This window comes from Falco cherrug, chromosome 2 (assembly GCF_023634085.1).
Source record: "Falco cherrug isolate bFalChe1 chromosome 2, bFalChe1.pri, whole genome shotgun sequence".
Classification (NCBI taxonomy): Eukaryota; Metazoa; Chordata; class Aves; order Falconiformes; family Falconidae; genus Falco; species Falco cherrug.
In genome coordinates this window covers 89,444,748-89,499,883 of record NC_073698.1, presented here as the reverse complement: position 1 = coordinate 89,499,883, position 55,136 = coordinate 89,444,748, and the positions used below count along the sequence as shown (strand labels likewise).

Below are 55,136 nucleotides of genomic sequence, written 5' to 3'. Positions count from 1 at the left end.
TTTTGAATCTGGTTTGAAACAAATTACCAGCTTTGCAATACTGTGTCTGCCCTTCTCATAAGCTGATGGTGAAAGTTCTACACTGCACTCCTCTTGCTCCAGCAGCCCTGCAATAAAAGGCTGCTTTTGGCCAGATCAAAGTAAGGGAAGAGACTTAAACCTGCCTGGTAATGTGAACTGGTTTAAATAAAGGCTTTGAACAGATGTTTGTCACTGCATAAATCATGTGTCCTCTGGAAGATGTCTCCTCATCCCAGAGTAGTGGGCAGCAACTGCTTCAATCACGGGTAAGGCTAAACTGATTTTAAGAACAAGATACCCCTCTGCCTGATGCCAACAGCAGGCTCGGGGCGGGGGGGCATTTAGTGTGAAACCATCCTTGTTTTCTGTTTTGCTTTTAACTAAGGCATAGGCAGTAGTGTGCCAGCTCTGCCCAGGTGTGAGATACGGCTGTCAGCTGTTGCCTCAGGAATTAGAAGGTCATGAAGGAAATACAGGAGCTCTTGGAACAGAGCAGAAGGTAGCGTATGCACAAACACAGGCAGGACTGAGCCCAGAACCTGTCACATAAATTACCCTGGCTTAGCAGATCAGGTTCTCATAAGGAACAGTCATTTCCACACACTCCCCGTGTCTGCGCCGCACATCAGCTGCTGTGAGAGAGTTCATACCACATGCAGGACTCAGAGGCTCAAGTCCCTCTCCTGCCCGAGGGGAACAGAAATCTGTTTCTCACTTAATCACTCAGTTAATCGCTCAGCAGATTAAATGCTAGGCTACAAACCTTCCTACTTGCTCTTGCTGAGCCTGAACTCTTCCCCAGTTCAGTAGGCCAAAGGAGGTGGGAGTAAGCCCACCTAATGAACTGGCCTGGTAGCTAGCACTGGAGGCAGTATGGGAAGGAGGAGCTGGTCGTCAGCAGCTCTTGCTGAGTGTCAAGGTGTTGTATCTTCTCATTGGTGAAGCTGCAGTAACTTCACTCTGAGCATCTTACTCGTGCATCTCCATCCTAATGGAGTCTGTTTTGAAGCTATTTTAAGTTGGTGCTTTTGGCTTTGTATATCAGTCCAGAAGGTGATTACTAGTAGAGCAGTTTAAGAATGCTTTTATTTTCAAATTAACAGTTCATTAGATATCTAGGACAGACCTGCTTAAAGCACAGGCCCCGGAGTATCAAAGCTGCATGACTGAACGGAAAGAGCTAACTAGTTAGGCATTCTAATTAGGAAAGTAAGTAGCTTAGTCAAATTTTCAATCAATTTAAAAGTGTTTATTGTATCTTCTGCCAATGTGGTTTACCATTGCATTTTCTAAATGTAATCTGCTGAAACAGATTCTCAGGGAGTCACAGAAAACAAGTGAGGCGGTGCTATATGAGGTGACCTTTTCTAGCCAGCTGTGATAATTTTAAACATTCACATGTGAAAGTAAAGACAAGGACTAACCTTTCAGGTGTGACTTCTACTGAGATCCTACCAAGAGGCAGGGTTTTTAAAACCAGCAGAAATATTCCCACAGTTATGGTAACAGTCTCTCCAACAGAGTGATATGGTAGCGCCATGGCTCAGGAAAAGACCGATTTTTTAATTCCCTCAATAACTTTTTCTCAAGCTACCAGAGGAGCGAAGTGACTCTGTAACTACAATCGAGACATACAACAGAGTTTATTTTCTCTGGGTTTAGACATGGAAGAGACCTCACCTGGCTTGACTTCCTTCATTTCCAGGATCACGATCACACCACCAAGCTGCAGTGTGAGCGTATGATCAGAGCTAAGCAATACCAGCAGGCTTTGAGCCAGCCACTGGTATCACAGCAGTGGGGATCCATCACAGCACAGGCACAGGGCTTGCGTGGGGCCTGCAGGTGTGTCAGCCTTCTGTGTTACCCTGTTCCCTCGCTGCAGCGTGCCTGACTCTGGGGAAGAGTTGGAGAGCAGGTGGTGTGACAGCGCTGAAAACATCTCTGGGAGGTGAGGTGCAAAGATCCTCCTTGCTCTTGCTTTCAAGCTCATGACCCAGGAAGTTCTCAGGCTGAGCCAGCCAGCAGAAGACTTCACAACTGCAGTTCCCACGTTCCCATCAGGTGGGAATGGAAAAGTGGCCTCAGACAAACTTGCGGACAGAGGATGCAGCCGCAAGTCATACCCGGCTACAAGTAGAAGGAGTGCCGGGCTCGCTGCCCCCTCTCCACTTGGCATTTTCCTGCCTGCAGGCTCCTGCACAATGCTCCGAGCTGTAGCCATAGCGACAGCATGGAAGGAGGCTTTTTTGTCTACATAATTTGAGTTAAAACATAGTATGTGCAAGAAAAACAACCCTCCACCCTCCCCTCTTCTTTTAAAGAGCCTTTGCTTTCAACGTAATTCAAAAAGCCAATGTAAACTTTCCGCCCAAAAGAGCATATAGGTATTTTAATGCATTGTTGCACATGGTGTTTTGTCTTGGGAGGCTTGTCATCCTGGAACCTGTCCAGCTGAATGCAGGGGTCTCAGCTTCAGGGACAACACCAGCTACATATGGAGCAGGGACTCCAGAAACCATTGCATAATTCACTGCTGGACAGCGATACCTTGGGCTGGAGGCTAGCCCAGAGATGTGCTTTGTGCCTCCCTTTCTTTGAATTGACCAGAAGGTTTATTTCCTTCAGCTTGCACAAGTTTCCTCCTCACAGCACTCACTCCCCTGGGCTCTCCCTCCACACGCCTCGGGGGAGCAAAAGCTGAGCTGAAGGAATGTACACACAGCCATGCACGCACACACGCACGCACGCACAGGGGCATGGGCTGACTGTTGGCAGTGCTGATGAAACCTGCAGCGTGCAGCTGTTTTTCTTGGTTTAAATAATTCACCTCACAAGCAAACTCGGCTTTGCCCAGTTGTTTTGCTTGCCTGGGCAGGATTACTTAAATGTTTTGGGGGTTTTTTTTTGGAACTCAGGTTTCGGGGAAGCGGCTGCAATTTAAATAAAGGCATTAGCTGCTATCTGAAGCAAAACAACGCAGGACTAATGTGCCTGCCACTAATGTTTAATCTCACTGCACACTCAAAGCAGGGTATAACTTCACCATCCAGGCGCAACTCCCTCCCAGGACTCTTCTTTCTCTCCAGAAGCCCTGGCTAATATTTTTTGTTGTCAAGCAGGTTTTTGGTAAGCGCAACCTTGATGGAGGGCTTTAGAGCCCATCAGGAGCTCAGACTAGTCCCTGTAGGGAGCTCGTGGAGGAGAGTGTTAAGTCTGAAGATGGTGAACGTGGGCTCTGGGGTAGGAGCACAGCCAACACCAGTGCAGCACTGCCAGGTGCACTTCTGCTGTTCTCCAGGCCTTGCCCTACCACCCTCCGATTTTTATTACAATCAGAAACACTCACGGTGGTTAATAACAGGCACATACCTCTACTGAAAAGTGGGGGCGGGCGTGGCAGAATTCCCTTTTCAAACCAGTTTTGGTTTCATTTCACAGATTTACTGGAGGCCAAAGCAAGAGATATAAAACCCCAGGGGATAATTAGCTCATGAGGATGAAAAACAAACGAAACTCCTCTACGTTTTGTTTATTCGCATTTGGACCTTTGCGTATTTCTATTGTTCACACAGCAGGTGTCAGCTGGTCATATTCACCCAAAGGGAAAAGGCATCTCCGTTTTCTTGAGCTGTTTCCCTTCTCCACCAAAACAGGTTAAAAAGCAGGTGCCCATCCTGTCCTGAAAGTTTGCTTACAGCATGATGAGGTGGCTTCACATCTTCCAAGTCATGTTTCAGGAGCCCACCAAGTAGGGGAGGGACACGAACCCCTGAAATTCCTACTAGAAACCTTCCTCCACCCGAGGAAAAAAGCAAGAGAGAGACAGTAGTTTTCCAAGTGAAAGCCCATTGGTGTTTCCAAGTAACCTGGATATTGCTGTGGTGTTTTCAAAACACAGTGGTAAAACTGCAGGGTGAGATTTTCCAAAGCTGGTTACTATAATTAGGCACACAGATACCACTGCAAAGGTTCCTTTGAACAGTCTCCTTCTAATTGCTCTCATGATGAGCAAACTCCAGTCTGGACTCTTCACAATCTCTCTGAACTTTCACATTTGACCCATTTCAGTCACCAGCATAGAAATACCACTGCATAGCTTGTACAGGTATAAATAAAAGGATTCTTAGTTCTGGTCTATAGTCTTGTGCCTTTTGCAATCAGTTCATATGGTAGAATTTTGGGGGTTTTCCCCAGCCAACTTCCTACCATGGGCTAACATGAATGTACAAAAACATTTCCCACCCCACATCCTGAATATGTTTTACATATTTACAGTTGCAGGCGCATAGGGTGGGGGTTTTTGTTTGGGTTCCCCCCCCCGCCCCCGAGTTAATGTGGAGGCTGTGTTCACCACTCCCAGAGGTAATAACCTCTGTACAGAGATGTAGCTTTGCCATTGGGGCAGAAAATGTAAAGAAAAAAAGAGGCAGGAGGAGACAACTGCAGTGGTGAAGGGATGCCAGGTGCAGGGGCTGACCGTGTAACCGGCCATGGGAAGCCATGCACCCCACGGAGGCAATGGCATCAAGAGAAATGGTTTAGGCTTCATTCTTTCCAGGTCAATATAATCAGAAGAAACTAGAAGACCCTTATTTTGCAAAATTAAAAGTCTCAGAGGAAAATTCCTGGGATACATTAATAATTTCTGGATTTTTTTTACCTCCCATTGATCTCATTAGCCATAAATTGATGAATTAGCAAACACTGGATTTAGTGGTGTAGGAGCAGGAATTATTTGTTGCTGAAGAGCAACAGGCAGAACTGGCAGATAGAGTCAGCAACAAGCACTAGCATCGAAGAATAACACTATATTACTCCAGTTTAAAACAAAAGCAAAACTAGCTGAAAATTCAAGGGATAGTGGCAGTCAGTGTATGCTGTTCCTTAGCCAGGCAAGGTAGCACACCCATTTCATGTACCTACATAACTCTGAAAGCTGGCAGACTGTAAAAGAGACTGATAAAACAAAGTCCACTGCACTGCAAAGTACAGCTTGTCCAAATGACGGTGAAGTGAGGACAAGGTTAAAGAATCCCAGAGGAAATAAAACCCCTTTTCATAAGCAAATACTCAGGATTTATAGGCATGAGTTGACTACCTTCTCAGCTCAGGGAAATAATAAAATGATGCTGCATTTCCATGCTGATTTTGCTGTCACCAAGATATGACTGAAATGTGATTACAGAAGTCCTGCAGGGAATCAGAACCCCAAAGGTCCTTTTCTTGCCATTTCAGCTTGGTGTCAGCAAGCTGCTATTTTCTGCTGCTAAAAGCCAAAGAGCCCTTTTCATCCCTGCAGTTCAACATACTCAGATATGCCTGCTTCACTCCCAAGCAGGATCAGGTTTGTCTCTGCCCATCCATAGCCATGTGCCTCTCCAGCACAGTTCACACAGCTGGGGCTTGCCTTGCACACACTTACGTCTGGCTTCTCGGCTAGGGTATTTTCTGGAATAAGCACAGGACTGCAAAAGCCAAAGGTCCTCTTTACACAGATCTAAAAGTGAGAAGGGTTTGTGTGGTGTAGAGGAGGACGTGACATCATCTCCCGTTCTTTCTTAGAGAAGCTGTTGAGCCTTTAGGATCCAAGAATTTGATTGTCCTTTCATTTAAAATATAAAGCATCAGGTGCTCCTGTTTGCAGGGGTGAAGAACATAGATCAAATATAGATCCACCTAAAGCCATGTGCAGCTTGCACAAAAGGGCTGGAAACCAAGTATCCCTTGAGCTGTGCTGGGCCAGCCCTCACTGCTTGCTGGGGTACAGCCCCAGCCCCACCGCTGGCTGGGTGGCCCCGCGCGCTTCATAGGCCCAGCACTATGGGGAAAGTGGCACTTGCAGCTGGTCCTGCTGCTTCATGACCTTTTGTAAGTTCAGCCATGGTGGTCTTACTTTACAGAGCTCCAAACAGCACCTGCAGCCCCCACCCCAAACCTACCACAGGCACTGCAGTATGTGTTCCAGAGGAGCTTCCCTGGGAGCCGGTGCAGGATGGAGGGCATGGAAGTGGCCGTGAGATGTTGGAAGCCCTCAACTCCTTGGTGCACAAGCACGAGCCCTGTGCGGAAGGTCCCCGCCAAGGGCACCGTGGGAGAGCCAGCTGCCCGGGGAAATGGTCACAGACAGCTCCAAGCATCAGTCTCATAGCGTGGTGTCACTGCAGCCAGCAAAACCTGCCCAGCCGAAGCCTGTGGAATGTCTTCTGCAGGTCCAGCGCCTGCTGACACACCGTGCAGACACGTGTCACCGCCAAGCACAGCTGAAACAACGTCCCTTTTGTGTGAGGCTGAGCCCCAGCAGTCTCATGACATGGCAAACAGTGTTTGGACAGAGCCCGGTTTCACCTGAGACAGCTTCTCTGCAGAAGGGATGAGCTGTGGCGGGTGCGATTTAGTGCCTGCCGAGATGTGCAGGCCAGAGTTATGGCGGTGGGCTTGCCATGGTCCGCGGTGGGAGCATGACGGAAGAGAAACCCGCTGAGGTGAGTGTAGGGAGACGAGGGAGCCTGTGTGGGTTTGTCTCTGCTCAGGCGCTTGGGCACCGGCCGGGCTGGCGGGGAGGCCCAGGCGTGCCGAGGGCAGGGAGGGCCGGCAGCCGGTCTGCTCCACTGCCACTGCGGGGGCCCTCGGCGGCCATTTCACATCCAGGGAGAGGAAGCTCACGCTTCTCCTTCAGACAAGGAAGTGTCTCGACTGAAGAGACTTTCAGACTTGAACACAATACGCAAACGTTGTCTTGTGGGGTCATGGACACGCACTCGGGTAACACAGGGTCCCCAGAGATACCGCAGGCTGCCGGCTAAAACATACACTGAGTTTTATAACCTAAGAAATACAGCACCCTGCAGTGAAACAGCTGGCATTACCAAAAACAGCTTTCTGCAACATGGCTGGCATGAAAGGTGAATATTTTTTCCAGAGAGCCTCTTTTACCACAACCCTGCAGACCCGGCCAGCGCTTCAGCCAGGCAGCTGGCAGCGGCCCGGCTCGCACGCTCATGGCGGGCAGGGCCCTGCAGTGTGTGGGGCCGGGGGTGCTCAGGAGGGTGCTCCTCAGGGCACAATCCTCGGCCAGTTCTGTTCAATATATTTATCTACAATCTGGATGCAGGAGTTGAATGCACCATTAGCAAGCTGTGGTGTGCTGTAGACTCTCTTAAGGGGCAAGGTGCCTTGCAGAGGGATCTGGGTAGCTTGGAGCACTGGGCAATGATTAATGGGATGAAATTTAACAAGTCAAAATGCCAGATTCTGCACCTGGGACAGAGTAATGCTGGGCACAGATATAAACTGGGAGAGGAGCAGCTGGAGAGCAGTCCTGCAGAAGGGATCTGGGGATGCTGGTCGGCAGCAGGCTCGGCAGGAGCGAGCAATGTGTCCTGGCAGACAGGAGGGCAAACCGCATCCTGAGGGGCATCAAACACAGCACAACCAGCCCGTCAACACAGGTGACTGTCCCACTGTATTCAGCCTTGGCGCGGCCTCACCTTGAGTACTGTGCGCACTTCTGGGACCATTTAAGAAGGATGCTGAGGTCCTTGAATGCGTCCAGAGGAGGTCAACAAAGCTGGTCAGAGGGCTGGAAGACATGTTTTATGAAAAGCAGCTAAGGATCATGGCTTTGTCTGCTTTGGAGAAAAGGAACCTGAGGGCTGACCTCATTGCTCTCTGCAGCTTTCTGAGAAGAGGAAGCAGAGGGGAAAGTGCTGATCACTTCTCCCTGTCACCCAGTGATAGGACATGTGGGAACAGTTCAAAGCTGTGCCAGGGGAGGTTTAGACTGGGCATTAGGAAGCATTCCTTTACAGATAGCGTGGTCAAACACTGCAACAGGCTTCCTAGAGAAGAGGTCGATGCCCCGTGCCTGTCAGTGTTTATGAGGCATTTGGACAGTGCTTTAACTTTTGGTCAGCCCTGAAGCGGTCAGGCAGTTGGACCAGATGATCCTTGTAGGTCCCTTCCAACTGAAACAGTCTATCCTATTCTATTTCATATCACAAGGAAGACTACAGAAAGTGTGTTGAAGACATCAAACACTGCATTTACATATAAAGTAATTTATTCTAATTGTTTTGTACTTGAGACAAGCAGCTACAATTAGAGCTTTAAATAAGAGACTTTTACAGCCACCAGTAACAGTGCATGCTATAACCTCTGTTTTGGGAATTGCTGCCCATTGCAACAAAATGCCAGCTTTTGTGTGTCCTTCACCCAGCCAAGGAAGACGTGCTCCACCCAGCAGCTCTGCCGTGTCCCCTGCTGTGTCCCAGTGGGGCGAGGAGCTGGCCCCTGCAGCAAAGGCCATCAGCCCCAGAGCACCCTGGCCCCAGGCAGTACCTGCTGGCTGCCTCACTGGGGGTGTTACAGGGGTTTTTGGTGTGGGAGGAGACCCCACATCCCGCTGAGCCCTGCAGTGGGGCTGACTAAGGGCCAAGCCACATCTCCAGTGCAATCCTGTTTGCTTACAGTGAGGCCGTCTCCCCTCTTTTCCTGGAAGACAGGGGGTGGCTGAGCACCATTTGGACTTTTTTTCTTGCCTTTCATTTTGGAAAAAGGGCAGGGGGGCCTATGACAAGCCCCTGGGCCACCCACATTACCCTGACATGCAGCATGCAGGGCCTCAGCGTCACCTCAGGACCACCTTCCTTGGGGTATCACCTCAAGAGAGGCCTCAGCAGAGCCTGATGCTGCAGGTTTGCATTAGCACTGCCTGCAATACCAGCTTCCTGCAAGTGAGCCCTGAAAATACCGGTCAGGCACCCAGCACCTACTGGTGTCTTTTTAGTCAGATGCTCCACGACATTCAGTTTTAGCTGTCCTTTCCTGCCTTGTGACAACCCCTCATTTCACTGACTCATCTGAACTAAATGCTAAATAATGCCCAGGTAACTTGGTGCTCAGCAGGAAATCCTCACCTCTGCTGTGGCAGCTAAGAGGTTACGCGATGCAGCTGTAACCTTCAAGCATATACTAGGAAAACCACCTGATGCACTTTTCAGTAAAGTGTTTAATAACATTTATTAATCTAAAACCACCACTGGACTGGGATATATTACTTCAGGATGTCTACTTTTGTTCTCAGTAAGATAACGCGTGGCTCAGGCTTGTAAATCTATAAAGAGAATTAGAGAACTGTAATTGCACAGGCATGCTTGGAGAGGCCCAGATAGCTGCTTCTTCGTTATAAGCACAATTTTGCTTGTCTCTTCCTAATTTGTCTTAGAAAAAGAAAAAAAAAAAAAGAAAACAGGCGAATAAATCGATGGCTAAATCTCCATCCCAGGAGAAGCAAGCAGCTCTTCTGTATGCCTTGCTACAAGCAGGTTGTTCTCTATGAATTTTTTAAAAATCTCTTATTAATTTCCTTTTCCTGAAGTCAAAATGTTTCAAGAATATATTACCTAGAGCAATCAAACGAAAACTTACTATGAAATATGCATTTCAGTGTTGTTTTTCAATCTAATCTAATAATTTGATCTAATCTAATTCTCATATCTGTTATGAACGTACTGCTGAAAAAAATAAATCCCACCTAAGGAGGGGAGAAAACTCTACTAGGACATTTATTAGCAGGCAGGGCTTCTCCTGTGCACACAAATTAGCGCTCAGCTTCTGATATTCACTAACACAAAATAAATAATGCTAATACAAGGGTACATCAGGAAAAAGTGATTATAACAAGACCTACGGTGCTACTGTGGCACCTTGAGTGAAATCAGGGCTGGGAAGACTGCATCGTTGGGGGCCTGCCTACCTCCAGCCTTGTGCATCCTGAGGAACCACAAGTTTTCCTCTTACATGGCTGCAAGTCACTCACAAAAATACCCCTTCAGCTTTAACCAGGGAAGGAGTTTGGCCCCCCTCCAACTGTACTGCTGAGGAGGGAAAGGGAAAGGGGAGAAAGAAGAGGTAGGAAACTAATCCTTACTAGTGCAGGTAGAAAGTCAATAATGGAGAGTATGCAATAAAAAAAATCTGCCATAGTTTCTTTGCATGCTTTCACTGTGTCCTTTCCAATCACAGCACACAACTGTGTGCTCTCTCTTGCTCTGACGTTTCTTTTTTCTCTGGCTTGTCAGTCCTTGTCCCCTACTCAGCAGAGAGGGAAGGTCGGGTCTGAGGAGTTCACCTGCCTGAGGGTTCCACCACGTCCCCCCAGTCGGGACAGCTGTTCCCCATAACTGCCTTCACATGTGCAGGAAACCGAGCATTAGAAAAACAAATGCAATGCCAATCTCTGCATAAATAAACACTCATATCCTTCAAACGCGTCCCTTTTATGCAAGGCATGCTACAGCACCCTTTCAGATGGTTTTGGCTGCAGGGTGCCAGAAGGGCTGCAAAGCTGCTGATGCCAGGATGCTGATGCTGACACCCGCACCTACAGCCTCTCCCATAAGGGAGGAGGGGCTGCTGCTGCACCAGCGTAGGGACACAACCTGCATGCACCCACGTCAGCACTGGGTCATGTGCCACGGCCCCACACACCACGTGTTTAGGAATAACAGCTCCGGGGGCACCAGGAGTCCTCCAGACATGCCAGCACAGGGCCAAGGCCCTTCCCATACTGGGTCAGATGAGGCCATGGGGCTAGCAGAGCTGCCACCACTAAAAATTAACCTGGCTTAAATCCTTGATGCTTAAAATAAATTATATTTTTAAAGAAGAGTGAGCTTATTGTTTTCCAGCTCTCAAAATAGTAATTGACCAGGTTTTAAGGAAACACTGTCTCAAAATCAGTGATAAGAACTGCTAGTGGTAACCATACATAGGAAGGAGCTTGAGAAATCCATAAACAAGAAACCTTGAAAGCAGGGGTGATGAGGTGTCGGAATTCCTCAAAAAAACTACCAGTGTGAAAGAAAAAAGTTGGGAAGACCTCAGCAGCACCCCCAGGCCAAGGAGATGCTCTGGGCAAAGCCAGGAAAGTCCACCAGAGAGAAGGGTCGCAGAAAGAGAAGAATAAGTGAGAAGAAACAAATTGGTGCAGAGAATTAAGTCAACAATCAAGTTGGAAATGTTACAGGATCTTCTGCCTAGGGACCCCAGCACTGAGTTCATGCAGACATGGTCCCTCTTTCCCAGTTGGAAGGGACTGTGTTGAGGTCTCCCATGCTCCAGGAGCATCCCTCCAGGGCTGGAAGTGAGCTGGGTGGTTCACACGATGCTCCTCAGCCTTCCCGCAGGCAGAGCAGTTTTTCAGCTGCAGGGGAAGAGGGAAGAACTCATGTGCAAATAAAACTGCTCCCCTCATGCCTTTCACTCTGCAAGGAAAACACAAACATATGGGAAATCCCACAGGATTACTAATTAAAATTACCACTTCACATCTCCTTAACGGTTATGAATTTAGTTATGGCAGTTTGCTTATGACTGATGGCTATGAGTTTATTCATGGTAATTAACCCTGTAGCCTTCCAGGACAAAAATCAGGCTCCGAGCACAGTACATCCTTAGCTCAGAGGCTTGTGGCCTGAGGTACGTAACAAGTTTTGCACATCTATGTTACACCTTAGCTTACCCACTAGGAACCTAAAATCACTTGGGTTTTTTTTGCTCCCATAGTTCTGTTACTTTTGGGTGTGAGTCACTGGCTAGCCCAGGGCTGAGGGTGGTTTTACACCACTGTCCTCTAACATTCCTCAAACAAGACTGTCTCCTTAGCAGGCTAGCCTCATCCACGAATAGGAAAATAGCATAAAAACAGTAATGCTAAAAAGCAAGCAGTAAATATCTGGCTTTTTATAAAGAGTTTGAGAAGGGCTGTGGTAGTAGATGAGGATGTGCTCACATTTATGCTGAGTTACCTCTTTTTTCTACAAGCTAAGACTTCTTCCCCTTTACTGTTTTCTTCTTGGTTATACATGGTTGCTGATTTTAGCATCTGTGCATTTTGCTCTCATGTACAAGGATAGATCATACTGATCTTACTCCATCAGGGCAAAAGTACAGCCAAAGGTTGTTTGGCCCCAGGGCCCTGCCCTTGTACAGTTGGACTCTGTGCAAAGGCTGCTAAACAGCAGACGACTCCAATATTATGTATAACTTGGCTCATGCTCTCTTTTGGCAGAGATGGGGGAGAGCCGAGCAGATGCACATTTCCTTCTCCCGTCAGCCAGAAATGGCTCATTTTTATTGTCACATGAACCTGGAGGCAAGCACAGAAGGATAAACACAACAGACTGTGCCTCGGTGATCTCCCACCAAACCACAGACAGGAGAGTAAGTCCTTTGCTGCTGGTATCCCCTGAGTTTTCTTCAGCATCTTCACCCAGTTTAGTGCACGAAGGGTTGCTCCGAGCCCCGAGCCTGCCCGGGCTTGCCAGCGAGGGTGCTGCGTAAGCTTTCTGCGTGGCACCGAGACTGGGGCCGCGGCTGAGTCACTCACAGCTCCTGATGCCATGTCTCATCTCTGGCAGGATATGGAAAACGGGTCAAGCCTGGCACACGACAGTAAACAGTCCTTTGGGCTGGCTTTGGTGCTTTTACCAGCCCCTTTAATTCAGGCATTTTGTAAAAGAAGCTTTTAAGACAGAAAATCAAAAACCCCACTGGTGGCTCCTCAGTAAATGCAAAGATGACTTCAGCGTGCTGTGTTGAATAACAAAACTTTTTTTTTTTTTTGTACAATGCCAAAGTATCAGCGCAATGCTTTGAACGGAGGTTACCTTTATGATTCATGAATGAGCACTCAGTGGGCACATACAAGAGCGCTGTACGAATCAGGAAACGGCTTTTTCAGGTCTCCTTACAAAAGGAAGTGAGTCTGAAGCTTGCTAAATTTACAGAGAGGTCTTTCGTGAACTTAAATCTAGGGCACGGAAGCGGGGGGAAGGGGAGAATCTCTTTTCTTTCGCTGTGGATTGACACACTAACTCTGCGTGTTTCTACATACAATTTTTAACAAAAAAAAAAAGAAAGTAAAGAAGCTAAACTGTGGTGGTGAGAACTGCCTCCACAGCCGCCTGCCTATGACGCTTAGCTGGTGCACGCATACGGCCACGAAGACTCTTCTGGCTTCACGCTTCTCCGTCCCTTCGCTGCTGGGAAAAAAAAAAAAGAGTGCTTTTCTATGTCCCCAAGTAGTGAAGTCGTGAGTTGGCACGAAGGGAGCATCACCGCACACCTCTGCTCAGGACGCCCTTCCCTCCTCCTCTGCCTCACAAGCCGGCTGCCTGCAGAGCAGGGGCACAGCAGGCTCGCAGGGTGCCTCAGCACCCCTGGCCAAGTGCTGGATGTGGCTCATTCTCAGTCCGCGGAAACAGGTAGTGCTTCAGTGGCACGAGTGCTGCACCCTGGAGTTGGCTGAAGGTACTTCGGGTCAAGACGGGGAAGATTCGGATGCATCTGGATGCAGAACACTGGATTTTAAAAGATTTTGGTACGGGAGGTAGTATGGTCTTGTGGCCTTAACACTGTGACAGCCAAAGATGGAAGAAATTAGGTTCTCCTCTTGAGGTTATTCTTTTATCAGGCATGCGGTTGCTGAACTCATTGCTACCTTAAAATACACGCTGAGCAAGCCCCCGAAACAGGATGGGGTGCTCTCGCAGCACTCCCTTGTTTGCCTGCAGCGGTCTCCGGGCTGCAGGCCACCTTCCTTGCATAGAAGGACGGCTGAACACAAGTGGGTGAAGGTCTGCAGCAACAACACCTGCCCAGTCTGCCAAAAAAACCCCACATAGCAAGTGACACATCTTGTTACTGTATGGGGCTACCTTACGAACTTCAGGTTAGCTTTGCTGAACAAGATCGGGACACTCAGGCTACACATAAAGCACATCCTTTAGCTTCAGCCTCTTATCAAATTAAATTCTGGAGCCTTGTGCAGGTTTGTATTCAAGCTACAAAGGAAGTTTCCTTACCAAGCTGCCCTACTCCCCACCCCCCCCACCCCCCTGCTGTTTTCATGGTGGGCACAAAAACTCCAAGATCTTAAGTGCAAGCACTCCAACTGCTACACAGCTATTCTTGGGCACACAGCAGCGAGTCACCTGGGATCTATCTTCCTCCCTCCAGAAGATCCAGCAAAGCTTACTAATGACAAGATCATGCCTCAGTAACTGGGCCTGATGATGGAGCATCATATCCAGCTTACCTGCCACAGCTGGATGCAGTCCCCACGACTGACTGGCTTTGCATGGTAGTTGGTATATGTAGACCTTTAAATGCACAAAAAAAAAAAAAAAACAACCCACCCTCCAGGAGTTCAGAGCCCAACAGCTTAGTCTGGTGCAGGCATTGTAGCACCATTTCCCATGCAGAAAGGTATTTTTATAGGAAGATGACTGGTAACCAGCTGTGAGACATCCTGAACCCCCCTTTGATTTCTCCAGCTTTCAACAGCAACACAATGGCTACCAGGAACACCAGCCTGAAAAACACAGCCGCGAGAGCAGCATTCTGGTGGAATACAAGAACTTAAAGATAAAATGAAAGTCCAGATCAGACTTCAGTTTTTAACCGGAGACAACCAGTAATGAACTTTACTTAAACAAAATGGGAGAAAACGGTGCAATTGCATCTATATACCAATGTCACTACACCTACACAGTCAAACAATACCAGAATCAGCTAACTGTCCAGCTTAAGAGGACAGGGGGTTGTTACACAATCAGAAACATCTTTATTCTGCTAAAACTTCTGTTTTGTCCTTAAGATACTGTTAACAAAGGTTTTCCTTGTAAACAAGAAGCTTTTGTACCTTTCAAAAACTTTCTGCAGTGGGGTTGACCTAGCACCTGCCAGGCCATCCAGGTGCAACAGCTGACACTGCTTTGAGATGCTACATCCAGGAAGATCCAGCAGGAAGTCATGCAGGCCTCCCAGCACGCCTGCTCTTTGTCAGTAGTGGTTTACTGCGATAAAACTGCCTTTACAAGAAGCTTGGGACTTATGGGAAGGTGCAAAAATAACCTTAACAAAACAACAACAAAAAAACCCAAACAAACAACCCACCCACATGCAGCAGGAGCTTGTATTTGTTCTGAAGCAAATGTGCTCACACCATGATTTTTCTACCAGGGCTAATAAACAGAGCAGTAGCAAGCCCCTTCAACTCCCAGGGCGTTCTTTTCTCTAGGTCTACAACACAACTCCATCCATATCAATCTCACTGTTTATCGCACTGTGGTTAAACTCTTTTCAAAGGTGACGGATGCAATGAAGAATGCTCCAAAACATCTCAGCTACAACGTCTGCCAACAAGTCTGTGTCTGGGGCCTTCTGCAGTTACAGCTCTGAGTCCAAACCGGATTTTTGCAATGAACACTTATGGCAAAATACTGTGGTTTTATTCAAGCTGCAAGATTGTGCTTTTTTACCTGGGCTAACAGAATTACTCCAGGTTGGTGATGCTCCTTCTAGCAAAAGGAGAGGTTATGCTGCCCACTTTTACTCAGACAATTAACCCACTACCTACAGGAACTGTCATCCCAGCACTGAGGGCTGCACTGGCCAACCTGACAATCTCAAATTCTACAACTTTCACATGCTACAGAAATTAAAAGATTGTGTCTTTAAGAGCGAGCACTGCAACCTAGCCCCAGCATACCTACCAACAGCCACCATGGCCGTGGATCCTGAGATGAGAACACTATTTCCTCAGTTGCACAGACTCCAGTTACCAAGCTGAAAGGCTTTCGAGTGGAAGGATGACCAAACAGTTGATGTGAAACTTGGGTGAGGAATATACCATTTTTAAGTTATGTTGTAGTATCTTTTGCCAGATTTTGCCTGCAGGCAATACATGCACAAATTAGTTCCATGCATCTGTGTACGCATACATATATATGAACAGCAGTCACTGCTCTCCTGTTCCTCATTAGGAAAGTCTGTGCCAAGTGACTTAAATGTTTACAATCTCTTGCACTCTCACCAGCATAAACTTTTTTTTTCTGCACTTGTAAAAAACAGGGTGGGTTGGGTTTGGGTTTTTTTTTTTTCAGTTAGACATTTTCAGTTAAAGGGAAGGATTTCAGTTAAAACTATCTTGCTCACATTTTGGAACCATCTCCTCATCATGTGTGTACGCAGGTGCTCGAAGGCAGTCATTTCCTGCTTGATAAAAGCATTCTGTTTTTATGTCTATCATCTGGGACATTTTTAAGCAACAGTGTAAATATGCAGTACGAAGACATGATCAAGTAAAAAGCATTTAAGTGATACTTACATAACCCAAGAGTTTTTAAACATGTGCACACACACATGTAAACAAAGATTAAAAGCTGCTGTGTTTCAATGAGGATTAGCTAATGAAACAGACTGGACATGAAAAACTTCACTTTGCTCTCACAGGCAGTAAAAAGAAACAGAACAGCTAACAACCACATCAAAAAGAAGAGTGAGGAAAGCACATCTTGGTGGAGTCTAGGGGTGAAAATACCTGAATTGCCAAGTAATCATGTTCTTAAATGCCAATATGGCATATGCCAAATATTACTGAGAAAAATACAGGGATCTGAAGCTGTATTCTTAACTCAATGGTAATGATTTTTCTAGGATACGAGAATGTGTAAATGAAAAACAACTCTTAAGGAAAGAAACGAATCTATACTCATATTGCAAGAGTAGTGCAACAGAGCAGTTACAGCTATGACCAATATTTCCCAAGTTTCCTTTCCACTATTGACAAAGACACTACTTTGATCCTCCCAAGCCCATTTGAACTATGTTGGTGAATTTAAAGTAACAAACAAAAACACCCTCAAACCCCACTCAAGAACTCTGCTCCCTTTGTAAATCAACATCCATCTTTAGCAGCCCAAAACAATCATAAAAACACACACTGAGCATGTTGGGAGATACAGTTTTTCTGCCTGAGGCAACCACATGCCTTATGCCTGTATTAAAAAGAGTTAGCCCATGTTATAAACACCCACACAGACTGGCATTCCTATGGCCAAGGTCTGTTTTTCTCTAAAAGTTTGTGGAATACACTCAGCTGGAATACCTAACCAAGTCATAACAAAGATGTTTCTCCCTGCTGTTTTTAGAATGTTAATGTATTATACAAGCACACATTTAATTCCATCCTTCCCCCATGCCTCATATGCACCAATTAATTTAGGAACATTTAAGACTCACCAACACAGCTTTAAATGCTCCGAGCTACTTGGATTACAGTAACTTGTGAAGCATCATGCCCCAAAAGACAGACTCATGGAAATGGCAACAAATAATGAAAGGTTTTATTGTTCAAAGATTTCAAAATGCTGGAAATCCTTTTGTATTTCCCTTCGCTTCACTTTTTCCTCCCCTCCCCTGGCAGGGAATAAGGAAACAGTCAAGTTATTCTATAGCTGGTTCCCACCACCGTAATGTTCTGGTTCCCATTGAGCTGTGCATTCAAGCAAAAACAAGAACAAACATTAACAGTTCCATTCCCATCCATCTACTAGACAGGAACTCACAGATGCTTCATTATATACCTCCCACTGGCACTGATGAGGCAGAAGATTTCTATAGAAAGGAGGGGGAGACTCGGACAAAACACAAGAGTCATTGTAATTGTTCTCATTCGTAACTCTATTAGCTAATGTAAGCCAAAACATCATGCTACTTTAAGCTTTTCCTCACTGTTAAAAAATACAGGCATTGTCAACAGCATCTCAAGAACCTTTCACAGACTGTGCAAGTGTCACATACATGAGTTTAAAGACAACAGAAGGGAAAAACACATGACCATTTTGTGTAACTGGAATTTTATTTTATATATAAATACTAACAAGAGACTGAGGAATTTTGAGTCTTGCTACTTGCAATGTTGATCCTGCAATGGGACAAGCATGGGCAGGCTTGAGTCCTGCTGCAGAACTGAGGATGAGGTCTCAAGACCGACCAAGATACGTAGTGTCCTTTCACAGATTCCATACCAGAAGCCCAAGCAGCACACAGTCAGTCTTTCCTGAGGCAGAAGGCAGATTAGTCACATTCAAAATCAAAATGGATTCAGATAGTTTTCCTCTTTATCTTGGGAAACTGTTGCTTGTATCTTTGTTTTTTATTCACCTACAGCTGGAGAAAGGAGACAGAGGACAAGAGGGAGAGGGAAGGAAGGGGAACGGAGAATTAAATATCATGGGCCTTTTCTTTCCATTGTCAAAGTGCAATTAAAACTTTTTTCCGTTGATATGGCAAGTTGATTAAAATTTATTTGAAGAACATTCTCAATACAAATTTACTTCCAGTAAAGTTATTTAACTCCTCATATTACTGACATTACAGCACTAATGATTATGTTTGCTCTAGAGAACTCCTATAGTTGAACTGTATAGAAATACAAAAGGAAAAGAACACTTCAACAGTAACAAGACACCGAGTTAATTTTTTTAATAAACAAACTTTCTCAAAAATAATTCTCTTTTAATTCCCACCAAAGGCATTTTTCCTGAAGTCTCACTTACTCTGGTGTAAAGCTAGGGTAATTTAACTCAAAGAAATGGAATTACATAAATATAGAACCTGAACAGAGTGAAAATGAGATATCCTATCTTCATGGAAAAGCACAAAGCCATATCACTTCCGTGCAACTCTTCAGCACAACAGCTGGAGAAAATTAAAGCTTGCTTCTCCCACGATGGGATGTGGTTCGAGCTGTAGTTTGTATACAATTACTGAAGACAAACACCCTACAATAAAGGAGGTGCAATGCTGTTGGGTTTGGGGCTGGAGAAATATGTTACCATCTCCAACCCAGAGTGATTTTGTCCTTGGCTGACCATTCACAATTTAGAGACCCATGCTGTGGCAAAACATTGAAGAAAATGAGACTGTCTTTATTTTAGTAACCACATTCAGCTGGAAATATTGCCAACAGTTGAAAAATACAGCGAGACTTTCAGGACTGATCTCATTTAGAATAAGCAAGTATGCCTTTCCCAAAGATCACAGCAGCATTCTCCAACCTTTGGGATTACCCAAATCCCAATGAAACATCTGGACTTCGATACCAAGTTAATAACCGGATTTGATTTCAAGCAGAAGTAAAAAATGGTCACCCCCACAGAACAGCTGAAAATTGATACTGAATTGAACTTTCACCATCTGGTTGCTCTAGGTCAAAAATCTAGCAGTTCCGTTTATTGAGCTCCTTCAGAAACAACATGTGGCAGATCAAGGAACCAGATTTCAGAATTGGCAGCACCCAGGTACTTCAAGCACCTGACCAATTACCTTCCTTCTTTAAAAAAACCCAGACAGTAAACCATCTGCAACAGTAGCCATTAGTGAGGTTTTCCCCAAAACTTACGTATATAGCATAAGTGTATTTATGATTAAAATCCTGAAGACAAATAACCTGGATATCAACTTCAGGTCCTCCTGACAGCTTTTGTACCTTTTCTTCCACCCCACCCCACCCAAAAAAAAGAAAGAAAATGTGGCTTAAGCAAAAAGCACTAACATTTCAAAAAGTGAATAAAGATCTAACAGAAATTATACTCGCATAGTAAAAAATGCTAAAATAAAAGCTATTTACAGATTTGTTTGTAATGAACCTTGATATTCGTATAGTATTCCATATACGTAAACAAAAGTTCAATTTTCCTGTTTTTTTGCCATTTAGTAGCTTTGTCCTCATTCACAAGCACAATGTTTTAGTGAATTTTAGAGAAGCTTTTCTTCCTCTTGGTTTTCCTGCATATCTTTACCTCCCCCCCAAAAAAACTATTCTTCCTATTTTTTTAAAAGAATTATTTTTTAGGGCCAAATTATAAAATACTTGGAAAACACATGTTCTTAAAGACTTTATATTCATATGTCTGAAGGAAAAACTAATGTACTAAGCAATCAGCCAGTCAACATAGCTTTTTGCCCTTGTGAGAATTAGCTATAGCAATTTAAAATACATTAAGGGAAACACATTATAAACTTGTTTTGCTTTTAAAGCTGACCATGTAACAGTGGAACAGTGTTGCTCAGCAGATGTGTGCATTCCACCACATCTGCAAACATTTGTGACTGGTGATGATGCATGAAAGAAAAAAATTGGTGCAGTTTTCTAAATCCAGACTATTTACACAGTTGGCAGTTAGGAGAAAAAAAAAAAGATTTCTGGTAAGCGGAACACTGCATACAAAAATAACGAGGAGTCCCTACAATACTAGGATCACCTTCAAAATAAGTCTTCACCATAATGTGAAAATAATATAGGGCAAAGACAAGCACCAAGAAAACATGTTCAGAAAAGACACCCTTTATCAAATGACAACAGAGCAGGCATCATCTGATATTTTGTACTAAATTATGCCCAATTACATCATCATTAGCAATAAAAAGCCTCAAATACAGAGCCATTTTTGTTCTATGAAATTGAGCCACCTTAAACTTGAGAGAGTGGTTTTGTTTTGCTTTTCTAGAAACTGTTAACCACCACAGGACTCGCTTGAGTTTAGAAAGCGGTCTACTGGCCAAGTCAGGACAGAACTGGCATTTCAAATTGAGTTCCTGGCTTGGAGAACTGGGAAGCGCTGCTTCCACTTCCTCCATCATTCATTCCCTACTGCTGAAGCACATCTCATTACGGAGGTGCATCAACATGAAAGAACTGGCACGTTATGGACTGTTACAGGCTTTAAGATAACACTACACCCTGGCACTGACAAATCTTTAAAGAAAACATACCAGCAGGGAAGAGGTTTCTTTCCCCTCCTTCATGCCTGCACAGGTATGACAAAGGCAAAGAGGTTTTTGGTATGGGAGGCAGAAGGACAAAAAAAGCCCCAAAACACCCAAACAATTTCCTTAGGGAAGAAAAAAAAAAAAACCCACAAACAAAAAAAAACACCAGCCACCAACAATACATTAACAATGCCTTGCTACGTTAAGTCAGAACCCTTGGAGGAGACATGTTTACTTGCTGTACTTTACAGGTGAAGAATTTAGATTAGTTAAATAGTGTTAAGGAGCATGTATATTTTTGATAAAGTGTTACGGCAAGTAAAATTATTACCTATCTTCCCCTCTTTCTTCATTAATATGAAGATAACTACAAGTCAAACTTGCAGATGTTCAGCTTTTCCAGGTTATTTTGCTGCACGTACCATTATATAGTCTATATCCTTTACCTGTTTGATTCCAAGTGATCCGGTGTTCTACTTCTGGGCTCGCTCTTCATTTGAAGCGGCATGGATTTCCAGGGGTTTGTCACCATCTGCATCACCCTTCAGGAGGGAGAAATATGCACAAAATTTCAATTGAGGCAACCCACATTTAACGATTTTGTCAGAACAGGAACTCTCTTCAAAAGCTGAAACAAAAATGTCTTGCAAAATTAAGTGACTGGTAAGACTAATTCAGCAGTATAATATACTCAAATATTATCTTCTCCCAGTTTCTAGATTTTAGTTCTCCTGTAGTTAGCCAAGCAATTAAAGGATTTAAAAGAACAAATAGTTCAACAGAAATGCTTTAATTGACTCATTTTGCCTGCACTAATAACAAAGGATGAATTCCCACAGAGTAGTTGTTATTTTGCATTCTCTGAATTCTGTGTGGATTTATACAATAGCTCTCTTTTAGTATGTATCCTTTGAGAGAGTGTTCTCACACTTTCCTTGAAACAAATTATAGAAATCAAAGAATGAAAGGAGGCTTGTTAGAGTGTCTGGTCTATCGATTTGCCAAGCATGCTATAACGAACAGGCATTTGATTATAGTTTTAAATAGAGATCAATAAAAAATACTTACAGGGCCACACACATCACTAGGGGTCTGAAGCACATGACATACAAGGCTGTGGGTCTGTTCAGCCCGGTGAAGACCAGACAAAGGGGGAACCTAATTGCTATCCACAGTTCCTTAATGGGCATTTACAAAACTGGAAGAGCTAGGCTCTTCTCAGAGGTTCACACCTAAAGGACGTGGAGCAAATGACACAGGAGCGTGGCAAAAACAGCCCGAATTATCACACCACTGATCAAGCACTGGAGCAGGTTTTCCAGAGAACTATTTCAATCTCCATCCTTGGAAATATTCAGCACTTGACTGTACAAGGCCTGAGCCACCAAATGTTGCACCCAGCCTCAATTATTCTTAAATTCTACGCTTGAAAATTAAATTGTATTTTCTTTTTATTCTAAAAAGATATTTTTAGCAATATGACTTAAATGTGATGGAAAACCTAACAAAAGAAGCCAGAAGAGGCTGAAAAACATAAACATTTCACAGGATGGGTCAAATTTACATCCCAGCACAAATTAAACACTATGAATAAGGCACCAAGCCTTTGAGACCCTGCATATGCTGCTCTGGAGTACAGACTCAATACATCAAGATTCAATTATGAAGATAATCTTTAAATTTCTTATTAAAAATATGCCTAGCAAGACCCTTAAAAGCTAATTCTTTCTTTCAAAAGACCCATTTTGTTTTGATCACTACCCAGGATATTTCATAGTATAGGACATCACATCCACAAACCACACCCGTTTCAAAATAATCATCTACTCTGTAATTTTCCTGTACAGGAGCTTGTAAATTACGACATTTTACTACAATTTATAACGAATAATCTGACTCATAATGCCTCATCTCAGATTACTCAGTACCTAACAAATGAACTAAAAATAAGCCATTCAGAGAGAGTTCTACGCTTTTCCACTTACTTGTTTTAACTTGTAAAAAGCAAATACCATACAGGTAAGCTTTTTTTTTGTCCTGAAAGAGGAAAAAACCCCACCAAAAGCAACACACACACACACAGAGGAAAACAGGAGTTCTTGCTCAGTTCCTTTGTGTCTGTGAGCTCTGTAGATCTCATCATAGGGCTTCTCTTCACTAGATCTATTAAACCCAAGTTATTTAATTCAAGCCAATCCATTACTAAACTGTCACTCCTCACACAAACTCCTTTGTTGAACTGTTTTTTTAAATCCACCCACTGTATGTGCCCACTCCATAAATGGTGAGCCTGAGCAAGACTGACCAAGCAGCAATACCGGTAGCCAGAAAAGGACATCCTTTGAGCTGGCACAGGAAATAAACATATCTCATTTTTCAACTAAGTATATCAAAGTCTTCCAGTCACAGTCAAAACCAGATCAGAAGCACAAAATGTGTTTAGATCAATGACCCAGGAGACAAATCTCCTCTGTGCCATAATGCCCTCTCATAATTAGTGGCAGGCACATATTCAAGACTGTCTTTCTGGCTCAGCACAACCACTCCATAATATATCTGGGTGGCCAGAGGAGTTCATGTATCAGAGCTCTATCCTACAGCAGAAGGGGAAATATTTTGCATTCTTAGTCTTCTGACAGTTTCAACCAAAAGGTCACTGATAAAAAAAAAAAATCTCTCTAACATGTTCATTAGCAAACTGTTCAAATACACTGGGATTCCATAGGATAAAAAAAAAATCATCATTATTTGACATTGAAAATCATATTGGAACTAAGGAGACAATGCTTTTTGTAAGGTTTCAGTATGTGATTTAAAACCACCCTGATTTAGCTCACAGTATCTAACAGGGATAAATCGAGACCTAAACTTTAAACAACAAACTTAAAAATCCACAATGATTTCTCTGAAAATTTTCCTTCCATACAGAGAAAAGTGCCCCAAAACAACCTAGCCTAATGCCAAAACACCCCAAATGTGGTGGCTTTTTTCTCACATTACAGCCTAGCCAGATGCTAGCTTCTGTTGCTACCTCTGAAAAACTCTTGCAGATGGCCAGGCCCCTTTACACTGGCACCTAACCATGGAAATTTTAACTCCAAAGGTAGGTATACATCTCTCATGCTTATGAAGAACACTTGAAAGGTGGAGCCTGAGCATCAGAAAAACAACAGCTGCAAAAGAAAAAAGGCCTATCTGGGCTCACAGATTTATAATTTACCTTTTATCCTGTCCTCTCTTCTTTGCAGTGTATTAAGAATAAAAAGAACATCACTGGGTTACCTTATTCACCCTTCCCCAGTCAACCAATAACTTACTCTCACTTTTAGTTGAGCTTGACCTTAACTCTCAAAAGTAAGAGTAACGTTTGAAAAAGTGCTTCAAAGTTACCCTTAAAAAGCCCAACTGTTTGCAGGCGGAGTAGGTTCTTTCTTTCCCACCTCTAACACATCTAAACTCACCACTGCCCATACTAAGGATCCAATCCAAAAGTAGTAATAATTTTTACAGGCTTTGCTCTGTTATTGTTCTTACTACCAAACGATAAAAGGAGAGCATAAGACAGGGAACGCTATCTTCTGTCAGTAGATATTTATCTTTTAGTTCAGATGACCTGCTTGTCTGTTCAGAAGCTACCAAAGATAAGTCTTATAAAGCATTTGCTGTGGAAAGAAGCTCACTCAGCTGCTTATTGCGAGCACCCTGTAAAACGCAAGTGACTTGAAAACTCTCCTCTTACAACACAGTTAAGGTTTGCTACGGTCATAACCTATGATGCTGATGGTAAAGCTCCCCAGTCAACACACTGACACCACAACATCCACCAGAGCTTTAAGGTGAGGAAAGTTGATCTCCATGATTTCCCTGATGCTTGTTCTGAGCAAGCACAGGAAACCACCACCCAAAGCTGAGCAGTCTTTGCACTTGGAAGTACTTGTCACCAGCTAGCACTTGTAATAATGAAAACCAAACAATAAGCTGCAAGAGTTTTTTTTCCATCTCTGAAGCTGTTTAAACAATTAAGTGACAGACAGGAAGAAGGGGAAAAAAATAATCAATTTTCTGCAAGATCTTAGTACTGGTTGGACCAAAGTGGGAAGGAACACACACGTGAATAAAGGAACAAGACCTGAAAAGGAGGGTGTTTTTAGAGCCCTAACGCTGTTCCGGTTTTTCACATTTTGGCCACTTATGTAAAAACAAAGGCTGCACAATTCAGTGTCAGGGGAAGAGGCAGAATCCAGAATAGCTGAAAATACAGCAGAGGTCTTTTGAGTGGTATAAAGACAAGGCGAAGTGAGAACTAACTGAATTTGTTTGTCTATGTGTTTCAATACATATTAGCTCACTGGCTGGAACAAAACCTGGGTTTAAGTGATTTGGTGCCTCAACACACACCCCTGTCACTCAGAAGACAAAGTCATTATAGTAAAAGAGATAACCCTGCAGAACAATATAACAGTACAAATTACGGAAGTATCGAAACCAGCAACAGAAGAGGAAGGGCAGAAAGGCTACATTTCATAAACATGAAACGAGCTGACTGACAAACAGGACCCGATGGTTAGAAACTTACAGGTGGTATGTTTTGAACTGTGGCTTTGAAATACTGATCTTTAAGCAGTTTTCTGTAAATAAGTTATAATCCTTTGCATAGAAAGCCACAGTCCTTAAGTTTATGCTGTTGCACAAAATCCCTAAGCTGCTATGGTTCGTCCATCCCTCTGATCTAAGGACAGGTATTAAAGCTGATAAACTCAGCCAGTATTAAACAGAGATTGCTGTGGTAAAAAAACAAAACAAAATAAAAAACCCCAGAAGCTGCAATTCACTGGCTTAACAGTTCAGTTAGTTCAACACTTTCACAGGCACAAAGAAGAAAACAAATGATCTTGCATGAACTATGATATTACTGGGCAGAGCAGAGGGACCAGTTAAGACACCAGGGTGGGTAGGGAACCAGTCACAAAGACTAGCTGAAGGCAATGCAGCGTATTAGCCTTCATAATTGCAAAGCCCCAGTAATAAAAGTTTGATGCCACTTAGGGCTACATAAAAGGGTTTCAAACACATAATTCTAAAAAACTGCATAAAGGCATAAGTTGGTATGATTCTCCATACATTTTGCACACTAACTCTAAAATAAACAAGGTTTGAGGGACACCTTCCATGTCACTATCATTTCCTCTGAAGATTTACAACCTGATAAGTGCTAATACTAATTCCACTGATTTTTGTGGAATTACTTCCTATGAGTAAAGATCACTCAAGTAAGCAGGAGATTTTCAGAAGATAAACCCCTTAAAATATACCTGGCCTCCCAATCAGATGGTTGCATTTCTTCTACCATTGCTACCTGGGGGAAGAAGTAGAGAAGCTGTCCACTTTGTATCAAGGTAAAGTATACAGAAGCGGAATAACTACTCCTGCTGTTCCGTATTAGGACAAGGATTCATCCTTCTGGGAATCAAAAATGTGAACACTGATTTTTACTGACAGTACTTGGTGTAGTTTTAGTAGAGGCTGTTCATTCTGACATCCTGCAGAGCTGGCTCCTTCAGCAAGCCAGTTTCAGGATACCAGAATGCTATACTGTGAACAGTGTACTCAAAACCTTATTGGGCTGACTTGCTGTATGGAGGGGTTTCCAGCCACAGTGTTTTAAAATGTAGCAGCAGAAGGTCCTGGAATTCATCCTTCTTGGCAGAACTTAGACTTCAGTTGCTATGACCTCAATTTGGCGCAGGTTTTTGTTTCATAAAACCTTCAGAAAATTAACATACCACATCTATTTTAATGACATATTGCTGCAAAAACATGAAGCTATGCACAGCTGTGGTACCTATGACTATCAGATTATGAGCAATGTAACACATTAACACAAGCCAAGAAGAGCCACCCATATATTGCTTGACTATTTGCAAGAATCTTTTGTGTAGCAACAGGAAAATGCTACAGTGAATGTCACAAAAACAAAAAACATCTTTTGCTCTGGCACGGTTTCACGAAATGGGTTACATCTGCTGTAACAACTCAAGAATAATATTTATATTTGCCTTCACTAGTTAAGGAATCTAGCTGCCTAGTATGACAATAATAAATAAATATACAAAACTAACCCATTCTTTCACAGGGCTGTCAAATTAAGACAGACACCCCAGAATGTATCCTAGAATGCTTTGCCAATTTTAGTACATCATAGTTAGAAGTATTTATTTTCTTCCATAACACTTCTGTATCAGTAAAAGCTCCAATAAAAATACAACTTAAACAGGAATTCTTTTGCTGGAAAAGTTGATTGAATCCACCAAATCAGTATCATCTGCATGAATAAAAAGTATTTTTTTGCATTAGTATAACCATACAGCATTAGAGAGACTAAAAAAGTTTTTCTGGGTTAGATTTCACCTCTCACTTCTCATGTTAGGGACATACCAGTGCTTGTATGCATAAAAAAAAAGGCAGAAGTTTTCATTATTAACTGTGACTGACCACATCCTGATAAAGTATCACAAGACTTTTTTTAAAAACAAAACCCACAAGACAATTTAAAAACTACTAAAAAACTAACACACACACACAAAAGTCTCAACTATGTATTTTATACTGCTTCACCAATGCAGGCAAAACGAAGTTTCAGAGCAGACTTCTTCCATTAGAAATACTTTACAGTCCACTTCTAGTGAATTCAAAAGCATGTGACTTTTTACAACTGCTGTTCACCTTCTCTAAACACTAGGGAGACAATACCGTCTCTTTAACAACTTCAGAGAATAAATAATGAGGCTGTATGCTCCAGTGGTAATAGATCACTGAACATCTGAAATGCAGGCAATTCCATAAAGTGCGTAGTGGTTCTTCATTCGAGTCACAGGATTTTTGGGTCTTGCCTAATCCACCAAGTTAAGAGGCAACAGTTTGCACTAGCAATATCTGAACAATAAGATGAACTTCAGGAGGAAACCATTCAGTGACAATTCACTCCTTTGTGCAATTAACATATTTTGGCAACCAAGGGGTGCGATTTAAAGATTCTGCAAGGAGGAAGAGAAAGAAGTGTGTTTACTTAGTGGCCTCTGCAATTTTACCATGTCGTTTGTTTTTCTGCTGAGGTAGCAAGTGCTTGAATAAGCCTTATAATAAGATGAAAGCTTCAGAAGTTTTTGCCTTCCAATAACAACCAAATGTTTCCTTTTGAAAGCCTGTGACACAATAAAATAAAAAGCTCAGCTAATTTTTACTGATACTGTCAGTTTGTCTTTCTGAAACAGTGTTGCCTACTTTTTTGAGATACTTTTTGACAGCCTAGGTTTTAGGAAAGGTACAGTATAATTGACTAACCTTTGTTTATTCAAAGAGCTATACAAATGCATTTACTGGAGGCACCTAGGGCCAATACAGGAGGAGAATCCACTGAAAGTCTGCATTCTCATAGACTCAGCAACTGACAGGACACATGAGCGTTTCCCCAAACCAGACTGTTCGGAACTAGTCCCACACCTAGACCTACCCAGAGAACTTGATCCCAGACCTTCAATCTATAAAAGTGCAATTGCCCATTTTGGAGAACATATCCCTCTCAGTGGCTGTCCCTCTTACATCTTAGCCCTCTGGGTTGAAAATACCATGTTCTGGTCAGATAGGACTTCAGGTTTACAACCACCCAGAAGCTACACATCATTGTCAACGTACTATGAACTACTACCGGTTGACAACTATGGCTCAATCAGGAGGTCCACAGCAAAAGACTAAGACTTTCTGCTGGTTCAAAGTTGTTTTCAAATTACCTGTTAGTTTTGCCAGGCTACATTAAACAAGTAAAGAGACAGGGAGCAGTCTGCAGCTAGGGCAGCAGTTTGTATCAATAAAACAAGGATAATGCTTAGAAATCAGGAATTAAAGTTACTTCTAAACTCGCCATCTTTAAAACCACAGCAGCTTTATGTTACACACCTTAACTTTTATTTCTTTAAGTAGCAGTTAAAAAAATTCCCTAAAAACCTTTCAGGCTCTCCCTGGCACACATTTAATCAACTTGCACCGTTCTCCAGTCTCTTACGCTCTGCTGCATTGAGCCATCTACATATATTCCCTAGAAGTCAGTTGCCTATCTGTCTCGGAGAGGAACAACTACAGAGACAGCTTCCTCCTGTGTGGTAACAGAAATATCTAGTAGATAAAACCCAAAAACATCATTAAGACATTTAAGTCCAGAAGGTTCAGGCAGGTTGTAAATTATGATCTGGACATTACATAATATAATGACTCATCATAACAAGTTCCCATTTCTTCACAAGTTGGTGCTAATCTTCAACTAATACCATTAATCAATCACACTACACTTATTTTGAAACTTGGTAGCATTTTGTAGAATGCAAAATGCATCTGAAGCAGCAAAATACAATCATTTCTGATTTGGGGGGGAGTGGTATTTATGAATATTTGCTCTGTAGGGGAAAATAAGGAAAGCTGCTCCATTCTAAAGCTGAGTAAGCATGCAGGTGTCCACTTAGTTTTGTTTAGCAATGTTAATTCAAAAATGCTATTTTAAAAGAAACCTCAGTGCTTGCCAAACTCTGGAAAACAAAGCCATATGTTAGCACTTGCTCTGTCATCAGATGCGTCTGCTTCATGTAAGACACAACAGTAATGCCAGACTAAAAAGAAAAAAGTGACTTGCAGAAAATAAAGATGAACATTATTCTAACTAAAAAAAAAACAAAGGGGGGGGGGGGAAATTACGTATATGAATGTTAGTCTAACCCCTCATACAGTGTTCAACAATTGGAAATCTAGAAAGCAGAAACTTTCAGCAATGACTGCGCTTGGTACCTCACCAGGATGCCCAGTTCAAGGCGGATTCAAAAGAAACTCAATTTGTATTGTCAGTCTTTTGGATTAGAACTGATTAAACTAAAGTTTCCTAAAATAGGGCTGTAAGTATTAAACCACACAGCCAGTTATCTATGACTAAATCCTTAAGAACTGCATATCCCTAAATATGACTAGATAGTAACATTTAATAGAGCAGCACACAATGACATCATCATGTCACAGCAAGTGTTCACATGAACATTCAAAGGAAAAAAACCACAATGGGAACAAATTGGAAACAGTTCTATTTTTTTGCTTTTGGAGAGGAAATATGTAATAAAAAATTTCAGATTTTTAAGATGGAGTTTGTCAAATTAAATTACTTTTAAAAAAAGGGTTGTTTCTTCTTTACTTAAGACTGTAAGAGCCTTGGTCCCTAGCATTCCAATCACAATACTCCCAACTTCCCTATTAAAGTTATATTTATATATATGAATATAAATCTATATATATAAATTTAGTAAATCACACTGATGATTACTTCCAAACATCATTTCTGAAAGTATAACTTGAAACAAGCTTAATATTTTTCCACAGCTTAGAAAGATGGAAAGAAATCTTTGTCTTCAGAAATAAAAGCTGAGTCAGAGTGGAGTAAAACCCACCACTGTTTGTATAGTCTTTGTCTGAAAAACGCAGTGGTAAGTTCAGAAATCAGAAGTTCCTCAGACTTCTTACCTTACCACTTTTCTCCCCAGATTTCTTCTTCTTAGGATTATCTTTCCAGAGAGATTCTACAGCAATGTATCCCTGAAGACTCCAGTCATATAGCTGTGTACCAGCAACCTTTGAAACAAAAAGATATTAGAAAGCATTAATTTCACCTGGGAAATACTATTTTGCTTCTTGTTTAAGTGGAAGTAGTCTCAAAACACAAGATTCTTAACATCTTTCTGTTCAGGCTCAAGGTGTACAGCATTAATAAACACCTGGGGGGGGGGGGGGGGGGGGCAGGGAGGCAGGAAGACACATGAGGAATAAGAAAAGTTGACTTGCTTAAAAACTGTTTCAAGACTACCTGAAGATACAACTGTATAAAAGGAGGTGGAGTGATGAAGCATGGAAACAATTCTGGTTTTCTTAGTATTCAACAGATTTCCATATGAAAATTATTTCTTAATTTGACCATACTCATTTAAAGACCAAAAAAACCCCCAACCAAAACCCCACAAGCAAGCCCTGCTTTGTTACTATTTTACATTTTCACTGTTTTGACAGAACAGTAAGAGTACCCCTTTGTTTCTTTTTATTTGATATTTAGAAGAAAGCCCCAATTTGCTGATAGATGATTGTAATGAAAAGAGTCGTCAATTCTCAAAACAGAAGACAGGTAGTAAAGACAGTGTTTGCTATATCACACCAACAGATAAAACCCCTAAACCTAACAAAAGAGTATCTCCTGTTGGATAATATGGAACTGTAATATTCATAGCATCCTTTAAATCTCAAGGGTTAGGTTTTTACAGCTCTAGGCTCAGGGCAGTACTCACTTTCATATCACTATTAGTTTTCTTACAAATGAAGAACAGCAAAACCGGACAATTTGCCCAACTAGGCAGCTATTAAACTTATGACATCAAGAAATAAAAAGGTATTACCCTATCTCCCACAGCAGGCAAAGCTGCAAAAATCAAAGCCATGAGAACAGTGCAAGCATAAAAGACATTTGCGAAACAGTTCTCTCACAAGTTTCTTCCAGCCTCCAACAAATCACTGCTCAGAGATTTCCTGAGCCAGAATTGATTTCTATGTGTATAACGTCGAAGGAATTTCCCTTCTATGAACTTGTTGCACTTTCCCTTGAACCCCTTGCAAATTTCTAACATTCACAACACCCTGTGCCAAAAAGTTCTACTGCTGGGCACGCAAGGTATGAAGAACCACTTCCTTCAGTTTGTCTGAACAACATTGAGCACACCAGTTAACATACCACAATGGTAAGAAATGTGCTTCTGGCCAGAGATCACATTAAAACCTTACAGAAGGTGCTATTAAATCATAATAATTAAGAGAAAACAAACCCAAAACAGCAACTACATTTCTGAGTCACAAATAAATCCAAACTATGTCTGTTTTAAATACAAAGAACTAGCATATTTGTCACCACATTTGACAATTACAGTTATACTGTGGTTTTAAACAAGTCTGTATGATGCACTGAGTTTCCTCTGTATTTGAGGGTGATAAAGGTCATCAGAAAAAAGTACATCAACTGCTCCAGGGATGAATGTGTTAAATCTCAAAAATCCCTCAATTCAAACATTACAGCTATAAACTGTTATCTTCTTTTTCAGTATCAGGAGTGCTCATTCTCATGTGCCTCAACAAAATAGTTCTGAAAGGCAGAGGAGCCTATGGCTCACCTGGAAGGATAGTGAGATCAGTTGCGCATGCAGTACAAACTTATAAGGACTGAAAAATAACAACTATAAACAAACAAACAGAGCGGTTTGTCTGCAACGTTACAGAGGACACAGCCATCAGCATAAAATCAGAAAGAACTACAGCTATCCATAAGTTATTTCTTGTTCCTGCTTAAAAATACTCTGTTAAAATAGATTAAACCACTACATAGCTAACATTACAAACTTTAAAAAGTATTCTTATAGGAGTCATACAATCAAGTGAATTACAAACTGTGCTGAGACACTGATCATTCACATTGCTGGAGTAGAGCGGCTACATCACAAGGTACAGCAACCCAGATAGTTTAGTCTGCCACAGTCAACCAGTGTTTCAACACTGTACACTCCTCCTAAGAGCTGGGACCCGCGCACACGTTCACAGTTTGCATGAGCTGAAAAATACAGTTCTAGACAGACTGTAAGCTGTATGTTACAGGGTCAAGAGGAACACAGTCAAGAAATTTTTAGAAGTACCCAATGCGTGTCCTCTTACGAATGCAACACTAGAGTCATTTGTTAGGATCTTCTTCCACACCACTCTCTCACGAAGCAGTTGAAGAGGAAGCAGGTGGGTGCTGCAGTTGCCACCACGATTTTTGGGAGTGGCAGTTCAAACCAGGAAAAGTAAAAGGAACAATAATAATAGAAGCCATTCAACCCTTCAAAGCATTCATTCAAACATTCATACAAAGAGTTCCTTTCAAAGAGGGATAAGTTTTTTCCATGCAGTCATCTGGATTTCTTAACTTCTGGAAGACAACAATTTCCATCTCGTTTGTGTTAAATTACAACATGCTAAAATACCATCTCTGTTCAATGCAACATTAAGTAAGTTTGTATGCTAGAATTTGAACAAACAAGTTCAAAAGTTAGACTGAGTGGTTCTCAACTGGGACTCTGAAATAGTTAGAAACTGACCTTGGGCCACAAACACCCCTACTAGGCACTACTGGGCTAGCATCAGCAGTCTCTAAAGCCTAATTTGCATGTAAACGAACTCCCACATTGTAATTCCACACAGGACCGTAAGCATGTAACATTGACTATAACGTATGTTTTATGTCAAGGTTATCGAGCAGAATTACGGCTAGCAACTCTTTACCTATATTGCAGGCTGAGAAACTAAACTGAGAATCTTCCAGCTTTTCTACATTTACATTGTTAACCAAGTAGTCGTAGTGCAATTTCACAAGCATTTCATTCTGCTGTAAATGTGGACCAAGTGACCCCAACTCCTCCTTTTCAACCCACAGTTCTGTAATCACATCATGCTCTCAGTTATGTCAGTACAACTGTTTATGCCTTACAGACTGAACTGGGCAAGTGACAAGGTATAGGTTCAAAAGACACAGCAATAATTTAGTTAGTTGATAAAGAAATAAACGTAGGTATTGGGAAGCTGTTCTTCCTTTCAAGTAGGTGAGCATAACACACAGTACTTTAGAAAATTTGAGATGTTCTAATAACAAGGAACAAAAATTAATTCTAATGATAAGGAGAGTGATTTAGGTAACTTCATAAGGGAAAGTTTATTCCAGATAGAAGATAAACCACAATAAACACAAAACATTTTGAGTGTATTATGATTAGCTAGAAAGTAGTAGCGTTCTAAAACACTAAAGTTCCACCAGACCAAAATAAAGTTTAGTATTAAATTCAGTTCCCTTACCACACATACAGTCTGACCATTTGTTCAGAGTGATACAAATTAAAGTAATACTAGCAAAGGAAATAAATCCTTTACAAATTTGTCATTTGTTAGAATGATTACTAAAGCAGGAAAAAAAGAAACAATGCACAAACTATTTTTTATCTCCAGTTAGATGAATAGTGTCTGAAAACTACATATTACCAATTATGAACTGTTGCTATAACTTCACTTTGCAACTCACATTTTAAGAAATTTTTTTCTTCCAGATAGATGCATCAAGTGTTGCACCTCAACTGCAAACACATTTTGCTGTGTTTATTTCCAACTCTCCAATGGAAAGTCTTTAATATAAAGGTGGGAAGGGTGGAGGACATAGACAAAACCCACCTAAAAATTTTTTTAGTCTTTTAAAGTACAGTCAAAACTGAAAGTTTACCAAACAAAGGGAACTATACCACTGTAAATAAAAAAAGCTGTGATGCAGTACTCAAATGTGGAAGAAAAATAAGAACATAAAGAATAAATTCTAAAATTTATGTTCCAGAATATTTCATATACTGTTCTATTAACTTGGCAAGTAAGCCTTGTAGTGCAAGCATCCCTTTCTATGCTTACAGAAGTTTGGTGGGTTTTTTACAAGCTTATGAAACATTTCAAAGTAATTACTAGAGAGGAAAGTGCTTCCAATTTCAGATTAAAGCATAAAAATTATGGATATTAATATCTGCTTCAAACTTTGGTTAAAAAAAGAGTGCAGGTTAAAAAAAAAGTGCAAGAGATTAGAGGAACCAAAACAGTATCTAGGATATCACCCTCTTCACAGAAGTTTCCAAACTCTTATGTCTAGTGTCCTGACCAAGTCAACAAAGCTAAAGCTATTCCAATCAAGTTTCAGGCTCATGGTCTCATATCAGATTTTTCATTACAGTCAAACTAAGAACTGTGAATTAATCAAAGGGCAATCATGCACTTCAAAGTTTCCCTAAAACAAACACAGTATTGTGAAGCTGTTAGTAACAAATCCACAGTTAAGACTGAACTGAGCTTCTTTAAAAACAATAACATCAGTTTGAACACTGTTCAATCACTTCCCACTTCACTGTTCAGAAGGCAACTAGAATTTGAATACAGAGTTTCCAACAGGAATGTCTAAACTTCTTACATTTTGATTATTTTTTTTCCTGCCACTTGCATAATTTTCACTCCCTGAGAATAAGTCCACAGTAATATCTGTGTTCAGAGCATCTGAATCCCAGAAGCACTAAAAAGATTCCATTAAACATCAGGGTATGACCATGCTGGCAGAGTTCAAACCCAGCATTTTTTACTCTAAGTCAATGACCTTTCAGTTTTCAAAGAACATCATATGTTCTTGAATATCATATTTTCATCCTGACATCTGTGTTATTCACAAATCACTGATAACTGAATAATTTACCAAAGCCTGAAATATAAAGAATTTCTGATACACTAAAATATGTGCACTCTGAGTGGTTAAAGGCTGGATCTGAACAAGAATGTGGTGGAGAACTGAGGAATCTGTCAGTACAATTAAGTGTGGACAGCAAGGCATATGAACTGAAATCAGCAGGGGCGGTAAGCAACCGTCTGGTATCTTCGTTCCTCCTGCCTGGTTCTTCCCCCCCCCCCCCCCCCGGAAAGCCCTTAAGCAAGTGTAAGTTAACATTGTTTCTTACATGCCTGAAACAACCAACGGATGAATAGGAAAGGCATCTAATCAGCAGAATTCTCACACCATTCCAGAATATGCATGCTATCTTTCTTAAAATTCTATCCAACAAAAAGCAGAAAACATCAGTAGCAATGTTTCTCAAAATGTCATTCTCATGATTTCTCTATAGAATCTTCCCCGTCCCCTCCCCCCCTCCTTCCTTCCTTCCTTCCAAACCCTGTTTTCATTTGCTCTCAAGGTATTTCAGGCTTCCTCAGTACAGCAAGTAAACACACAAACTGTACATACTAAGCATATTTACATTAATTTATAATTACTTGAGGTTAGAGATTCAGAAAAATAATTATGTTCCTCAAACTACACACACTACTGCCAATGTTAGAAAAAAAAAAGTCACAAAAAACCAGAATGTGTGATCATCTTTCAGCCTGGACTTTGTGTTCTTTGACATAACAACTACCAATTTGTTAAGCGCCAAGCACACTGACAGGGCTTTTAAAAATGGATTATCAGTTAATTTGAAGGTAGGAGGCAATAATCAAAGTAAAAGACACTTCTCTAAAGAAAGGTATCATCACTGACCTTCGCAATAGCAACCGCTTGCTGAGGGTAATACAGGGAGGTACCAATACCCATGAGACCTGCAGGATACACTAACTTCTTTATTTTTGAGCCTGTTTCATAACAAAAACACAAAAAACCCACAACATGGTTAGCGTATATGCTAAGCAAGACAGCTGAATGGCCCTAACCTTTTATTTATAACCAAAACAATTTTATTAAATAGTTTAGCATGTTTTCTGTTCAGTCCTACTGGTTTCTTAAGAAACATGATTACTCTGATCCGTAATTATTCTTTTAACCTTTTTAAGAGAATATTTTTATTAACATATTTCCACAATGAAAAATAACTTACAGCTATATTTACTGTAGTAATACACAATTTATTTCAGTACTGAATAATGAACTAGAAGCCACAGTTAAGAGACATTTAAGAGAATTATACCAACTGATCCTCTTTTCTAAACTAAAAGGAAAAACTCGAGCAAAGAAATGTTAGGATAATAGCATTCTTTTGATACATCAAGCAGAACAAGAGTTGTTCCAATACAAACTTTGGAAGTTACCTTGCCTCACAAATATGGGCTATTCCACAGCTGCTCTTATGAATAGTTTTTCTATTGGCAAAGCATTTGACAGTACTTTTGAAGTACTTACAATCATGCCTTATGCCCATTGCTCAGTCCACAACTAAATTTTGAACTTTTTAATAAATTTGAATTCTATTCAATTATACAAGTCTAAATTTAACTGCCTGAAAAGGTCAACCTCTCACCACAGCTGGCCACAGGTTGTGTATCCTGGCCAACCAGTGACAATATGCGTTACTGAATCAGTTACAGGGCATGCTGCAATTTATGCAATCAGAAAGGAACATAGAAGGGAGCAGGTAAAGGAGAAAAGCAAACAGAACAGGAGAAGAAAAGGTCTTTGAACAGACATACAGGAGTCAGGATGCAGGAGTTCTGTTCCTCAGAGAGCAACCTGTTCTATATGCAAAGCCACATGTTCTTCTAATAAAGGAATAATCAATTTTGAAACACTAAACACTTCTAACATGCATTTCCTCTTCAACGTACATATGCTCATGATGAGATAAGAAACTCAGCAGTAAGCAGATACATTCATAAAGCGATGCTGCTAGTCTTGTGAAGAGGGAACTTGGTATCAATTAGCTATAAGAAAGCACAAAAAAGGCAAGCTTGATTGCATCTTTACAGTCAGAAAAAAAACCCAACACAGTTCTGTTATAATTTCTGGGAATAAGGAAATCTCCTTTAGTGATCGACTATCAGTGTGCCTACTGTATCACTTTAATATCTTAAACTATTACTTTATTCTTAATGCCTTACAGCAGGCTGCTACCTGCTGGAGATACCCATTAGAGGGAAGGTCAGGAATACTCCCAAATCCATTACAGAACTACTCAAAAGCGTGATGGTGTTCTCCCCCTGCCCCCAGCCTGACCTTCGTTTCCCATAACCCTGCTCAGTTATCAAGCAGCAGTCATCAAGGGTGTGTCTGGTCACGATGGTTGCCTCTGGCTCACAGTGGATTCAGGGGGGACGGAAAACACCACCGCAGCCCAGGGCTGATTTGGGCAATGCGCCCACCTAACCACAGTGCTGGTCAACGTCCGACTCAAGGCAAACGTGGAAGAAACTAACTTCTGCAGCTGGTATGCAAATATGACCGAGTCAATCATCTCACCCCATAAACAGCGAGCAGCCCAAGAGCCCTTTGTGCTCTCCTGGATGGCAGCAGGCTGCACAACAGGATGTCCCTTTGAGTAGAGATGGCCCTCAAGGTTACACCTGCCGCAGAGATCCCTTACTCCTTGATACTGAGATACAACCTTAGCAAAGCTTAAAACATTTAGCAAGGTATCTTAGATTGCACACATACAATTCTTTAGACAAACTGCTGACCAAGTCTAGGAGTAGGATTGGATCCAGCTGCACCTAGACTCCTCTGAGTTGGAGTTTAGAAAGCAAAAGGGTCCTCTCCGAACCTCAGAACTCAATGGGAGGGTCCTCCCAAAATGTCTGCCTTACCCTATCCTCTATGCAGTAAATAAAGTATACCTTGCCATCAAATCTTGTTAAACCACTGTCACATTTACTATCAAACTTTGTTAAAATTGCTGTTTTACATGAAAAAAATACATTGTTTCTTCACACTTGTGATTAACTGCATCACTCCACCCGCAACACAAGGTTAGAACAATTATCTTCAACAGCGTCTTAAACCAAGCTGGATGACTGCACAATATTCACATGATTAAACTCTGAAAACCATAATTCCTACTTAATAGGCAGCTGTATCTTCAAGTGTTATGGTTCAACCTGGAAGATGTTATCTGTACCTTCCAAGAGGGCAATTCTTCCAGTGAGACCAAGGGAGGAAGGGATAAAAAAATAAAAAAAAAAAAAAAAAAGAGACGACATTTTGTTCTAACCTTCTGTAGCATCAAAATTAAGGGGCACTTCCTTCTACAGTTTGAATTCTTTCTAGAAACAAGTCAGTATTGTAAACTGTAACGAGACAAAAAGTTTTAGAATTATGGCTCTCATCCTGAAAGTGTCACAAATCAGACACTTGTATTATGAAGGATGTATTTCTTTTTTTTTTTAAACTTAGGACCCTCTAATCTTTCAGATCCAGCCCCAAGACTGCAATTTCCACCACCTCCACCCATTTTGCTACAGTTGTAAAGGCTGGAAGCTGATCTCATTCATGATCACATAACTGAAGAAGCAGGAATTTGAAGAGAAAGAACTTCAAATGGGTAAAGTTGGAGACCTTGCTTTTCATTAAAAAAAATGGGGGTGGTGGTGGGGGTGGTGTAGCACTGCTTTCATCATCTTACTGAAAAATGTTTTGAGAAGTGCATACATTCACAAAGGGCTTTCCATTTCTACGTAGCCAAACAACACTTCCAGTTTGTTCAACATATACAGGCCCCACAAAGGTGTATTTTTATCAAAAACAAGGCCCCACTAGTATTTAAACTCTAGAACTTCACAGTTGTTACCTACAGTCTTCTTGTTGTGTTACTTCATTTCACTGTATTAAGAATATCTCAATACAAACACAAAATTCTTTTTAACAATTAACATTTTTAAAAACAAGATTTCTACGAAAGCATAAATGCCTTAATTTCTTCAACTAGTATGATGAAATTGACTATCACTTTTCTGTAGTGCAAAACGTGCATGTATGTAAAGCACACCCAGAGCTCATAAGTATTTTTGCTGAGTATCACCATCTGCAGCAGCTCTGTGCCTGGACATACAATACTTTGAAGGAACTTGAATAGAAAACTAGTTGTACATGTACCACAGTTCAGGAACCTCTGTGTTCTACCATAATTTATTTCTCTGTAGTTTTCTACAGTGACATATGCGATAAAGAACTTAAGTAATTAAGATTTTTAGGCTAAAAAAACTATCCTTTCCACCTTTTGCTATAATAAGCTAGAACTAGATTTCAGTCAGAAATACAGTATTCATAAACAGTAACTGAACGTTATTACACATCTTTTAGATGAAGTCTCTTTGTCATTAGAGGTACACTGTAGAAATATGCTTGTATATTAAGTCAGATCTCATGCTTCACAATTAAAAAGTAGCATCCAAAAAGCCCCAAATAAATTACTTATCCCAAACCATAACATAAGCAGTTCAAAAGGTTCCCGCTCACCTCTAGCAAGAAACAATCCGACAATTCCAGCAAAACCTATCACACCAAGCCTTGGATAAAATCCAGCAGGGGGGTTTTGGAGAAATTCACAGCCCTCTGAAAAGAAGTCAGAACAAAGTGCCTTAATGTAATGTGAAAGTGTTTTTGTGATAAGGAATCATCAATACATGCTGGCAATTGTTACAAAACATAAAGAGTTATCAAAACACATTTAACTATCATGCACATTTTAGATTTGCTGGCATAAAATTCAAAGCCTTTGAGATCTTCTCTAGTGACACATGAATGAAACTGAACATCGTATTGTATTTACCAATTTTCATAGAAGCTTTTGTCTTTGCTCCTGGGCCATCTGTTTTGTTTTGCTCTTTTGCATCTCTATTATATCTTTTTCAAATTAGTGATAAAAACCTTTGCAAAATGGATTCTTACATCTACATGTTATCAAGAATTAGTTTCAGTAAAACACTGTACGAAAAAAATATCACAAAGGAACAACATAGCATAAACAACATTCACTCAAAGATGGGTGTCTGATGGAGGATGTAAAACTATGAAAAATCTTCCATACAAAGGAGTTCAAAAGACTGAGACTATTAAGTTTAAGGAGAAGAGGCACAGTTATCTGAAATGAGCTCTAGATAACATCCATGCTCAATCCTGATAAGCCCAAGAAAGAAAGGATGCTTCCATTACCAAAAATAAATACAAATTATTTTGGACTAATTAAAAATTCTTAAGAAATCTAAGGAAGTAACCCAAAATGAAAAGGCTAAACATTACAAACAAAAGACCTAACACTGGCGACTACAAAGAAACACTGCAGGAACTTTCAGTTACTGGGCTGGGTGGGAATAAATTACGATGCTTTTTTCCTGCATAACTGTTGTTTTCAATGACACTGATAGACATAGATGCAGGCCTTGGATTTTAATTGTTTAGAAATGTAGTGTCAATGATTTACAAAGGAAATGTAAACAGATATACAGTGAAAATAAAGTAGTCTTAAGTGCATTGGAAACTATATATATGTTGCTTAATGGAATTCCCTTTTAACAGAAGTACAGTCCTACATTTTAAATCGCTAGTTAAGAAAACTAGAGTTGATTTACCTCTACCATGCTCAACAGCTTTTTCTAATTTGGGCATAGCTTTGGCATAAAGATCCTAAAAAAAAGAAGAAAACAGCAATAAATAGACACCAACTAAGTAAAATATTAACTACAGATTGTAACTGACCTGATTGGGGGTGGGGGGTGCGTGGGGAAGAAAAAAGTGTTGGATCACTAAAATAACTTTTGATTTCCACTTCCACCCTTCACTTACAGGGCTATGCTTGCTCAATGTTATGTTTCGCATGACTTACAGCTTTTTCTCAAAGTAGTCTTTGGACACAGATGAAAAACAATGCCTCAAAACACAGAAGTCAACTTCAATATTTCATTGAGCTCCTGATCAGGTAGCTGAATCTCAGGTTTCTCAGTGTATGTAGGTATCACAAAAATACCTGAGTTTATGCAAAGAAAGAAAGTACACCACCGTAATAAACTCCTTCCTAGCACTTCACAGGGGTACACGACTCATTCTGCAAGCTGATAAACTTCACTTTCCAAGAGACTAACTCAGGCTAACAAAACTGCACTTCTGAAATTACTTGGAAAACGAGATGTCCTAATAATGTCTACAGTAAGCCAAAGAGCACTGCATCAACCCCACAAACTACTTGTAGATTCTTTTCCAGACCGAAAATATGCAGGAGGTAGATAAAAGGCTATGTGAATTCTTTTAAGTAGAGGGAAAAAATCCTCAGTAAGAGCAACACTGCTAACTGTTGTTATGCTACTAAACCTCTGGAGAGACAGCCTAAGACTGTCTATCAGAACAAATTCATAAGCATGTATCCCCAAAGCTGAGTACAGTCTCGCAATACCACTTGAGCTTTATCTGTGCAGAAGTGAAAGCAGTTGTTTAGGATACGGCATGGGGGTAATATCTTCAGAACTTTCATTTCCTCACTGGCAAGACTGACTTTGGAAACAAAACAAAACAACTTGTCATGAAAAAAAGTGTCATCATGTGACACACAACGTTAACTCTAAAGGGATGTTTGTCTTATTACAAGCCAATGAAAAAAGAATATGCTCTAAAACCCCCAGAGACTAAGTTTGATTTTCTGTCACAGCTCACACAACCGGCTCATTTCTACACTGTGTTTTGAACTGACTTTCCACTCCAGTTAAACAAGCAATTCTGAAAAAGTTAAATGTATATACAGACATAACCAATTTTATTCTCATTAACCTGTGTTACGTTTTTAATCTTAAAGATGACTGAGACAAACCTAAAATATTATTTTCTTTAACACAGCAAGGGGTGGGGGAGAGGCAAAACCAAAACGATCTCTGACTACAGTTAAGCAAGCAAGATGACCCCAAACCCATAAAGTTTACATGCCCACTTCATAAAATGAGTCAGTAAACCACTGCCAGGAAATGGCTTGTTGTGTGGGAGCAGAAGAGCACATCTTATGTAAATGATCGCCACACAGACAAAAAAAATAAAGCAAATAGGAATACAACAGGCTAGCGAGACAAAGGACTGTTCAAGGCTTACCTACGTTTAGTCCAACTGGGCAGCTAACCTCTCTCAAATTTCATTCCCGGTTACGGTTACCGCAGGCAACCAAACAGAACTCATGCGTTTAGGAGGTCAGAACTCTTAACTACACTGCAGAAAATCCCCATTTTCCTTGAAAACTAAAGTCAGTACTCCTGCTGGTGCCACTTTAGAAACACACCGCTAGACTGAATAACCCCAAATATTACTGAAAAAAACATTTCAGTACTGTTAAAGGATAGTACCACAACACAGAATGTCTAGGCAGAAAGGACACCCTCATCTGAATGGCTTGGCTTTCTACGAAGAACTGGAAAACCAGTTTGCAGCTTAAGATTAGGATTCACAATAGCCAGAGTGCAAAGTAGGGAAACACTTAAAGTTGCCAAGAGGCAACCAGATGACAAGGATGCCCTTGCTTCAAAAGTAAGCTTCAACATTTGCTGGGTCAGGAAAGAGCAAGAAAGTTCTGCAATCTAGTATCAACAATTTAGACCCTGATTACAAAATCCTGGTTTTTCTCTATGCTGCAAAAACTACTTTTATATTTAATAACTGTTTAGTATAAATACGTTACCTAATAAAATATATAAGAAAGTTTTGGGGTAAGGTCTGGGGGGGGCTAGGCTTGCCACTACTAGTGGCCTGGGATTTTCTGTCTTCCAGAGAGCTGTATTCCTTCCCTCAACATCCCAGTTCAACAAATACTGATTTATTTTCTGCAAAGTTGTGTTTTGTCACAGTTGCAGTGAAGACAACTTGGTATTGCTGCTCCAAAGCACACTGCTTGGTAATTTAAGGCCTTCTCCTTCAGCATGGAGAAAGCAAATTTAAGCACTCTCCTGTATTCCTCGCTCACAGGACAGTACCAAATCCAGACATCCATAGATACCTTTCAGCTTAAATTTTATTTCAGATAACAATTCTAAGCTTTACTTAATTTTCTTTTAATTATTTTGGAGGAATAGAAAATGTGAAAAAGCAGTTGTTTATTTCAGCAAATTATTAGAAAGAAACAACTGGTTTTGTGTGAGGAGGGGGTAAATATTATAACCTGAACCATGGAAAATTTTAACTAACACAGCGTTTTGGAAAAATGCCTGTAGAGCTACCGACTTTTACTTTGTTTCTATCTATTAATTCTGTCTCAAAAAAAGAAAACTCCCAGCTCAACTGTTATCACAGAGAACTACTACTGGATGTGATATAAAACCATTATACCTGACACCAGGCTGTATATGGCTCCATAACATGCCGTAAACGCGAAACCCCCTCTTCCAATTGGGTTTGTGGATTCTCCACATATTTAGTCTCACAAGCTGGAGAGGAGTAGAGTGACAGCTGTGAATATTAGCAAACAAGAGGTTAAAAACAAAGGTGTAATTGTGTAAGTAGGTCTTCAGGGCACGAACAGGCTAACTGGAGAACACCTAACATGGAGCTTAACATGGTACTTACAACATAAACAATGCATAAGAAAAATTCAGGTACAGCTGTGAGACAACCACTGTGAGCAAAGTTTAATTATATGCTATGACGAAGATGACTTTTAATTGCTATGCAATTCATCCATAGCTGCTATATGATCCAAGTCACAGGTTATAAATTAATATTCAAGTAGTTTAATAAGAACACAGAACATAATTGTGAAAAATGTTTCTGGTCTTAATCAGCACTTCTAGTTCCCAGTTAACATACTAAATGTACTAGAAATCACAATCGATCATTTTCTATATTTGCACAAGCCACCATTAAAGAGTCTAAGTAGCTTCTACAAAAGGTAACATCCAATACAAATTTGTCTGTTTGTTACTGAGCTGGAAAATGGTATGACATCCCAATGTTGCAGTCATTAACCACATCAGCAACTGACAGCATTAATCGCACCATGGGGCTGAGCAAATAGGAACTGTAACATCCACCCAAAATGCAATGGGCATCTTCACATAATAAATACTAAACCACCATATTTAGGGTTTAGCATCACAATTTATTAAAATTACCTAAACATACTTTAAACTGTATTCTAATTAAAAAAAAAAAAAACAAACTAGTCTATACTGTTGAAAATGAACAGCAAAACTTAGATCAAAACAAAACCTGATAAAATTCCTAGCAGTTTATATATGACACTGATGCTTAGTATGAAGAGCTTACATTTTATACCACATTTAGCAGTCTATTAACTGTTTACACATATTATTGCATCAATGTGTAGCTAGCCTTCTTTTCAAGGTAAATTGCAAAACAACTGTATATGCTAATAAAAAAAGCTGCTAACCATAACAAAATACATAGTGACACAGAATTTTTCAAATAATTCAGTAACTCATGCAGCTGTACTTCCCATAATGTTTTGAAAGACAAGCATTTTAAGTCTCATTTCCCTTGGAAATCCAGTCATCTCTGGCAACCCCAGACACAATCCATTTAACTTTGATCCTGTTAGCCTAACAGCCAAGTCTGGCACAAGGTCATTCCCATACATTTTCTGAAACTAGACAGCTAACAGAGTACAGTTCCAAACTAACACACTCTGTGAATGGTAAGAAAGGCAGCCAGAACGCCACAGTCTGCACATTCTGCTTTGCTGAAGCTGATGGGCAAGCCAATTATTCAGCACATATGTAACCTGAAACTGCTGCTTCATTACTGACTCATGCCAGTGGTGGTGTAGGGCACGCGATGGCCCAAACTAAGGTTACTTCACTGGGGTGAAGCCAGGAGGCTGCTTCAACTATTGATCCTCTCATTATGCAAATTAGCTGCCCATGCAGACACATCCAAAAGACTTAACTATACACAAAATTGTTTCATTTATTTTCACTGCTCATGTAACAACGCATTAGCTTAGGTTGAAGTACTTAGTTTTTAAACAACTACAAACTCTCACGGATATAAAGCTGTCTTTAGTTATGAACTACAATTTTTTTTTGTTTTTTTTTTCTGTTGAAGACTGTTAAAAGCCTATGCAACAACAATGGTGAGTCTACACTTTGGCATGGTGTTTTGAAGCCCTTGTGATACGACCAAAATATTTGTAACATCTTAGAGAAATAAACTAACAGGTTTTTATTATCACTACTTATTGTATTTGTTGTTGCTTACGTCTGAATGCTGTACAGAAAACTGATAGAATTCTGTAGGCTACTATATCTGACTCAAAGCACCGCCAGACAAGAACTTTTCCTGTAAAAAAGAGATTTTTTTTAGAAATAAAAACTTTTGATTTGCTGTTTTACTGGAGAACATAAACAAAATTTTGTTAGAATTTGCCAACAGTACTTGCAATTAAAAAATACACGATGTTACCTGGATAAAAAACAAATAAAATATGCCTGTGCATTTGATACATGACCACCAGTAAATCTACAAACATGAAAAGGTAATTTCTGAATGAAGAAGGATGTAATGCAGGAAAAAAATCATACACACAAGCAAGCCTGACGTTATGAAGCAGAGGGCGTCAAATGCAACCCTCAGATAAAAAAAGCAAAACCATAGACATCTCTATTACTGCAAACTGAGAAGCAAGTTTAAAGGCAAGAATACAAAAGGTGAAGAGATGTACCTAAATGCTTTCATGCATCAAAATACAGTGTCTTTCAGAATTCTGTAGGTATTTCCACATAGATAGAAGAGCACTAGGGCTATAACCATACCTACCTCCTCAATTTTCAGCAACTCCTTTTTGGAAGTCTCCTTCTCTGAGGAGGAGGCATAAACCTGGATAGAGAGCAAGCTCAGGCTAACAGGGGTGGCCCCCTGCCGAATTACCTAGAAATATTACAGGAAAACATGTAAACCATTAAATTCAAACAAAACAGCAACATATCTGAACACATCCATACAGACAATGTTTATATCCCCATATGGTAACAAGTGATATATCAACGATGCTTAGAAGTCAGGAGAAAGGGGAGTTGCTGGTACACAATCTCATACGCTCAGGCACTCAAATGATAACACCTAAATTATTCAGATGGCATCTGGAAAAGCCTAAGGCTAAAGGAGACAGTAGATATTTGCATCTCACAAAAAGATGTTTTCTTACTTGAAACATAGTATCTATACTGAGAAAGTTAATGAAAATTAACATTATATTCATATTTTGAACAACCTTGTGAATGTTCATAACACCTCCATTTTTCCACAGTTAGTACCAAGAAGTTCAGCATTTTATTATCTGCATCTAGATTTAGGGAAAAAAATGAGAGCATCAGAACACAATCATTGCTTTCTAAGAATTTTAGGAAAGTCTCCCATTTTTCTGTGAGAAACATGAATTACAGTGCATGACAGATACCTGACTGGCTTTGAATACTTCAGATTCAATCCAGTCATACAACACAACCACCACGAGTAAGGTGGATATAAGTCTTCCTATATTTAGGACCTACACTGAATTCTGTTCCTTAACTGGAGAGACTGCTTTAACTTAAAAAAACCAGAAGGTAAAAATCTTAGCTGTGTAGTGAATCAAGAATGCACAGAAAGCATTTTCCAACAAATGCACATCCTCATCAACAGCAACGCTTAACTCAAGAAACTGCAGTTCAAACGGGAAACCTTTCAATGCCTCATTCATGTTACTGCTCCGATGAACTTGTGCAGTTACAACCGCCTGCGTTTTGTTGTGTCAGGTTACAGCGCCAGTGGGTCTCACAGCCTGCTGCCACCAGACTGGCGAGGTCTGGCTCTGCTGTCAGCATCGGTTCCCAGAAGTCCTGCTGCTCACCTTGCCCTAGCTTTGGCAGCCAGACGCTTCCACCACGAGGCAATTCACCTCGCCAATTTGGCAAAAGATTAATCCTGAAAAAGAAGTGGAGAGCTTTGTGCGGGCTTAGTGTGTTGAAGCCATCCATGAAACAGCCTGAGAAGCACAAGAGGAACTGTGTGGCCAGGGAAGAGGGGATGAAAAAGCAGAAGGCAGCAAGCCCTCTTCCTTTTCAGAAACAGTAAGGGTACATTACATTGACCTAGCTGCTCGTGAAACTGAAGGCTTGGTCAAACCAATACATCCTTCATGCTGTTACGACAATAATTGACCTAGCCATGGGACAGTTACTCTGAAACTTTGTTTCTGTCCATGAATAACTTTAAATTTATCCAAACCACATGCTTATCATATACAGATCAGCATTTGCAGCTTTAATTTCTCCCACTGCTTTGCCGATGGAGTATTTATTACATGTAAGCATGAGACTCCCCAAACTCAACATTAAGACTATAGAGTTGTCAAACTTCCTGAAAATGTTCATTTACGTGTAGAGAAACAGCACACAAGAACTAGGTCATAGGGTTGCTTTTCAGAAGGACATAAGGGTTCTGATGAATCAAAGGGTATGGAAAAACTTGCTTAAAATAGAAGTTTTTCCTTATTTGAATTTATAGACTTGTTATTACAGCACTATAATAAAACACCACAATAACTGGATCAACTCCTTCACAGCCAAGGAAAGACATGAATAATCTTTAGGAGTGTTTGCTTAAACAAAGACTTTTCACATACTTTCATTAGCCAAGATAAAAACATGAATGCCACTAACCATTAACAGCTGTAGAATCTATTTCCTCAATCTTTCCTTTTTTCACTGCAAAACTGTTCTGTCACTGAAAAGGCAAAAGTCTAAATGCATTTTCATGCTGAAAAATATTTTCAAACAGTGTAAACGATGCCAAGTGTCACCAGCAGAAACAGTAAATCCAAGTGCTTTCAGTATTTCAGATTTTTATATAAAGACACAAACAGCACAGCGTAAGAATGGAAACACCTTCATTTCGCAAACAGGTATCAGTGATCACTGAGCTACACAAGCCGAAACCATTAACCGTACACATCAAAATACTGAGGTGCAGATATTTTCCAAAGGTTTCATATTTACATTTTAAACAAAATTAACCACTAAAAGTGAAAGATTAATCTCTCCTTAAACACACTGTTCAAGCTATACTGCAATGGCTAAGCTTACGGGACAGATACAACCACTACTAACTAAACTACCATGTATATATGTACACACTAAAAGGTTTATCCAGCAGTATGAAAGATTAACCATTCTTGTTTTCAAAATTCACTTCAGGATCTCATTTCTTAATTCCACATTAACAACATATTACTAAACCAGCTGTGGTTTTTTGAGCTGTGCCTTCAGTCTGCCCGTCTCAGCCATTCAGTTGATACCAAAAAGTAGAGCTAACATTCTTTTTGCTAAGCAATGTTCTGCATTTACTGTAAGTAAAAAAAGATACCACGTTTACTCCTTTCTCTAGCTGAGTTCAACTTTACCTATAGAAACTAGATCACTCACAAGCAAATTTGATCTGAAAGCTGAAGGGGAAAAGACCATCATATTTCATCACCTCTTGTCTTGTTTTACTGTCTTTCTCAAAGTTCTGAATTCTTAACTAAAAAAAAATAATCCCTCAAGGAAGAATAAATCCTGTATTAGCTCTCAATACAAACAGGGGAACAAACAGCTGAAGATTAACTAGAACTTTTCTCATTTCTTCCTCTTGTCTGTGGTTTCTCAGTTACTGTTTTTGTCACTCTCAAAACTGGGGAAAGAAAGAACAAAAGGAAAAAAAAAGTTTCCTCAGTCATACTTTTGTGAAGGCTGTTATTTGTCCTAATGTTATGAAGCTACTTCATTTTTGTCTTCTTTTCCCATTCTTCCCTCCTATCTCTCAACTCCAACTGAAAAAAACAAAACCCAAACTCTGGAACACAGACATGAAGGAGAAGCAGCCACCTTACCCTTTCACTTTTAGAGGCAAAAAATTAGGTTGGCCCGAAGCACTGAAATCTGCCTAACCTCAATAGCTATACAGAAGTAGTAGTAGTATGCATAGTACCTAGATCCACAGGCTCACTCATAACCCCTTTAATGATGATTCTGTATCACTTATGGACTTCCGAATGATTCTGAGATAAAATCCTTAGATCAGAATTCCAGCAACTGTCCCAATGTTAAAGTAAAAAACAAAAAATAACAAAAAAAACCCCTAACAACAAAGCTGTGACAACAGAACAGCAAGTGTAGGCTGCTCAGCATATCAATATATACTGATATATTATAGAATTTTAACAAACAAAAAAGGTATAAAGGAGAAAAAAATTTAAGACTCAAGTCACCAGGTTTTTTAAGAAAACCCTCCTGCTTCTTGAGCAGTCAGGCCAATTTGAATGAAACATACAGCTTGCTTTTAGCATGAACGGATCTGGGGCTCCTCTCATGATAAAGGCAAAGACCTTTGAGACAACTGCATGAGTTAAACCCGGATCACGCAAGTTTACTCCTTTTCACAGGGGAGACACAAGACGAGGGCAGCCCAAGCTGTATGAACCCAAACCCTGCAGCAACACTCACAGCTCCACGCTGCTGCATCCAAGAGGTCATTTTAAATAACGAACGTGGTGTTCATGTGTTTCTGTTTGTGCAACGCGGGCAGGACACACCACGCTGCAATGTTAAAAAAAGAGAGCTGCAACAAGATCAAGCAAACAGCTCCTCAGAGTCATAGACAAAGGACCCCGAGTGCAGGTGCCGCCGGGTAACACAACTTTTTTAGTACGGTTTTAGCCGGAAGGTGAAAAAATCGTTCGCCAGCACCAAGGCCTTCTTGCCAGGCCTCCGCCGCCGCGCCTCGCCGCGCCAACCGAGCGCCGGGGACCCGCTCCGCGCCGGGAGCGGCGCGCCCGCCCCCGGGCGCCTCAGCGCGGGGCCGGGCCGGCCGCGCTGCCGGGCCGCCCCCTGCCGGCCTCGGGTGTCCCCAGAGCGAGGGCCCGGCGGCGCCGCAGCCACACTGCCGCCTCCGCGGGCGCCGGCGCCTCCCGCGGCAGGCGGCGGCGGGGCGCGAAGGGAGGGGCCGCCGCCTGCCTCCGCCCGCTCCCCCCGGGTGGGGACGGGCGCGGGGAGCCCTGTCCGCGGAGCGGGGCTGCGAGGGGACGGCCGGGGAACTGCAACGGCCACGAGCACGGAGAACGACCATCTCCTCACCTTGAACATGGCGGTGCCGAACGAGCGATTCGCACCGGCCGCGTCGCTGCGCCGTGACGTCAAAAAGACTCGCCCGACGGGGGGCGGGGCGGGAGCTCTTGGGCCAGCCCCAGCGGCCGGCGCGGCCCCGCCCAGAGGCGCCACGGTAACCTGGCAACGCCGCGGGGGCGGGGCCTCACCGCCCCACGCGCTCCGCCTTCCGAGGCCTCAGCAATCCGGGCTCGGGCCTGGTTGTGCGTCAGCGCGGTCTGTAGGCTGGGAGAGGCTCGGTAATGGAGCATCTCCTGAATTTCAGCCCCTGCACGGCAGGAACATCTCTTTAAAACTCGTTTCCTAAAAAACCCAAGTGCTGGCGTGCTGAAAGGCCGTGCCCGCTGCCCTCCGTGCCCGCTGCTCCCTGGGCTTGCTGCCCCCTATGCCCACAGCCCCCTGTACCCGCTGCCCCCCGTGCCCGCGGGCCTGGTGCGGTGACCCTCCCTGCTGCCCCTGTACGGGGCACTCAGGCACCTGGGTGTCTCAGTGCCGGTAGAATGTGGACGGGGCTAGAGTACGGGGATTGAGGTAGGGTTCCATGCTTTTCTAATCCCGAAACATTGAATTCAAAAAAGTAGAACTACCTTTTCCTCCACATCTTGATGCTCCTCAGCTTCTGCAGCCCAGGACATGGCATCTCCCCGCTCACTTGAGCAAGTTGGACAGGAGCAAGTTTTCTCCACTCACACCTGCTGCAAGGGACGGTCTCGCATGCATCCCATGCCGTCTGCCTTGCTGCTCAGCCAGAGAAGGGTATCAGAAATGCTGGGTACTAAATTCCTGTCAGATAAGATAAACCAAGGCAATATTCCATCCTGATTTAAATCACAGGAAATCTGTTCTCATCTTTATCAGTTAATAAACTGCTGCTTTGCTTCTTCAGATTTGCCAGTCAGGAGTTTCCACCTTTCACTGTGCTGAAGATCTTTCTGTGGCACTCAAGGCCAAGATGGCAAACACATCAGCAAAAAAAGAATACTGAGTCCATCAAAGGAGGTGACTTACTTCATGCTCCTGTGTCATCACTTTCTGACCAGTTACTTGGATCTTGGTGCTTGTTATTTTTAATATTTTGTAAGACATTTTATCCTCATACTTAATCTTGGTCACATAATACCACATTTCAAATGAAACAAGTGCCTTGCTTTTACTGAATACCGTTCATTTTTCGGTAGCACTGAAAAATTACCTTGAAGCTTAAGACACAAAGATCCTTGACAGAATTAGCCTGTGTTCTCTGTTCAGATTGACTGTTAGGTATGGAAAATGCATGTTCCATAAGCTGTGTGCCACACACTTGCGGTCACAGCTCTGTTAGGGGGCCCATTCATCAGGACTTGGGGTAAAGGGGTGATTCAGGCTGCCAAACTTCTGAAACTTCATAGAAGCCTCTGCTGCCTGGGTACAGCCTGGATGTAGGCTCCAGCAGAGGCTTGGCAGCACCTGCATTCTACTTTGAAATGCACTCGCTCCATCACCTCCTCCTTCTCCCTGGCACTGGGAGAGAAGCCTACACTCCTCATTTAGACACATAAGAACACCAAGAAAAGTGTGGATTCACTCTTTATGAGCTTTTTCAGGTCCCCAAAAATATTACAGTAACTTCAAACAGTTAACTTTGATTTTAGAATATGAAGAATAGCACCCTATTAATCCTGGAAAACATAAAAAAATATTTACATAAAAGGTAAAGCACCTGAAGAACACGGTAGCAAACAGTTCAGCAGGAAGGGTATTGTGGATAGACAGACGAGGTACACACCCTCTTAGAATCTTAAATTTTCCTTTTGGTGGTAGATTTTTTTGTTCCTTCTTAAAGAAAATGCCTGCATTTCTTTACTGCAGTCTCTTTATAGACCTGATAGAGCCAGCTATAGCAGGAACAAGTATTTTCCAGACTGATGGGGATATGCTCAGCGTTACATTGAATTGCAAAATTGAATGATGCTTCTCAACAAACTGTAAAATCAGCAGACAGTCCTTCTTATTCATTGGCCCACTGGATTATTGTCAGGAGCAATTTGAGGTGAAATAAGAAGACTTCAGGCTTATGCCTTTTTAAAGCTTTATTATATTTTTCTGCTGTATTTCATAGGCAGCAGCTGATGCTTGCAAGGTAATGGTATGTCAGAAATACCATGAACAAAAGGTACAAGAGAAGATTCAGTACCCACACCACAGGGTAACAGATGACAATGCCATTTTATTACACATTTGGTTATGAAGATTCCCTTATTAGCGAGGAAGAGTTGTAACTAAAATGCATGTAAGTGACCAATGGGTGAAGAACGTTAATGGACCTCTTTCTCCCTTGCATTATACTTTACACAGCCAGTTATACCTGTGGAAAATAAGCTGTCAGGGTGTGGTAAATGTTTGTGGAAACTCGATTTTGCAGTATGACAGTGTTTGTGGAAGCACGGAGAGTGACTGCTTTGCAAACTACCCAGTCACCTTTCTTGATGCATTTTATTCTCAAGGAATTGAGAAAGAAAATATTCAAAGCTCAAAATGAGAGGAGAGCCCAGAAAAGGAGCAATGGCATTCAGGCCAGTAATGGCACCTCCTCTGTCTCGTTCTCAGCCAAAGCCAAGTCCCAGGCTGCGCATGGGACTAGCTGTTTCCCACTTTTACAGAGAATATTTCAAGTGCATTCTCTCCTTAAGTTTGGTACATGAGCAATAAAGAAAATTCCAATTGTTTCTGGACATACAATTATATATATATATGTTATAAACACTTTTTTGTGATCAATTTATATCCAGCCACTATACAGCAATTATTGATCGAATTATGTAACACAGAAATAAATACCTGAAGAACAGATAGTTGTTTTGTGAAATTTTTTAAACCAAGCAAATCAATCCACTCCAGCATCTTCAGTGCATTTTTTTCCTTTAATGTGGAAGTTCATCTTTAAAGTGATTGATATGACTGATTAGAAAGAATGGGAAAACCTTTATAAAGAAGAACAATACAAATACATTAGCTTTCATAGCATCAGAATCGTTTAGGTTGGAAAAGACCTTTAAGACCATTGAGTCCAACCATTAAACTGGCACTGCCAAGTCCACCATTAAACCATTCCCGAAGTGCCACATCTACACGTCTTTTGAATACCTAAGCAATTCTTATGGCCTGTGTATGGCTCTCTTACAGGCTACCAATAACGTGCATGAAAGCTCTACATACTTTGGTGGCAGGAGTAACTGCTGGAGGTGGTTATCTCTGCAAAAATTCCCTGGGAAAACAACCACATACGCCATAACACAATCCAAAACATTGTCAGACAGGTTTAAAAAGGAGCTGAAGTTTCTGCTCCCAAGGCCACAGAATGAAGAGCTTTGGCATGATTGACTCCTGGCTGTTTCTAATCTAAGAACCTATACCAAGTTTCAGCTTTATTTTGCACGCCAGTATTTTTCGCTTTCCTTGGTAACTGGCTTTTGTAAATATTTGTGAAAGAAGTATTTTCTTTAGAAAGCTGCAGCCCAAAGAAGCTTGAAAATATTGCCACAGTTCATAAACTACATTAGCCCAGGCAGAGATACAATTTAACAAACTTGATCTCTAATCTTTCGCCTTAGCCATTGCCATCTGAGTTTTAATACTGTTGTGTTAGATTGCTTATATACAGTTGATTTTTTTGTCAGGAAAATAAGAACAGTCCTTTACTAGCAATACAATGACAGTTATTTGCCACACATTTACAGGTACAGTAGAAAAAAAAAGAAAGATTTTGTTGCACATTCCTGTTAAAATGTGAGTTTGTAACATTTTCCCATTAAATATCAGTTTATCTATTCATGCCCATCATTGGAAAAAATAGTAATTCTGAAAGACTGGCTTATTTTTACATCCTCCTTCATGATAAAACTTGTACATTTAAAAAAACCCAAACAACACATTTTGCCATGCATCTTTTATTCAGCAACATTAACAAATTTTTTAATACCATGACTTGCCAACTACAGTTTTGCCAGCTTACTTAGAATTTATTTTTGAAGTCTTTATTTTATAAACTGCTTTTCTTCCTCCTGCAACTTTTTTTTTTGTGTTAAAAGAATGCTGTTTGGCAGATCTCTCTGCAAATTCTTTTGAAAATATGTAGTTAATAGAACACAACTACAACGGTTCCAATAACTCAACTTTCAGTTGTTAAGCAGCTTCACGTAACACCGTGAGCCTTGCTTTCTAAAAACTCCACACAAAGCACAGTTGGAGGTGATGTGGCAGGTATACTAGCTTTTCTAGAGTCAGTCTCCAAAGCACATGATCAGTTTCTCACATTCCTGTCACTTTTAGCACATATTTATTAAACGGCTAATTGAAGTGGCTTTTATAGGGGTGCATGATGAGGGATGTTTCCCAGTGTCTTTATGAAGGGAGTATAGTTTGCATGTTCATAAGAATACCCTTTCATTCTTTCTACTTTATTCACTTCCTAACTCAAAAAGAAAACCAAACCAGAAAGAGGTTGAAAAGACTTCTGTATTTAATGGTACTATTTTATTTGGAGTGAAACTTACCTGTGCTTTTGCTTTTCATGCTTAAGGTGGGTCATTTTTCACCGTTTGTCAGAGATGCTATTTTGGCAGCCACGAGGCCTGAAGTCATACATTCAGAAAGTTGAATGTTAAGGACAGATGCCACTGCAGAGCTCTGCACTTTTCTGCTGACCTACCTTTATTGGCAGCAAAGGCGTTACTGCTTTCACATCTGGGGTAAGCCAGGACTTGAATTTCAGCATGTGCCGTCTCATCACGTCACATTCTGACAGCACCCAAAATATACTCAGTGCTTTCCAAATAAAGATCCTTTATTCTAAGACAGGGGACAGGTAGAAAAGAGAAATACATAATGCAAAAAAACCAGCGTAATCCAACTGCATGTAATTTTACGTTTGATATTGCTATGGGTCAACACCCAACCAATACAAATCCTTGACTTCTCGCTGC

At 41.3% G+C, this 55,136-nt stretch overlaps 1 protein-coding gene across 6 annotated transcripts; it reads right to left on the bottom strand.

Moving 5' to 3' along the window:
* Nucleotides 1-17,709: 17,709 nt before the first annotated feature.
* APOO (apolipoprotein O) lies at nt 17,710-50,282 on the bottom strand. Of its 6 annotated transcripts, XM_055701985.1 has the most exons (12): nt 50,146-50,193; nt 47,695-47,758; nt 46,884-46,957; nt 46,266-46,337; nt 45,812-45,922; nt 43,367-43,486; nt 40,642-40,696; nt 39,530-39,625; nt 35,849-35,940; nt 30,196-30,303; nt 21,090-21,185; nt 17,710-18,039 (listed from the first exon to the last, which is right to left on the bottom strand). In XM_055701985.1, exons 4-11 carry the CDS (start codon nt 46,278-46,280, stop codon nt 21,117-21,119), a joined length of 666 nt encoding a protein of 221 aa, XP_055557960.1. In that variant the 5' UTR covers nt 46,281-46,337; nt 46,884-46,957; nt 47,695-47,758; nt 50,146-50,193; the 3' UTR covers nt 17,710-18,039; nt 21,090-21,116. The 6 variants fall into 6 exon arrangements, with proteins under 6 accessions (XP_055557960.1, XP_055557962.1, XP_055557961.1 ...); XM_055701987.1 differs by lacking the exon at nt 47,695-47,758 and having other exon boundaries at nt 50,146-50,164; XM_055701986.1 differs by lacking the exons at nt 46,884-46,957; nt 47,695-47,758 and having other exon boundaries at nt 50,146-50,161.
* Between the last annotated feature and the right edge of the window lie 4,854 nt (nt 50,283-55,136).

Excerpts from the sequence above, each read along its gene's own strand:
- APOO (XM_055701984.1), bottom strand. The coding sequence starts at position 46,733 with ATGAATGAGGCATTGAAAGGTTTCCCGTTTGAACTGCAGTTTCTTGAG. Across the intron at positions 43,487-45,811 it reads AGTTGCTGAAAATTGAGGAG|CTGTCACTCTACTCCTCTCC; the intron begins GTAGGTATGGTT and ends TAATATTCACAG. Across the intron at positions 30,304-35,848 it reads AAGCGGTTGCTATTGCGAAG|GTTGCTGGTACACAGCTATA; the intron begins GTCAGTGATGAT and ends TTTGTTTCAAAG.